General features: G+C 47.1%; 3 protein-coding genes across 7 annotated transcripts; all 3 read left to right on the top strand.

The window, feature by feature from the left end:
• Positions 1 to 4,232: 4,232 nt before the first annotated feature.
• On the top strand, positions 4,233 to 23,292 carry ZNF304 (zinc finger protein 304). Of its 4 annotated transcripts, none has more exons than XR_006385554.1 (4): positions 4,233 to 4,618; positions 6,639 to 6,765; positions 8,808 to 10,762; positions 23,274 to 23,292. XR_006385554.1 is itself a non-coding variant. In XM_044257498.1 (3 exons), the coding sequence occupies exons 1-3, from the start codon at positions 4,604 to 4,606 to the stop codon at positions 10,628 to 10,630; spliced, it is 1,965 nt and encodes a 654-aa protein (XP_044113433.1). In that variant the 5' UTR covers positions 4,233 to 4,603; the 3' UTR covers positions 10,631 to 12,934. The 4 variants fall into 4 exon arrangements, 1 of the variants encoding a protein (XP_044113433.1); XR_006385553.1 differs by lacking the exon at positions 23,274 to 23,292 and adding an exon at positions 20,980 to 21,090; XR_006385552.1 differs by lacking the exon at positions 23,274 to 23,292 and adding an exon at positions 20,980 to 21,090 and having other exon boundaries at positions 8,808 to 11,120.
• A 759-nt stretch (positions 23,293 to 24,051) lies between these two features.
• On the top strand, positions 24,052 to 27,833 carry LOC122913391 (zinc finger protein 547-like). Its single transcript, XM_044260133.1, is given in 4 exon segments — positions 24,052 to 24,059; positions 25,351 to 25,526; positions 26,636 to 26,869; positions 26,872 to 27,833. Coding segments are annotated over 4 exon segments (1,293 nt in total). The 3' UTR covers positions 27,747 to 27,833.
• Positions 27,834 to 40,354: 12,521 nt separating this feature from the next.
• On the top strand, positions 40,355 to 50,208 carry LOC122912127 (zinc finger protein 548-like). 2 transcript variants are annotated; one of them, XM_044257488.1, is made up of 4 exons: positions 40,355 to 40,537; positions 42,466 to 42,507; positions 45,555 to 45,681; positions 47,262 to 50,208. In XM_044257488.1, the coding sequence occupies exons 1-4, from the start codon at positions 40,523 to 40,525 to the stop codon at positions 48,827 to 48,829; spliced, it is 1,752 nt and encodes a 583-aa protein (XP_044113423.1). In that variant the 5' UTR covers positions 40,355 to 40,522; the 3' UTR covers positions 48,830 to 50,208. The 2 variants fall into 2 exon arrangements, with proteins under 2 accessions (XP_044113423.1, XP_044113424.1); XM_044257489.1 differs by lacking the exons at positions 40,355 to 40,537; positions 42,466 to 42,507 and adding an exon at positions 46,208 to 46,371 and having other exon boundaries at positions 45,604 to 45,681.
• Positions 50,209 to 53,863: the final 3,655 nt, after the last annotated feature.

Genomic DNA, 53,863 nt, shown 5'->3' with positions numbered 1-53,863 from the left:
CTCTCTCTGCCTGCCTCTCTGCCTGCTTGTGATCTCTCTCTCTGTCAAATAAATAAATAAAAATATTTTTTTAAAAAATAAAAAAAGATTTTATTTATTCATTTGACACAGAGAGAGAAAGAGAGATCACAAGTAGGCAGAGAGGCAGGCAGAGAGAGAGGGAGAAGCAGGCTCCCTGCCAAGCAGAGAGCCCAATGCAGGGCTCGATCCCAGGACCCTGAGATCATGACCTGAGCCGAAGGCAGAGGCTTTAACACACTGAGCCATCCAGGTGCCCCAAGTAAAGAAAATCTTAAAAAGAATATACAGGGATATAATTATTCATCAACAAAATAATTTCTAAGATGGCTGATATAAAAATGCTTGATATATTCATGGACTGTTATCTTTTTCCTTGTTATTCTGAAACTGTTGCTCTGTGTAATATGAGTCAGTATTACAAATTACACATTTTATCTTCTTGGTGATGCTTTCTCCCCTGAAATTATTTTTCTCTGATGTAATTACATGGTTCACATGTGCTCATGTGTTATTTTTTAATGAGATAACAGGTGAGTTTTTTAAGAGCTGTTTCAAATATCTCTGTAATGTTATATTTTATTTATTATTTTTTAAGATTTTATTTACTTATTTGACAGAGAGAGATCACAGGTAGGCAGAGAGACAGGCAGAGAGGGAGGAGGAAGCAGGCTCCCCACCAAGCAGAGAGCCTGATGTGGGACTCGATCCCAGGACCCTGAGATCATAACCCAAGCCGAAGGCAGAGGCCCAACCCACTGAGCCACCCAGGAGCCCTGTAATGTTATATTTTAGATGTGTCTCTTGTATCCATGCTATTGTTGGACACTTCTAAAAAAAGATTTTATTTATGGGGTGCCTGGGTGTCTCAGTGGGTTAAAGCCTCTGCCTTCACCTCAGGTCATGATCCCAGGGTCCTGGGATCAAGCCCCATATATAAATTAATAAATATATTTATTACATAAAATAAAATATTTTATTTTATTCATTTATTTGACACAGAAAGAAAGAGAGGGAGCACAATCAGGGGAAGCAGCAGGTAGAGGGAGAGGGAAAAGCAAGTTCCCCACGGAGCAGGGAGCCCAACGTGGGGGTTGATCCCAGAATCCTGGTTCATGACCTGAGCCGAAGGCAGAGCTTAACCAACTGAGCCACCCAGAAATCCCCAAAAAACTGACTCTTGATCAGCGATGCGTTCAGTGAAAGATCTTGATCAAAAGGGGGAAATGTGAAAATTGATAAAAAGAAAACCTCAGTAAAATGGAGTTGAGAGGCCAGACGGGGAAGCTCTCACTCAGTACCACTGGAAGTCAAGAATTGCCAACCACAGAGGCCAAGGGAAGAGTCATCAATTACAGGACCCAACAGGAAGAGATGTACATTGCATCTCCTATAAGAAATCGACCACCCCCACAGCTCTACCAAAGGAAACCATCATTACTCTGAACTCTTGCTTTTTTCCAATGGACTTCTGTTCAAAACAATTCTTTCCAACTTGCTCCTTCTTCTCCATGGAATGGTTCTTTTCCTTTGTTGAACTAGTCTGTGGTTTTTTTTTTTTCTTTTCAAAGATTTTATTTATTTATTTGACAGAGAGAGATCACAAGTAGGCAGAGAGGCAGGCAGAGAGAGAGGAGGAAGCAGGCTCCCTGCTGAGCAGAGAGCCCGATGTGGGACTCGATCCCAGAACCCTGAGATCATGACCTGAGCCGAAGGCAGCGGCTTAACCCACTGAGCCACCCAGGTGCCCTTGTCTGTGGTTTTTTTATTTTGTTTTGTTTTTAAGATTTTATTTATTCATTTGACAGAGAGAGAGAGAGATCACAAATAGGGAGAGAGGCAGGCAGAGAGGGGGAAGCAGGCTACCCGCCAAGCAGAGAGCCCGATGTGGGACTCGATCCCAGGACCCTGAGATCATGACCTGAGCTGAAGGCAGAGGCTTTAACCCACTGAGCCACCCAGGTGCCCTAGTCTGTGGTTTTTGTCATAGCTTACCTGTCCTGAATTTCAGTTCTCTGCTACTCTAGAATAAACCGATCTCTTTAGCGAAACAGCTGATTTGTTTTTAAGTCAATGATATGAAACCATGTTAATTCCATACCCACCTAAGGCCAAGAGCAATTAGTCTTGATAGTCCTATGTTTTGCATCATATGGCCTGTAAGAATGTGTTGAACAATAGGCCTACCTGTGCATTATGAAACCTTCTTGTACATAGTGTCCTTTTTTTAAAAAAAAAAAAAAGGTTTTTATTTTTCAGAGAGATAGAGGGAGAGTACAAGTAGGCAGAGCAGCAGGCAGAGGGAAAGGGAGGAGCAGGCCCTCCACTGAGCAGGGAACTGGACACAGGGCTCTATCCCACCACACAGGGATCATGACCTGAGTTGAAGGCAGTCGCTCAACTAATTGAGCTACCCAGGAGCCCCATGGTGCCTTTTTAAAAATTACATGCACCTAAAGGTATACACATATGTTTTATGTAAAAATTCTAACCATCACCTATGATGCTACTATGATGCTATACCCCTGCTAAGAGGGGTCCCTGACATCCACCTACAGCAGTGTATGTGAGAACTTTGTGATGAGGATGAATAACAACAATAACAGCTTGTACGTATTTAGCCCTAGGCCCTGTGTTAAGCACTTATCATCTCATTTCCCACGATATAGGTTGTACTATTTTCCCATTTTAGTCATTAAATTTGGGGGGGGTAGTCATGACTGTAAAGTTTTTCCAGCGAGATAAACACACCAGGCGAGGTAGGCACAAGGCAATTATTAAAAGCACTCTCTGGCGAAGTTTCAGGGCTCAGAAAGAGGGGAGCCAGGAAAGTTTCGCCGGGAGGAGGTGGGCACCCTCGGGCGAGGTTCCGCAACTCTGGAAAGCAGAGTGGGGAAAGTCGCAACGGAGGCAGGGAGAAGAGGGCTTTTAAGGGGTCTCGAGTTTGCCTTATTTGGATTTTTCGCCTGCTTGTCGGGGTCCCATTGGTCCACTGGAGCCCGGAGCAGGGCTCTCAGATTCCCGCTTGTCAGGGTCCCATTGGTCCAAGGCGGCCTGGAGCTGGGGGGGGGGGGGGGGGACCCTGCTTGGGTCTTTGTTCTCCTGTTGGAGCTCAGGTTTTGTGGCGGGAACTTTCACCATCTTAAGTAGCCCTTTCTTTCTGCCAGCCCAACAATGACTTTTTTTTTTTTTAAGATTTTTTATTTTATTTATTTGAGAGAGAGAGACAGTGAGAGAGAGAATGAGCGAGGAGAAGGTCAGAGAGCGAAGCAGACTCCCCATGGAGCTGGGAGCCCGATGTGGGACTCGATCCCGGGACTCCAGGATCACGCCCTGAGCCGGAGGCAGTCGTCCAACCAACTGCGCCACCCAAGCGTCCCCCAACAATGACTTTTTAAAAAGATCTTATTTATTTGACACAGAGAAAGAGCACAAGCAGGCGGAGCAGCAGGCAGAGGGAGAAGCAGGCTCTTCACGGAGCAGGGAGCCCAATGTGGGATGGATCCCAGAACCCTGGGATCATGATGTGAGCTGAAGATGGATGCTTAGCTTAACCGACTGAGCCACCCGGGTGCCGGGTCAAGACTTGTTTCAAGAGAGTTCGGGTTCTCAAGCTTAAACCAGAGCCCCGCCCCCAGTGTCTACTGTGTCGTAGGTTGGGTCAGAGAACTCTGATTCTCATTAAGTTCACAGGTGATGATGATACTGCCTGTCTGGGGCTTACATTTGGGGATCAACGAATTAGGGAACATTTAATGATCCTACACAAAGGCCCCACAAGCGAGGCAGTTTCATTATTCAATTTAAACCTCAGTCCCCAAAGCTCAGAGAGGTGAAGCAGGTCCCCCAGGATTAAAGACTGAACCGCGTGCAGGAGATCTCTGAGTAGGTGGCTTCGTCCCAGGTGACCACAGAAATATGGATGCGTCCCCTTTAAGAGGAGCTTGGGCACTTCCGGACAGTATTCCTCCCTTATCTTTCTTCTCCCGGGGTCTTTGCTGCTGCCTGGAAAAACCCGGAAAAGGACCCCTGCCTCGGTGGGTGCAGGGTACCAACTACATTACCCAGAAATCTGTGCTCGCCGCATCGACGCCGCGCCTATGACTGCCCGGAAAAGATGCGTTGCCCGTCGCCCGGCGCGGCTGAGGAGGGACTTCCGGCGCCGCCATCGTGACGTATTTTGCTTGTGCCGGCACTATCCGGCCCGGTGGTAAAGGCTCCGGGACCCCAGCGGGTCCGCTTCCCACGCGGCTCTTCGGAACCGAGGAAGGAAGGACGATAATACGTGCCTTTGTTGCCCTCCATGAGCGCCGTCGTGGGGCCCGCTGCCTTGCGCGCAAGTGTCCCCTGGAGCTGCGCCCTTCCCGAGGCCTTCGCGTCCGTGCTCTGTCCCCGTACGCCCCCGGCCGCGGCGCCCTAAGCCTGTGCGCACCTTCACTCAGGGGCGACGGGCTCGGAGGGCGGCCCGAGGTCTCCCTGCCTAGTGGACCTCCGGGGTTCTGGCTGAGCCCTCAGGGCCTGCTCGGTTTGCCCGCTTCTCACGACCCGGTTCTGTTAGCGGGATCCGGTGGCGGCCCTGGCGCTGATGGACGGGGCTCAGGTGAGCAGAGGGTTCCTCAGGCCCTCACCGACTCGGATGTAGGGGGTGGCGTGTTCAAGGACCCTCCTCGCTTTGCCCTCAGCGCTTCCTGCTGTCGAGCGTGAAGGCGGCGAAGGGCGGTCACTTCCGGCAGGTATGTGGCGGGGTCCCTGGTGCCCGCGTGGATGGGGTGAGTTGTGCAAGGGTTTCCAAGGTGCAGGAGCCAGCTGGCACAAATATTTGGGGTGGAGATGAATTCGGAGTGTCCCAGGAACCGGAGGTCCCTGTGACATCTGGTGAGGACACACAGCGGGTGGTCAGGCGTCGGGCCTGGAATGGCCGCCGGAGGAGCTCGGCTTGTGTTCTGATGGTAGTGGGAGCCATGGAAGATTCGGAACAAAGACGGAGGTGGCCTGGCTCAGGTGTTAACAGACTCCGTCTGGCTGCAGAGTGGAAAGTGGGGGGACATTGGTCTGGGCAGGAAGACCAGAGTGGAGCTTACCTCAGTAGACCGGGTGAGTTTTAAATGGTGGGTGGACCAGAGTGGGGGCAGTGGAGCTTAGGGAAGTGTAGGAGTTTAGTATCTACTTTTAAAGTAGGGCCCATTAGGCGTTCTGATGAGACATAGTGATACTCCCGGACTCTTTACTTTTGCCTCTGTCTGCATTGGCGTCTGGGCACCCGAAGCTGGGGGTGTGGGGGTGGGGGGTGGTCATTTCTAGCCCAGCGATCTGAATCCCGGCTGAGTGTTATGTAGAGAGGTTCCTACTTCTGGCAGCCAGTTGGATGAGGACCGAGGGGCGTATTGGGCCGGGAACAGCGTTGTGCAAATCCTGGGAGGTAAGATTGAGTTGGGTGTCCTCAAGGAACTGCAGATCTTGAGGGTCAGATCTTGAGTAGGGTCAGAAGGCAGGCAGGCAGGCATGGCAGGCTGAGGAGCTGGGCCTCATTCTGAGGGTGCTGAAAGGCATGGGAGATTTGGAGCAGTAGAGAGAGGTGACCTGACTCAGATTTTAATGGATCTCCTTCAGCTACTCTCTGGCTGAGAACAGAGCCGTGGGTGTGAGGGGGCACCTGCCGCAATAGTCTGTGAGTGTTGATGGTGACTGGCCCAGAGAGGTGGCTGAGGAGGGGAGACACGTTGGTGGATTTTGTATCGGTGTGAAGGGTGAATGAGAGAAAGGGATGAGTTGTGGGTGACCCTGGGGGGGGTTGTCTGTTTTGTTTTGTTTTGTTTTCCTTACTGGTTGAGTGATGGAAATGTCATCACCTGAGATAGGGAAGCTGGGAGCAGGAGTAATTGTCTGGGGTTCTGTTGGGAGGTGGGTTTTTCTCATGTTTAGTTTGAAAAGTCCCAGAAATTCCTTAGTTGACACATTGGGCTGGATGCAGGTTTTTCATACTGGCAGAGGTACTGGTTGCAGAAGCTGCAAAGGTGGTGGCCAGTATGTGGAAGGGGGTGGAGCTGTGAATTACATTTAGGAGGGAGTATCTCTAGGTCGTGGCAGCAGTGCAGTTAATAACAAGAAAGTTGAAACTTGGGACCAAGGACTGGGTCTCTTGCTTAGGCGCTGGGTGACAGTGGTGCCTGTAACAAAGATACAAGAGCACTCTCCCCGGGGTTGTGCCCTGTAGGTGCATATGTTGTGGGCCGGAAGACTGGTGGTTGTGATGGCGGTTCCAGCTGGGAAGAAGGAGTGGTTCAAAGAATGGTGTACGTGTTGGGAGAAGTGTGAACAGATGGCCTCAAGGTTGTGTCTGGGAGGCATGGTCTGGAGGACAGCAGGAGAACTGGCTAGCCAGAGAGTTGGTGCCCTTCCTGGCAGACCCACATCTTACACGGTGTCTGTCTGCCCACCTGCCTGGCTCTGGGTGGCTTGCAGTGATCAGACAGGAGGGGAGAGCAGGCACTGGTGGCACCAAAACCTGCTATCTCGTGTGAGGTGGGAGGCCAAGAGGAGAGGCACCGGGGGTGGTTGTGTGAGTAGATCCACTGGGGGCCCCTGCTGCCTGTGGGCTCAACTGTCCCCCCTTGTGACAGGGCTGTGTGACCTTCGAGGATGTGTTCGTGTACTTCTCCCGGGAGGAGTGGGAGCTCCTTGAGGAAGCCCAGAGACTCCTGTATCGTGATGTGATGCTGGAGAACTTCACACTTGTGGCCTCGCTGGGTAAGTCCCTGCTTTGTCTATTGGTATATGGCAAATTACCCCGAAATTTACTGGCTTAAAACAGTAAACATTCATTGTTTGAGTATCGGGAACCTGGTCACAACTTACCTGGGCACTTTTTGCTAGACTCATGCCATTTCAGTCAAGCTGTCAGCCAGGGCTCTGTTCTCATCTGAAGGCCAGTCAAGAAGAATCCACTTACAAATCCAGTCATGTGGTTGTTTGCAAGATTTAGTTTCTTGTGTTTTGTTGCACTGTGGGAATTAGTTCCTCTCTGGCTTGGCCAGTGGCCTAAGTTCCTTGTCATGTTGGCCTTTCTGTAGTATAGCTCCTAACAGGGAGGTTGCCTTCCCTCTGAACTAGTGAGTCAGAGCGAATGCCCAGAATGGAATCTCACCTTTTTCTTTTTCTCTTTTTTTTTTTTTTAAAGATTTTATTTATTCATTTGACAGAGATCACAAGTAGGCAGAGAGGCAGGCAGAGAGAGAGAGGAGGAAGCAGGCTCCCCGCTGAGCAGGGAGCCCGATGCGGGACTCGATCCCAGAACCCTGGGATCATGACCTGAGCCAAAAGCAGAGGCTTTAACCCACTGAGCCACCCAGGTGCCCCAGGAATCTGACCTTTTTCTAACCTGACCTTGAAAGTGACATCCCATTGTCCTAAGAGATGGGTCAGGCAGTCCTGCCTACAGGCAGAGGATGAGGCTTGCACAAGGGCAGCTGAGCGGGAAGTGGACATTCTCGGGGCCATCTTAGAGGCTGCCTTCCACGGGTCCTCTTGTTCCCCCCAGTGTCCCCCGGTTTGGTTATTCCCTGTTCCCTAGAGCCAACTCAGTGACTCTTCTCCCTCCCTTCTTTGGTTCCCAGAGTAGGGAGGGCTGTGGGTGCCAGGGCTGTGCATGCCAGGGCTGGGATGTGTGCAGTGTCCCCTCGCTTGCAGAGCAGATCCAGCACTTTCTGCCCAAAGTCTGGCAGGAGTGGGTTCGGGGCTCGCGGCATTTTCAGTCTGTTCAACAGGTTCGGCGTGGCTTATGCACTGCCTGGCCACGTAACTGTCTGGATCCATGGTGCCTCGGTGTCCCAGCTGCTGGCCCTTGTCACGTAGTCGACATTCCTGTGGCCTGAGCACTCCAGGAGTTACAGAAGCTGTCATGGTCATTGCTCATGAATGTCTCGGGCTGTTCTGCTTCGAGGTTCTGTTCTTTAACACTGAATTTTCTTCTCTGTGTGGGGGGTCTTCCTGGGCCATTCATCTGCCCTGTGTTTTCTTGACAACTTTACATCCTATGTAGTGGCCCAGTTGGAGAGGGGCAGAAAGCCCTCTGTGTCTGACATCACTCCAGCTGCAGGGAGAGAGACCCAGAGGGGCCTGGCCCAGCAGAATGGGAGCTGGAGGAGTGGCGCATTAGTACTGGGTTCAGATCATACGTTCAGCCTACTTTGTGTTCACTGATGGTTTTTTGTTGTTGTTTTGTTTTGTTTTGTTTTGCCAAGGCCTATAGCGGTATTCCATTTCTGCCTTTCCTTCCCCATTCTTGGCACTTTGTCCACTTGTAATTCTCTTCTGTCTTCCATCTCTTGACTCTTTCCTCCCTTCTCTGTCTTCTGTGTCTCATTCGTTCTTCTCTGCTCTGCAGCGCCAGCTACTTCAATGTGCAAGGAGTTGTACAGTGATCCTTACATAGTCCTTAAGAACCAGCTGCTTATTCACAGTCAGATTTTCCTGGCCTGGACATGTCTTTCTGCGCAGAGCTCAGCTGGCACTGGCAGCCAAGGCCCTACTCCCTGGAGGAGTGAGCCGGACTCCCCTCCTCTGTGTGCTGTGTGCAGTACTACCGTTGTCTCTACCCACCTATTCTCCTTACTGTGACCTTCAGAGGCCTGGTACTTCCAGTGGGCCTTTCCTCACCCTGATCCTGGCTCCCTGGTCCCACCAGAAAGCCAGTGCTCTCATTCTTTGGCATTTCACATACACGTAAGTGAGGGGGCTGCTGCTGTCCACTAAAGTCAGTGTGTACCTCACCAGCATCTTCTTGCTTTCAGGTTGTTGGCGTGAAACAGATAATGAGGAGACTCTTTCTGAGCGGAGCATTTCTGTGGGAGTGTCGCAGCTCGGGACTCCCGAGTCGGGTGCATTTATCCAGAAAGCCCACCCATGTGAGGTGGGTGACCCACTCTTAAAAGACATCTTGCACTTGGCTCAACACCAGGGATCACAGCCCTTGCAGAGACTGTACGCACGTGGCCCATGTGAGAGAGGATTCTCATTCAGTGCAGACTTTCACCAGCACCACAAGCGATACAGTGAAGAGGATCTCTTCAGAGCGGATGCTGGTGGGGCCTCACACGGGAAGAACTGTGCAGCCCACATGTTATGGAGACCCCTTACTTGCAAGGAGGAAGGGATGGACTTGCTGGACAGCTCTGATCTCTTCCATTGCCAGACCGCTGGCAGTGGGATGATTCCACACAACAGGACCAAGTTCATGGCAACTTTCCCACACAGCACCAGTCTTGGCCCACACCAGGGAGACCAGGATGGACTGGTGCTTTTCAGTTGCACTGACAGTGCGAAGAGCTTCCTGAATACCTTTACTCTCCGTGACAACCAGCTAATTCATACTGAAGTAAGACCCTGTAGATGCCAACCGTCTGGGAATCTCTCCAAGGAGAAATCAGCACTTATTAATCACAGGAAAGTTCACAGTGGAGAAATATCACATGTGTGTAAAGAGTGTGGGAAGGGTTTCGTTCACTCGTCTCACTTAAAAATGCACCAGAAATTTCACGCTGGAAAAAGACATTACACATGCAGTGAGTGCGGGAAAGCCTTCAGTCGGAAAGACACACTTGTTCAGCACCAGAGAGTTCACACTGGAGAAAGGTCTTACGACTGCAGTGAGTGTGGAAAGGCCTACAGCAGAAGTTCCCACCTTGTTCAACACCAGAGAATTCACACTGGCGAAAGGCCTTATAAGTGCAGTGAGTGTGGAAAAGCCTTCAGCCGCAAAGACACACTTGTGCAGCACCAGAGATTTCACACGGGAGAGAGACCTTATGAGTGCAGCGAATGTGGGAAATTCTTTAGCCAGAGCTCCCACCTTATTGAGCACTGGCGGATTCACACTGGAGCAAGGCCTTACGAGTGCATTGAATGTGGAAAGTTCTTTAGCCATAACTCGAGCCTCATTAAACATCGTAGGGTGCACACAGGAGCAAGGTCTTACGTGTGCAGCAAATGTGGGAAAGCTTTCAGCTGCAAAGACACTCTTGTTCAGCACCAGATAATTCACACCGGTGCAAGGCCTTATGAGTGCAGCGAGTGTGGGAAAGCCTTCAGCCGTAAAGACACTCTTGTGCAACACCAGAAAATCCACACTGGAGAAAGGCCTTATGAGTGTGGTGAATGTGGGAAATTTTTTAGCCATAGCTCCAACCTTATTGTACACCAGAGAATTCACACTGGAGCGAAGCCTTATGAGTGCAGTGAATGCGGAAAATGCTTTAGCCACAATTCCAGCCTCATTCTACACCAGAGAGTTCACACTGGCGCAAGGCCTTATGTGTGCAGTGAATGTGGGAAAGCCTACATTAGTAGCTCCCACCTTGTTCAGCACAAGAAGGTTCACACTGGAGCAAGACCTTATGAATGCAGCGAATGTGGGAAGTTCTTTAGCCGAAACTCTAGCCTCATTCTACATCAGCGGGTTCACACTGGGGAAAAGCCATACGTGTGCAGCGAATGTGGGAAAGCCTACAGTAGAAGTTCCCATCTTGTTCGGCACCAGAAAGTTCACACTGGAGAAAAGTCTTATGAGTGTGGCAGTTTTGGTGGTCCTTTAGCTACATCTCTTAAACTTGTTTAGTTCCAGAAAGCTCACAATAGAGAAAGGCCTTATGAATGTAGAAAATGTTCCATCTCCTTGTTCAACCTGACAGAATTCACACCAGAGAAAATATCTGCAAGTACCCTTTGTGAGGGAACCAGCAGCCAGCAGGTGAGCCTCGTCCATTCGTACAGGTATCATGGGGACAGTCCCAGTCAGGACTGCATAGATGGGAAGCTTTCATGAGGTGCTTTGCACTTTCTGAACCATCCAGGGCTCTTGACAGAGTTCTGTCACCACCAGTGCCTGTGGCAGAAGCCATCTAATTGCTCCCAGCTGTCCAAGGTCCCACAGTGTGTTGTCAGTCACTCCTGTTCTCTGGAGGGAATCATGAGTGTTCTGAGCCCAGTGAGGCCCTCACTTCCTCCTCCATAACTGGATTCTGAGTGGACATGATCCTGCTCTGGCCAGAAGGATCTGAACTGGAGTCTGCTGGGATTTCCAGACAAGATTTCTCTTCATGAACAAGGTTGACTGTAAATATAACCACCACAAACTCATTTGTCTTCTTCTAAGTCACTCAACTTTAGAACTGCTTGCCTCATGCTGGTCTGATCTGTGCAGTGACACAGGCCTGCTGTGGCAGTCTTTACCGTTGTGTGTGTGGTGGGGTCTGTTTGCTGTGTGTAGTGGATTAAGAAAAAGTTGGGTTCTTCCACCGTGAAGGGAAGAGCACCTCTTGTCTGCACCAACTTCATGTGCCTCAGAAGGGTTAGCAGGATGGCAGAGAACAGCTCTCAGTCTAGCTAGCCTAATTTGTATTGTGCTCAAGGCTTGCTAGAAAAAAGCAAAGCACTTTGTGTGCCTCAGTATATGGTCTGGAAGGCAAGATTTCCTGGGAGTCCAGAGTTCATTTCTGAGGAGGGCATAGTTGATGTGAAGATCTCCAGTGCTTCTGGAAACATGAATTGGGTCTCTTGTTCCTAGGGAATGTCCCATATTCCCCAGCACTTCTGAGGGATTTCTGTCTCCTAGATCTGCATAGGAGCCAGTCCCTGATGTTCAGAATCCCCTAGGCAAGTGTCACTGACTGGAAGGCCCACAGGGCAAGGCGGGGCTCATAATTGGTACAGAAACACTGAGATAGTGGAGTGGGGCTGAATGTGGCCAATGAGAGGCTAAGTGTCTCTTCTAGCAGAGGCATCTGCAGATGTCCCTGTGATTTTTGTGGGATGAGAATGTAGAAATTCTCTGGACCCTCAGACATCTGTATCTCCTGTGGCCAGGACCACTCTCAGTGTTTAAAGGTTTGTGGATTCCTGTATCTGCCTGGGCTGTTGGTGTTGTGGCCATCACTACACAGTCAGAAACCTCAGCATGGACAAAAGAGAGATCCAAGGGTAGGGCTTCTCTGACCCGGCTAGAATTGCTAGTGACCGGAGAGGACGTGGATTGCGTTGCTCTCTGGTTTTTGCTGACATTCAGGCGGGGTTCATCCTCCTAAATTGGGAGAGGGATGTGGGAGAACCAAGACAGCTGGCAGATGGGACTTTCTAAGAGCGATGGTAAATAGGGACTTGATGGGCAATACTTAGTTCTCAAAAACATCATTGCAGTGTGATTGACATGAAATGAACTGCACACATGAAAATGTGAAATGTGCCATGTTTCAGCATGTGTATATGCCTGTGAAACCATAACCACAGTGAATATAATGAATGTATTCGACACAACCAGAAGCTTCCTTGTGTCCCTTTATAATCCTTTTATCTCAGTCTTTCTAATACCCTTTCCCATAATTCATGAACAACAAGCATTTTCTAGAATTTTTGTGTGGACAGAATCATTCAGTATATACACTGGGGGGAGTGGGGGCTGTAGCCCTTCTCACCATCCATAGCAGTTTAGAGATTACTGCGTCTCATCGCCTGTCTCCGTAGGTCGTTCACTTGTGCTGTGGAGGGTTTCTCCGTTATATGCAAAGGCCACCCCTGTTTCTCGTCCATTCAGCTGTCAGTGGATGCTTGGGTTGTTCCCGGTGTGGGACTGTTCCAAAGAAAGCTGCTCTGAAGATCTCTGTGCAAGTTACCACTTGATAACATGTCGCTATATGAATGTGCCAGGTTGTCTCTCTTTTCACCCACTGAGGGACATCCTGGCTGCTTCCAAGTTTGGCACTTAGGAGTAAACCTGCAGTGTACATTGTGTGTAGGTTTTGTGTTGATTTAAGTTTTCATCTCTTGGGTTCTAGCCAAGGAGTGTGATTTACTGGATTATGTAATAAGAGTATGTTTAGATTTGTAAGAAACTTTTTTTTTTTAAAGATTTTATTTATTTGAGAGAGAGCGCACAGTGGGGGGAAGGGCAGAGGGAGAAGCAGACCCCCCACTGAGCAGGAAGCCTGATGTGGTCTTGACTCCAGGACCCTGGCTTCCTGACCTGAGCCGAAGGCAGATGCTTAACCAACTGAGCCACCCTGGTGCCCCTGTAAGAAACTGTCTTGCACAGTGGCGGTACATTTCGCATTCCCACCAGCAGTGAATGAGAGTTTCTGTTGCTCCCCATCCGCATCAGCATTTGGTTGGTGTCAGTGTTTTGGAATTCGGCCATTGTGATAGGTGTGTAATGGTAGGTCATTGTTGCTTTAATTTGAAATTCCCTAACGGCAAGTGAGTATCATTTTTGTATTCATATTTCATATCAAACTGTCTTTTGCAGAGCAGAATTTTAATTTTAGTCAAGTTCAAATCACCCAGTTTTTCTCAAGGATTGTATTTGGTGTTGTATATAAAGCATTGCCAAATCCAAGGTCACCTGCATTTTGTTCAATGTTACCATCTCGGTGTTCTGTAGTTTTGTGTTTTGCATTTAGGTCTGTTATCCATTTTGAGAAAATATTTGTGCAAGTATAAATTCTATATCTAGATCATAATTGGGGTGCCTGGGTGGCTCAGTGGGTTAAGCCGTTGCCTTCGGCTCAGGTCATGATCTCAGGGTCCTGGGATCGAGTCCCGCATCGGGCTCTCGGCTCAGCAGGGAGCCTGCTTCCCTTACTCTCTCTCCGCCTTCCTCTCTACCTACTTGTGATCTCTCTCTGTCAAATAAATAAAATCTTTTAAAAAAAATTCTATATCTTGGGGCGCCTGGGAGGCTCAGTGGGTTGAGCCGCTGCCTTCGGCTCAGGTCATGATCTCAGGGTCCTGGGATCGAGTCCCGCATCGGGCTCTCTGCTCAGCAGGGAGCCTGCTTCCTCCTCTCTCTCTCTCTGCCTGCCTCTCTGCCTACTTGTGATCTCTCTCTGTCAAATAAATAAATAAAATCTTAAAAAAAAATAAATTAATTAAAAAAAATTAAAAAAAAATTCTATATCTAGATCATAATTTTAAAAAGATTTGGGGCGCCAGGGTGGCTCAGTGGGGTAAAGCCTCTGCCTTCAGCTCAGGTTGTGATCCCAGGGTCCTGGGATCGAGCCTCGTGTTGGGCTCTCTGCTCACCAGGGAGCCTGCTTTCTCCTCTCTCTCCGCCTGCCTCTCTGACTACTTGTAATCTCTGTCTGTCAAATAAATAAATAAAAAATATTTAAAAAAAAAAAGATTTTATTTATCTGAGAGAGAATACACAAGCCAGGAGAGGAGTAGAGTAGAAGCGGACTCTCCGATGAGCAGGGCATCTGATGTCGGGCTCAATCCCAGGACCCTGAGATAATGACCTGTGACAAAGGCAGGTGCTTACTCCTTAATCTACTGAGCCTTCCAGGTGTTCCTAGATCAATTTTTTTTTTTTCTTAAACATGAAGATGTTCACTAGTTCAAGCACCATTTGGTGAAAAAACTGTCTCTACTGAATTGCCTTTGCTCCTTTGTCAACAGCCAGTTGCCTGTTTCTGCTGATCTGTTCTTAGACTCTGTTCCAGATTTTTCCATCAATTGAAATAATCCTGTGGATGTGGGGTGGGCTTTGGTTGGGGGGTAATTATATGGTATAACCCATTAGTTGATCTTCAGATGTAAAACTAATCTTGCATTTCCTGGGACAAATCCCACTTGGTCATGATTTATGCTCCTTTGTGTGTGTTGCCAAGTCAGTTTTCTGATACTTTGTTAGTGTATTTTGTATCTGTATTGATGAGAGAGAACAGTTTTGTAGATTTTTTTTTTAAGATTTTATTTATTTATTTGACACACACAGAGAGAGAACACAAGTAGAGAGGCAGGCAGAGAGAGTGGGGGAAGCAGGCTCCCCGCTGACCAGAGAGCCCGATGTAGGGCTCCGTCCCAGGACCCTGAGACCATGACCTGAGCAGAAGGCAGGGGCTTAACCCACTGAGCCCCCCTGGTTTTGTAGATTTCTTGTGCTGTCTTTGTGTGACTTTGCTATCAGAGGGATCCTGATCTCATAGAAAAAATTGGGAGTGTTTCCTCCTTTATTTTCTGGAAGGATGGAAGAGTCTTTGAAAGATTAGTGATGGATTTCCTTAAATATTTGCTAGATTTCCTTAGTGAAGGCTCTTGACCTTAGAATTTTCTTGTGGGAAGGCTTTCAATAAATTTTTAGTTAAAATTTGCTTAATGTAGTACTAAGTAGATTTTGTACTTGTGTCAGTTTTGGATAATTGGTGTCCTTTAAGGAATTTTTCCATTTCAACCAAATTGTCCAATTTGGGAAGACAAAGACTTTTTAATATTCCATTTTGATACTTTTATTTTTTTAGGGTGAGTAGTGTCTTTATTCCTGTTTTTGTTAACTTGTTTTCTTTGCCTACCTCACATTTTGTCAATTTTGTTGATCTTTTTGAAAGAACTAATTTTTAAGTTCATGGTTTTTTTAGTTGCAGCATGATTGGCATACAATATATAAGTCTCAGGTGTACAACCTGCTTCAGTATTCGTGTACATGACAGAATGGTCCCCACAGTGGTTAGCATACCAGAAATGGTGGTGTTACAGTATTACTGAGCTGCTCTGCCCATGACATCCCTGTGCCTTCTTTCACAATGGGAAGATCGTCCCTCTTGGTCCTCTTTGGCTTTTTCATCTACCCCCATCCCCCTTCCCTTGAGCAACCATCCTTCTCTGTATCTGTGAGGCTGTTTCTGTTTCATTTGTTCTTTTTTTTTTTTTTTTTTTTTTTTTTGCATTTTAGATTCCACATGTAAGTGAAGTCGTACGGTATTTGTCTTTGTGTGATTTATTTCACTTAGCATCATACTGTCTGGGTCCATCCACATCTCAAATGGCAGTATTTCATTCTTTTTTATAGCTGAGTCATAAACCACTGTATATATCGCTAGGTAGATAGATAGTTATATAGAGAGAGAACTAAATAGATATGTAACTCCACACACATACCACACCTTTATCCATCTGCTTATCATTGGACATCCCAGTTGCCTCCATGTCGTGGCTGTTGTAATGTTGTGATGACATAGGCGCACATACGGCTTTTTGGATATATGTTTTTGAATGTGTCCTTGGTGCTTCACTTTCTTCAGATAAATGCCTAGAAGTGGGATTTCCAGATCATTTCATATAGTTTCATATGTTTTCCATAGTGGCTGCACTGATTTACATTCCCACCCATGGTACATAACTGTTCCCTTTTCTCCACATCCTTGCTGATACCAACTTCTCATCTTTTTGATAAGGGCTATTCTGACAAGTGTGAGGTGACGCCTCATTATGGCTTGGATTTGGATTTCCCTGATGCTGGTGTTGAACAACTTTTTATGTGCCTGCTGTTCATCTGTGAGTCGTCTTTGGGAAAGATGTTCAGGTCCTCTGCCTATTTTTGAGTAGATTTTTATATTGAATTTCTGAGTTCTTCGTATATTTTTTTATGTTAGCCCCTTATCAGATGTGTAATTTTGTGAGTATCTTCTCCCATTCAGTGGTTCACCTTTTCGTTGTTGATCATTTGCTTGCTGTGCAGAAGCTTTTCCTTTGGTGTCCCATTTGTGTTTTTGCTTTTGTTGTCCTTACCTGAGGAGACATCCAAAAACATATACCCAAAAATATACTGCCTGTGTTTTCTGGGAATTTTATACTTCCAGGTCTTATATTTAAGTCTTTAGCTCATTCTGAGTTCAGTTTTGTATATGGTATAATAAAGTGACCCAATTTCATTGTTTTTCATGTAGCTGTCCAGTTTTCCCAACACTGTTTATTCAATATGGTATCTGCTCTTCATTCTGTATTCTTGTCTTTTTGTCATAGATTAATTGACCATGTAAATGTGGGTTTATTTGTGGGGTTTCTGTTCTGTCACGTTGTTCTGTGTCTGTTGCTGTGTCAGTACCAGACTATTTTGATTGCTATAGATAGGTAGTATAGTTTGAAATCTGGGAGCCTGGTATCCCAGCTTTGTTCTTCTTCCTTAGGATTCCTTTGACTGTTTGGGGTCCTTTGTGGTTTCATGCAAATTTTAGGATTATTCTGTGACAGATACCATTGGTATTTTGGTAGAGATTGCATTGAATTTGTAGATTGCCTTGGGTAGTATGGACATTTTAAATGTTAATTTTTCTAATCCATGAGTGTGGATTATCTTTCCATTTGTTTGTGTTGTCTTTAATTTCTTTCATCATAGTCTTGGTAGTTTTTAGAGGACAGACTTTTCACCTTGGTTAAATTTATTACTTGATATTTTATTCTTTTTGATGCAGTTGTAAATGGGATTATTTTCTTAATTTTTCTTTCAGATAGTTTGTTATTAGTGTATGCAAATGCAACAGATTTCTATATATTGATTATGTATCCTGCAAATTTACTGAATTCATTTATTAGTTCCAGTAGTTTTTGGGTGGAGGTTTTAAGGTTTTATATGTGCAGTCGTCATCTGTGACTAGTGACACTTTCACTTCTTTCCAATTTGCATGCCTCTTCTTTCTTTCTTCTTGTTCATTTGCTGTGGCCAGGACTTCCAATACTGATCTAATTAAAGTGGCAAGACTGGCTTCCTTGCCTTGTGCCTGATCTTAGAGCAAAAGCTTTCAGCTTTTCACTGTTAAGTATGATGTTAGCTGTGGGTTTGTCGTATATGGCCTTTATTCTATTGAAGTACATTTCTTCTATATTCACCTTTTTTTAGAGTTTTCGTCATAAATGGATATTGAATTTTGTCACATGCTTTTTCTGCACCTATTGAGATGATCATATAGTTTTTATACCTTATTTTGTTAATGTGGTGTATCATATTGATTGATTGGTTAATGTTGAACCCTCCTTGCATCCCTAGAATAAATCCCGCTTGATCATGGTCTATGATCCTTTTAATGTATTGTTGAATTCAGTTTGCTAATATTTTTTTTAAATATTTTATTTATTTATTTGACAGACAGAGATTACAAGTAGGCAGAGAGGCAGTCAGAGAGAGGAGGAAGCAGGCTCCCTGCTGAGCAGAGAGCCCGATTCGGGGCTCGATCCTAGGACCCTGGGATCATTACCTGAGCTGAAGGCAGAGGCTTTAACCCACTGAGCCACCCAGGCGCCCCCGGTTTGCTAATATCTTGTTGAAGTCTTTTCCATGCGTGATCGTCAGGGATACTGGCCTGTAATTGTCTTTCTGGTAGTGCTTTTGTGTGGTTTAGTTATCAAGTTTTGTGTGTGCATGTGTGTTTCTGTTTTCTAATTTCAGTAAGTTTTCTTTTCCTAATCTTTTTTTTTTTTTTAAAGATTTTATTTATTTATTTGACAGAGAGAGATCACAAGTAGGCAGAGAGGCAGGCAGAGAGAGAGGAGGAAGCAGGCTCCCCGCCGAGCAGAGAGCCCGACGCGGGACCCGATCCCAGGACCCCGAGATCATGACCCGAGCCGAAGGCAGCGGCCCAACCCACTGAGCCACCATCATTTTTCTTTCTTATCCTTGGTTTGGGATTAGTTTGGTCTCATTTTCTTTCTTTTTTTTTTAACATAGATGTTTAAGTTATTGACATCTGTCTTCATTTTAATAAGCTGTTTAAAGCTGTACATTTATCTCTAATCATTTTTTTTGCTGTGCCACATCGACTTTTTTTTTTTTTAAGATTTTATTTATTTATTTGACAGAGAGAAATCACAAGTAGATGGAGAGGCAGGCAGAGAGAGAGAGGGAAGCAGGCTCCCTGCTGAGCAGAGAGCCCGATGCGGGACTCGATCCCAGGACCCTGAGATCATGACCTGAGCCGAAGGCAGCGGCTTAACCCACTGAGCCACCCAGGCGCCCTGCCACATCGACTTTTATATTAACATTTTTACTTTTATCAAGCTCAACGTCTAAAAATTTTCTCCTGTTTCTCCATTTACACATAGAATCTTTGGTAGTATGTGGTTTAATAAAACCCTATTAAATTTTCAGGGCTGGTATCACAGAGCAGGAGGAATGCTCCTAATCATTCAGTCAGGGGCCCAGGTGTTAAAATTAAGGCTTGAAATAGAGAAAATGTATTTGTTATTTTAAATATATTACATTCTGAGAAAGAGACTGAGCAATGGTGTCAGGGTTTTTTTTGTGTGTGTGTGTGTGTTTTTAAAGATTTTATTTATTTGAGAGTCAGAGATCACAAGTAGGCAGAGAGGCAGGCAGAGAGAGAGAGGTGGAAGCAGGCTCCCTGCTGAGCGGAGGGCCCAATGCAGGGCTCGATCCCAGGACCCTGGGATCATGACCTGAGCCGAAGGCAGAGGCTTTAACCCACTGAGCTACCCAGGTACCCCATGGTGTCAGTTTTTAATGTAGAAAGAGTAACCCACTCTTATCAGGAATTGATTAGGATGACCATCGGTTAATTCATCTTGGTTATTAGGCACTTTTTCCTTCCTCAGAACACCCTCATTGACCTGCCTTAGGTGTTTTCTTTGTCTTGGTTTTTGTTTCATAAGATGGCACAATCCTTTTCCCAGTGTTCCTTCTATTTACAGTATCTAAGGGTATCTTTGTCAGTAAGTGGTTGGTTGGGAAGTGGGCCATTATCTGTTTGACCTGCAGGGACACAATTTAGAGTGGGTCCTGTCTTGTTTTTATTCTGGAGCCCTTTCAAAATGTGCTGCTATGTGCTAGAGTTCCTCTAAAGGGACTATTTATTATTCTAATTTCTGTAAGTGCTTATTGACCATTCACAGATCACTAAAGACACAACAGAACAACTTCCTTTTTTCCTTATCTTTCTGGCAACTCTGTAAGTATTGTGTGTTCCTCTCCCTACACAGGCCGTTACTGCATGATGTTTTCAGGTATTAAAAATAGTCACATTTTGGGACCAAACCAAGAATGAAGCCAAGGTTGTAGTCTCTGCCTCATTCTCTAACTCCCTAGACTCGGTGACTCTTGCTCAGACTTCACTGATCTTAACTCTCCCCCCACTTGTCACAGATATATTTCTCTAGAACGATTTTTGCTATTTTCCTGGAAAAACATTTTTAATAGCATTCAATAATACCAATTTCACAAGTGTTTTTCCAGAGATAATCTCCACTCTCTGTGCATTCACTGTTGCTGCAGTTACAGATGAAACAATAATCACTAATCAGCAAAGATATGAGACTATGGCTACTCAACTCTTATCTCAGGGATAGGATGTCCTCCTGTTGCACCTGGCCAAGTTGTCAGGAAGGCATACACTGTTAGGGTAGAAGATGGCATGTGAGAAGTCTTTTTTTCAGATAGGTTTCAGAGTTTTAAAGACATGGGACATATCTCAGATATTCAGTAATAAATATTATGTGAATTGAAATATTGTTCTCTAGGTTGGAACACCAACCTGACCACACAGTCAGGAGGAATGTTTTCAGTGGGAATCAGAGGCGCATCCTCACCCTTTCTAACTGCTTGAGGCCCTTCCTCCCTTCCACCCTCTTCTCCTCCCCTCCCCGTCTTCCCTCCCTCCCTATCTAGTTAGTTACTTAGCTGGTTGGTTAGGGCCAAAGGGAGAGAATCTCAAGCAGATTCTGTACGCTGAGCATGGATCTCCAGGCAAGGCTGGATCTCATAACCCTGAGATCAAGGCCGGAGTTGAAATCAAGAGCCCCACACTTAAAGGACTGAGCCACCCAGTCACCCATGGGAGTTTTTCTTTTCTTTCTTTTTTTTAGTTTTATTTATTTATTTGACAGAGAGAGAGAGATCTCAAGTAGAGAGGCAGGGGGAGAGGGGGTGGAAGCAGGCTCCCCGCTGAGCAGAGAGCCCAATATGGGGCTCGATCCTACGACCCTGGGATCATGACCTGAGCCCAAGGCAGAGGCGTAACCCACTGAGCCACCCAGGCGGCCCTTTGGAAGTTTTTCTTATGAAACTATTGGAGCCTGTAAAAAAGATTCTAAAGGGTCAGTATTCCGGTCTTTGGCAAGCAACAAGATAGCTGAGAGCTACTCGAGGCGGCGAGTAACGTCACGGTGTGCTGTGTCCCTTTCTGTGTGCAGGCTTTTGGAAATACGCTGCGATTCCCAGAACCTGGAACAAAAGGTGTCGGGAGGTTTCTGTGACGCCTGCCTATCGCCCCTTTAAGAACCAACAAAGCCCCGCCCCCTGCAGAACTCGGAACTCCATTTCTCAGAGCTCTCCGTACTTCGCCGAGCCTTTATCCTCTGGCAGGAACTACCTACGGCCTGCGTCTGCGCAGTAGCGGCGCGGAAACTACATTACCCAGAAGGCCGTGCGGCCACAGCGGCGGGGACAGCCCCCCCCACCAAGGTGTTCGTGCGTGCGCTTCGGGCGGGGGCGGGATTTCCGACGACGCCCTTGTAGTGTCCGGTTCTACTGTTGTTCTCGGGACCTTTCCTGGTTTAATGCGACCAGAGTCGTGACTGAAGTACACGGAAAGCGCGGGGAGAGGCGCTGTCCCCGCCGCGGAGGCCGCTGCGAGGCTCTCCTGTCTCCGCCCGGTCGCCCGCCGCTCCCCGCCTCACTTTTCCCGCCGGTCGTTGGCGGAGGCCGCGCCGATGAAGCCGGCTCGGTGGGTGCTGCGACCCCCGGCCCCCCAGCCGCCCGCCCCCCGCCCCGAGCGCTGCAGCCGGATGGAGGGGCGCCCGCGCAGCTCCCCGCAGCCGGGCCGGCGGGGTGGGAGCAGAGGGCGCCCCGGCGTACAGTCCCGGCTCCGTTGGTGCGGTGGGGCGTGGCGGGGGAGGGCCCGGCAGGTGCTCCTGAGTCGGGGCCGGGGGTGGGGGGAGGCGGGCCTCTCGCGGGTGTGGGGAGTGGAGGGCAAGGCGGAGTGCCGCCTGCAGTGGCGGCGTGGGCAGCCAGGTCCGCGGAAGGTCGGAAGGGGCGGGGATGGGAGAGGGCCCTGCACAGAGTCACAAGTTTAAGGCAGGGGAGCGCAGGATGGGGACCGGAGCGGAGACAGCGGAGGAGAGATGAGATCCTGCGTGGAGTCCACAACGGAACCCACGGGGTTTCAGGCCGCATTACACACACCTGTGAGTAGAGGTAGCGAGCGAAGGGCCATGTCCAGGCTTCTTGGCCTGAACATCTAAAGGGTGGAGGGTGGGGAGCGAGCCCAGGGAGCAGGAGGCGGGAGATCCTGTGTTTGGTTTTGGACTGGGCGATGCTGAGATACCGCGGATGGAGATACAGTACTCATACACATGAGTACTTGGAGGTAACAGGCTGGAGGACGAGAGGGGCTGAGCTGTCAGGCGAGCGGAGAGTGTGCACTGCGGCAGAGCAGGGCCTGAAGGCAAGATCAAGGAGCGAGTCCTGAGATGGTTATCGCTGATGGGCTCTGTGATGTCAGGAGGGCTGAGACAGAGCGTGTAGGGGATTCAGCATCCTTAATGCTCCGTGAAGGAGCGTACCTGACATATAAGGTGTTCTGGTCTGTGCCTAGAAAAGCATGCCTGGAGGCTGTAAGTTTGCTGGCCTGGGTGGGGATGGGTGTATGGACTCTCAGCCCTGCAGGTCAGCTGATCCCTGTGAGACCAAGGAATAGCCATATTTGGGGAGCAAATGGGTCCCAGACAGGGGCACTGTCTTCTCCTCCACCTCTGAGTGTCAGAGGAAGGAAGGAGAACTCCAGTAAAGGGGTCCTAGGAGCACCCTTCAGGGGATTACGTAGGAGGTGCGCTTGTTCGCAGAAGGGAAGGGAAGAGTAGCTGAGCTGCCTGCTCAGACTCTCCCTACAGCTGAGTGTGTGTTGTGCGTGAATGTATGAAACATTTATCGGTTAAGGCATCAGGTAACCAGTTGTCATCTCTATATGTACACATGAGGAGGCAACTAGAAGTTAATTCCTTCAATAAGGTAAACATGGCAATACTTAATAAAATTGCAAAATTAATTTATCTGTGGTATTTGCCAACCATAGAATGTTATATATCACATCTTCTGAAAAATTTAAACAGAAATAGTGCAGACCCATGATTTTAAAACCCTGTCCCTTTATTTGCACTGACAACATACAGAATTGCTAATCCCACGGATAACAGTGGCTGCCAAGTAGTGTATTAATCATGTTTAATACTGTTATCAGCTCTGTGAGGTGGGGACCACCGTTAACCCCATTTTTCAGGAAAGGAATTGAGGCTCAGGAGGCTCAGTCCCTCTGCAGTCACACAGCTGCAGGACGTGCATCGAAGGACACGACCCGGAAGTCAGAGGAGTTGAGAGCTTAGTGATCAGACCGAGATGACTGTGCTCCAGCGTGGGCAGGGGTGGTCCAGTTCAGTCTGTAGGATCCTATGATGGTTGCACCTTTCTCATGGCCTTCCTCTTCCCACAGGTTCCCATGGCGTTTGCAGAAATGCTTATGGACCCTGTACGGGTGAATGGAGGATGTGACGGACCTTCACGCACCCCAGTTGTCACCCTGATGGTTTTGCTACTCCCATAGAAAGAATGGTGGTATCCTGAGATTGTTCACCTGGACTTCTTCCTCCCTTGGGCCTAAAGTCTCTGTGGTTTCACCAAAGCTCAGGGTTTTGAACTGAGCCCTGGATCCTATGAAGTGTTGCCCATTTCTGGCAACTGACGGGGTGAGATGTGGAAGGGCGTCCTGAGCACAGGTTCCGGATTGCTCAGGTGATGGGGTGAGAGTTGCAATGCCCAGGGAACTTCAAGGCTCCTATGTATGGTGGGAATATGGGGTGGGAAGGGGAGTGCCTGGGTGGAGGCACACAGTTACCAGATCCGCAATCACAACACTGGGTCGTGGGCCTCTGATCTTAAGGAAGTAGGAGCTAGAGAAGGTTTGGAGCAGAAGAGCCTGGTGATACCATCCAGAGCTGAAAGGGCTCTGTCTAGCTGCAGTGTGGATGAGAGGCTAAGTGAAGGTGGGAATAGTGAACTGGTGACACTGCAGGCGAGTCCTGCTGTTGGCTGGACAGGGGTTGGTGGCTGGGGAGGTAGAGGACTGGTGCCTTCTGGACAGTTCTTCTGCACAGTTGCCCACGGTTAGTGATGCGGCAAGTGAGGTCATCTGGGTTGTGAAGGGGGGCTAGTCAGGGACAGCCCCAAGGCCTTTGGGTTTCCCTGGAAGTTTGGATGTTCTGTCAGTTGAGATGGGGAAGTGAGTAGTCACAGGGCTTTTCAGAGGGAATAGGAGGTCAGGTTTTGTCACCGATGTCACAGATGTTCCGGAGACTCCTGAGTAGGGGTACCCAGTTGGCAAGGGACACACAGGTCTGGAGTTTTGGGGAGGCATTCACATTGCAGACAGCCACAGCACAGTGGCTGGAATGTGGACGGAAGTGTCGCCGTGCCTCAGTTTTCAGAGGGGGGATCATGAGGTTGTGCACGTGAGAAGGGGCAGAAGGAGGCCGAGATCTGAATCCTTTTTAGGAGCCTGGGTGGTGGTAGTGGACGTCACAAAGGCAGGCGAGAAACCAGAGTGGGGGACGGGGGTTGTGGGGAGGTGTGCGTCTGAGGGGCGCAGGTGGAATCTGAAAGGCTCCCGGGGTCAAGGGTAGGAGGTAGGTGTTGAAGCATCTGCATGAAGGTGGTCAGATGTCGGTGAGCTCAGGACAGGGCTCATTATCTCTTCTTGGACTCATCAGCGTTGTGGTGGCTCTTGGTCAAACCCGATTATTTCATTCGGGCTGGTAGAGGAGTTGAGGTTAAAATGGAACGGCCAGCAGCGTTGCTAGGCCTGTGGTGGGGAGGTCAGTGTGCTGGGCTCCGGATGTGGGTCAGGTGAACACAGGCTGTTTGTGACTGCCTGCAGGACAGCGTGTGCGGCGGCAACGTAGCTTAGGACCAAGAGTCTGTGCGGTACTGACGTTAGGTTTGGGAGGGCGAGTGTGCCACAGGTGGCAGGGCCAGGTGGGGAGAACCACAAAGGGACCCTACTGGTCTCTGGTGCTAAGGAACTTGGGTTTCTGGGGCAGGATGGGGCCACATTGGCTGTTGATTCCATTTGCAAACTACTTCCCGGACCCCACCCACACAGCGGTGTGCTGGGCAGCTGTGATGTCGCCTGCAGGGCAGGCTGGAGGGCCTCAGCACTGAGTGGCCGAAGTGGAGGGTCCAGATCCGTAGCTGCAAGAGCGACACGCGGGCGAACAAGCACAGGAGTGTCTGACCCCAAGTCCTGGGCTGTGGTGCATATGGAGGAGAGATAAGTCTAGCTTTTGTTGTCTGGCAGGCAAGACCTGGGGGACCTGAGCCACATTTACTGATAGAGCAGAGCGCCTCCCCTTCCTGCAGCCCCAGAGCCTTGGTGCGGCTTTCTGTGCCCTTCGCCACTTGTTCTCCCGCATTCTGGATGTGGCGATCAGTGGCAGTGACAGAGAGAGGCCCGGTGCCACCAGACCTTGCATCTCTTCCACATTGGGAAGTTGGGGTGGGGGGCGGTGCTGAAGATCCTGGGGGAGAAGCTGCACGTTGGTTGAACCATCCCCATTTTGGCAGGGGCTTGTGGTTTTTACAGACGTGGCCATACGCTTCTCCCGGGAGGAGAGGGGGCTCCTTGAGGAGGCTCAGAGAAGCCTGTACCACAGTGTGATGCTGGAGACCTTGGCACTTTTGTCATCGCTAGGTAAGGCCCTTGCACCCACTGCAGTGTCCTGGGCTGGACGCTGGTTTTCCGTTTCCCAGGGGTAACTCTGTCATTCCCACCCACATCACAGCCACTGCTTCCCTCCTGGATTCCCAGCCACATTTATGGGAGCCGGGTCTGAGCCCAGTGCACTTCTCCGAGTTTGTCTGAGAAATCCCAGTGGTCTTGCTCATCATCGATCTGGTGATGATGCCGTCCTCCTCCTCACTGACATTCCTTGAGGCACACCTGTGCCGGCAGTTTCAGCCACCAGTGTGGTCTTTATTTGTACAGACCGCTGGTTCTGCAAGACCCTCCTTTGAAGTTGTTTTGCTTTTAGAATGTGGGATGTTGTGTGAAGGATCGCTGTGGGGGCATGCTTTCCACTCCCTTTTCCTGTGTTTCACCTGGGTTGGCCCATTCCAGGTCCCACAGAAGTGCTCATCTTGAAGAAGTGGGGGGGGGCCCTGGGTGCCTGACAGCGTGGCCATTACTCCATCAGTGGCAATTGGACATGGCCCTGGGGCTTGGGGGCTGGGGGCTGGGAATGGGCGTAGTGTCAGGGCTGGGTTCCCCACTGTATGCTTCCAGGGACAGTGGTCATACCTCATTTCTACCTGTTTCCCACGATCATTTACAATCCTGCATTTCCCTGTTCCCCTGCTTTTGTGGCTTCTGTCTGTCATCCTTTCCCTTTGGTCCCTTTGCAGTACACTTGACATATGGCCTATCCTGAGGTGTTGTGATGGCCGCACATATCTTTAAATACTCTATGAACACCAGCCACTGTGTTGCAGTCACTCATTTCTGCGTAGGACCCAGTCTTGTGTCAGTGCTCAGCGGTCCCCAGGAGCTCCGGCCTTGTTGAAAGTCACCTGCAGAGGAGGAGGTTGGGGAGCCTGCCTCTCCTCCCCGCACTTCCTCTCCCTCATGTCCTTCCCCAGAGTCAGGGCTCTCCCGTCACGGGGGCTTGCCAAGCTGAGCTCCGCACCGCAGGGCTTCCTCTCCCTGTCTTGAATCCTCCTAGCCTGTCAGTCCTGTGGCCTCAGTGGGGCCACCTCCTGCCACTGAAGTCAGCTGGCACTTTGCCAGCATTTCTCTGCTTACAGGTTGCTGGCACGGAGCCGAGGACAAGGCGGCCCCTTCAGAGCAAGGTGATTCTGTAGGAGGGTCACAGGTCAGGACTCCAAAGCCAGGCCCACCCACCCAGAAGTCCCAGCCTTGGGAGCAGTGTAGCTTGCTCTGGAAGGACTTTTTGCGCTGCGCTGAGCATGATGGAACACGCCCTGAGCGAGGCCCGCAAACTTGTGGGGGAAAGCATTTGCAGCACCAAAAGCAACAAATTAGAAACTTTCCAGAAGCGGTGAGAGGAGGCCTCCGTTTGTGAAGAACTGCAGAGGTCACGTGACAGGGACAAGCTTTATACGCAGGGATAGTGGGAACGCCATCCCAGCCAGCTCAGGCCTCCTCCAGCCACAGGTTTCTCATGTTATACGAAAGCCATACTGGGACACAGGAGGTGGAGAGGCCTTTCTGAATGAGCAGAATTATTGTAAGTGCACCCCGTGTGGGGAAACCTTTAGCCGTAAACATATATTTGTGGACCGTGAGAAAAGCCCCAGCAGAGGAAAGCTTTATGAGTACCGGGAATGTGGGAGGGCCTTCCTCCGGAAGTCCCACCCCCGTCAGCACCTGAAAGGCCATGACGAAGATTGGCTTTATGAGAACCCGGAATGTGGAAGATTCTTTACACAGATACCTGGCCTCGGTGACCACCAGAGTATTCGCAGCAGTCTGAGGCCTTCTGAGTGCAACCAATGTGGGAAGGGTTTCCTTAGACTTTCCCAACTTGTTGGTCACCAGAAAATCCACACAGGAGAAAGACCTTATGGTTGTAGTGAATGTGGAAAATTTTTTAGGAATTGCTCCACGCTCGTTAGACACCAGAGAGTTCACACTGGTGAAAGGCCACATGAGTGCAGCGAATGTGGGAAAGCTTTCACCCGCAAGCATAAACTTGCTGAGCACCAGAAAATCCACAGCGGCGAAAAGCCTTATGAGTGCAGTGAATGCGGGAAAGCCTTCAGCCGCAAAGACAAAGTCGTTGAACACCAGAAAATCCACACTGGAGAGAGGCCTTATAAGTGTGGTGAGTGTGGAAAAAAGCCTTTAGCCGCAAACATAAACTTGCTGAGCACCAGAAAATCCACACTGGAGTGAGGGCTTTTGAGTGCAGAGAATGTGGGAAATTCTTTATGGACAGCTCCTCACTCATTATTCATCAGAGAGTTCACAGTGGAGAAAGGCCTTATGAGTGCAACCAATGTGGGAAATTCTTTAGGTACTGCTTCACACTCATTCGACACCAGAGAATGCACACTGGAGAAAGGCCTGATAAGTGCAGCAACGGAGGAAGGCCTTCAGGTGCAGCTCCGTGCTCACTGGACGTCGGGCAGATCACAATGGAGAAAGGCCTTCTTACTGTAACAGGTGTGGGAAGTTTCTGTGCTACGACTCCAGTCTCACTGCACAACGGAGAGTTCACACGGATATGAGAGTCCTTACGAGAACTGCAAATGTGGGGACATCTTCACTCACAGCTCTGGCCTCGTTACACACTGTCAAGTTTGCAGCAGCGGAGAAATGCCTTATGAGTGCGGTGGATGTGGGAGAGTCTAGTGATTTATGTCATTTTACACTAATTTGCATTTCTTTAATTTTTCTATATACTTGGAATCCTACAGACTACTTTTGCACAGCTGCTTTTCATTCAATTTTTGTATAAATGGACTCCAAAATGTATCCTCTTACACTAATTTGAGATTTATCCCTGTTGTGTCCATTCCTTTTTATCGCTGAGTGGTCTTCCATTGGCTGTGTTACAACACAGTGTGTTTATCTTGCTGACCTACTACCAGAACGGAGGTTACACATAAATACCTGAGAAGGGGGTGTCGCTCACAGCTGAATGTTTAACTTTTAAGAATTGGCCAAATTGGTTTCCAGTGTGAATGTGCCATTTTATACTCCCACCAGCTCTTTATCAGTGTTCCATTTGGAACACCTCTTTGTCAACAATAGGTATAGCCTGTCTTTTTTTTTTCTTCTTCTTTTATTTTTTTTTTTAAGATTTTATTTATTTATTTGACAGAGATCACAAGTAGGCAGAGAGGCAGGCAGAGAGAGGAGGAAGCAGGCTCCCCGCCGAGCAGAGAGCCCGATGCGGGGCTTGATCTCAGGACCCCGAGATCATGACCTGAGCCGAAGGCAGAGGCTTTAACCCACTGAGCCACCCAGGCGCCCATAGCCTGTCTTTTTTTAAGTTAAAATAAGTGTATCATAGTCTTACTTAACCTGCAATTCTATAATAATTTGTGGTACTATTTTTTTAAGATTTTATTTATTTATTTGACAGAGGTCACAAGCTGGCAGAGGCAGGCAGAGAGAGAGGGGGAAGCAGGCTCCCTGCTGAGCAGAGAACCCGATGTGGGGCTCGATCCCAGGACCCTGAGATCATGACCTGAGCCAAAGGCAGAGGCTCAACCCACTGAGCCACCCAGGTGCCCCACGTTATACTATTTTTTATGTGCTTTATTGCTTTTTTGGCAAAGTGTCCAAATTTATTAACTTCTTTATTATCTAATTATTTCAGTAGACAGTTAATTTGAGACAATTTTAGATTTAAAGCAGAATTACTAAGATAGTACAGGAAGTTCTCATTTACCCCATACCCAGTTTTCCTGACCGTTAACATGTTATATTGATACAGTACATTTTATGCAATTGATAAATGAATATTCATACATTATTAGTAACAGGAGTCATGCTTGATTGAGATTTACTTAGTTTTTACCAAAATCCATTTTCCGGGGTTCCTTCTAGGATATCACATTGCATTTAGCCCCCATGTCTTCTTAGGTTCCTCATGGTTGTGACAGTTTCCTTGTTTTTAGTAACCTTGACAGTTTGGGGTTTTTTTAAGATTTATTTTATGGTGCCTGGGTGGCTCAGTTGGTTAAGTGACTGCCTTTAGCTCAGGTCATGATTCCAGAGTCCTCAGATCAAGTCCGGTATCAGGCTCCCTGCTCATTGGGAAACCTTTTTCTCACTCTGCCCCTCCCCTCTGTTCATGATCTCTCTCTTGTTCTCTTTCTGTCTCAAATAAATAAGCAAAATTAAAGAAAAAAAGAAGGGACGCCTGAGTGGCTCAGTTGGTTAAGTGACTGCCTTTAGCTCAGGTCATGATCCTAGAGTCCCGGGATTGAGTCCTGCATTGGGCTCCAGGGAGCCTGCTTCTCCCTCTGACCCTCTCCCCTCATGCTTTCTCTCTCTCTCAAGTAAATAAATAAAATCTTTAAAAAAAAAGATATATTTTAGAGAGAGAGTGGGGGGAGGGACAGCTAGAGAGGTAGAGAGAGCATCCCAAACAGACTCCCCACTGAGTGTGAAGCCCAGCGCGGGCTCAGTCCTACAACCCTGAGATGACCACCTGAGCGGAAATCAAGAATCACACGCTCAGCCTATTGCGCCACCCAGGTGCCCCTGACAGTTTTTTATTAATGTGATAAAATATATATATAACATAAAATTTATCCTTTTAGCCATTTTTCAGTGTACAATTTAAATGACCTTAATTACATTCACAATATTGTGTTACCATCTCTACTATTGCTAGAACTTTTCATCATTCCAAGGAGGAACTCTGCCCAGTAAACAATCCCCATTCCTCACCTCATCTCCAGCCTTTGTAATCTGTATTATACTTTCCACTTCTTTGATTTTCTTACTCTAGGTGCATCATGTCAGTGAAATCATACAATATTTGTCCTTTTGTGTCTGGCTCATTTAAGCACATTTGCAAGGTTCATTAATGTAATAATATACATGAGACGTCCTTTCTAAGACTGAACAATATTTCATTGCATATATCTGCAACTTCTGATTTTCCACTCATCTGTTGATAGATACATGACTCGTTCCCCTCTTTTGGCCTCTTTTGACATTTGCCAGAAATCCTCTGGCAGAAGTGCTCCAAGCATTGATGTGCAAATATCTCAGTCCCTACATTCACTTTGGGGGAGGGTGGGTATGTAAAGAGTTGGCATTGTTCTGGGAAATAAGGATCATATGGCGATTCAAAATTTTCAGGATCCATTGAAGTGTTAGCACCAAAATTTTAAGCTTAAATATTTTCTTATGTCCAGTGTCCTTATATTATTCTTGTTTTTCGTTTGCTCTGCTTCCCAAACTTTAGCTTCTATCAGAATCCCATGAACACAGACTGCTGGGTTCCACCCCCAAAGGTTCTCATTGAGTCAGAAGTAGGAGAATTCACATTTCTTTTCTTTTTTCTTTTTTTAGATTTGATGTATTTATTTGCCAAAGAGAGGGAGCACAAGCATGGGGAGCAGCAGGCAGAGGGAGAAGCAGGCTCCACCACCCAAGCAAGGACTCCATCATGACCTGAGCTAAAGCAGACACTTAAATGACTGAGCCACCCAGGCGTCCCCGAGAATTCACTTTTCTTTTTTTTAAATATTTTATTTATTTATTTGACAGGGAGATCACAAGTAGGCAGAGAGGCAGGCACAGAGAGGGGGAGGGGGGATGCAGGCTCCCCGCCAGGCAGAGAGCCTGATGTAGGGCTCGATCCCAGGACCCTGAGATCGTGACCTGAGTCAAAGGCAGAGGCTTAACCCACCAAGCTACCCAGGCGCCCCAAGAATTCACATTTCTAACAAGTTCCCGGTTGGTGGTGGTACTGTGCACCGTGTGAGGACTGCCATCTCACTCTGTTTTGAAAATAGTGCACGTATTCTATATATTTTCCCTATTTCCATATATACTCTTCCATAGTCTTTTCATGGCATTGTTTGATTCCTTCAGGATTTACAACTAGGAAAGAAGTTGGTATCTTTCTTAAATATAAATCTTCACAAAATAGCAAAGCAAAATTGCAACTGCCCCTCAGAACAATGTGTTACTTAAACTATAACCCCTGGAGGATTTAACTAGTTACCAAGCACATTTAGATATGTCCTTAAGAAAAACATATACTGGCAACAGGTCTTTGGGGAGAAGGATGATATACGACCGTGAAGCTGGGCAGCTGGGGATGCCTGGCCCGCACAGGGCTGAACGCTGCCTGTTTCAGGGAAACCTAGAGAGCTCAGGGTGGAACGAAATACCGCCTGCTTCCCTTTTCCGCTGTGGCTCCTTTCTCTTCCCAGAAGCGCCGTTAGTTAGATGAGTCCTTTGAATGTGCTTGGTTAACTATAAACTTTATCCTTCTCACTTTTCCACAAGACATGTGACTAATGTGTGACCTTCATTGGTTCTTCTGTTGGCTATTGTTTCTATCTAATAAAAGTGAGACTGTGGAGTTGCTCGGGACAGCAGTCTTTTCGACTGTTGTCCCTTGTTCCCAATCTCTTGCAGATGACTTGTTTGTGCGTAATTCTTCTCCCGTTCGCCGACTGGAAGCGGCGCAAAATCACCATGAAGCAGTTGCAATGACTCCCTTGGGTTATTTTCCAGTCCAGTCTAGATATTTCCTAGCATGTAATCTTGTATAAGAATATGTTTTATAGTGAGGCGCCTGGGTGGCTCAGTGGGTTAAGCCGCTGCCTTCAGCTCAGGTCCTGATATCAGGGTCCTGGGATCGAGTCCCGCATTGGGCTCTCTGCTGAGCAGGGAGCCTGCTTCCCTCTCTCTCTCTCTACCTGCCTCTCCGTCTACTTGTGATTTCTCTCTGTCAAATAAAGAAAGAAAGAAAATATTTTATAGTAAGGCTAAACTACATTTTTAGGGATTCATGTTAAAGTTCAAAAATAGAGCAATTGATTTACTTTTGGACTTGCCCCCCTCCCAGGCAGTCAGATCCTTCTCAGTGGTGTGGTGAGATGTCACTGACTTTGCTGCTTTTTTGACACTTCTTATATTCATGTGTAATTTCCTGATCTCACCTGTTAATGGGTTCTACTGCAGCAAGTAACTTATCTTCTGGACATAAAATAATACATCAAAATTTGGCTGCTGTGAATAATTACACAAAACTATAAATTGTCTCATGGGATTTGAGGGATTTGATTGAGACTCTCCATTTGGCTATAATGTTATAATAAAAAACACCAACAAAAAAGTTTTAGTACTCCCAAAATGAGCAAGACTGCATCATGTGTTAGAGCTGTATGAATGTATAAACAACAAAAGTACTTTTAAGTGTAGGCAATAACTGAGCAAAGAATAAGAAAGTGAAATTTAGGGTGCCTGGGTGGCTCAGTGGGTTAAGCCACTGCCTTCGGCTCGGGTCATGGTCTCAGGGTGCTGGGATCGAGTCCCGCATCGGGCTCTCTGCTCGGCAGGGAGCCTGCTTCCCTCTCTCTCTCTCTGCCTGCCTCTCCATCTACTTGTGATTTCTCTCTGTCAAATAAATAAATAAAAATCTTTAAAAAAAAAAGTGAAATTTAAAGTAAGTCACTCAAATTTAAGTTCAGCTGCATATGAAGTGATTGCCAATAAAACTTTATGAACCATCTGCCTTTAAACAAATGTCCACCAAGGCATTGTTTTAGAATTTTCTCTTTTTACTCGAATACTTTTTTATAGTGTTTTCAAGGTATACTTTTGCATCATAAAATTTCTTAGAAATGTTTTAAATAATCATTTTTATAGTGATAAAAATAATAAAAATGTATTATTTTAATCACTTTTAAGTATTTGGTTCTGTTGCATATTAGAATTATCCAGAAAAACAGCACTAAACTGGTGTATGTCTATACATATACATCTGTATATAGAGAGATTTATTTTAAAAAGATTGGGTGACACTATTATGTCGGCTAAGCAAGTCCAGAATCTTCAGGGTAACCTGGCAGACTGGAGACTCAGGGAAGAATTTCAGTGCAAACCCAAAGCAGTCATAGACAAAATTCCTTCTAACTTATGCAAGTTACTGTTTGTCTATTAATGCCTTTCAGTGGATGAAGCCTACCCTCATTATAGGAGGGTAATCTGCTGATTGAAATGTTAATTCAAAAAGCACTTGAAAGAAACATCCAGAATAATATCTGACCAAATATGTGGTTGCCATGGTCTAGCCTAGTAGACCCACAAAATCAACCATCACATGTGGTATTAAGTACGTCACAGTCTGTCTTCAGAACTTTTTTAGTTTCCCCAACTGAAATGTTTTTGTATCATTAAACACAATCTTCCCAGCCTCACTCACCCCAGCCCCACGAAAACCACCATTCTACTTTGTATCTCTATTGTCTATGAATTTGACTACTCTAAGAACCTCATATAGGAGAAATCGTACGTTTGTCCTTTTGTCACTTATTTCATTTAGCATAATAGCTTCATTTTGGACATTTTGACTATGAATATATTGTACAGAAAAATCTTGAATTAAAGCTTATCACTTCTTCATTTTTTATGAGCTATTTTTCTAGACTTGTATTAGGTGCGGGTTTGATCAAAATTTATAGCTTGGTCCCATTGTTGTTCTAAAGTGGTCTGTTTTTTTCTTGTCAGTTTGCAAGATTTTCTTTATTCTGTGATAAAGTGCTTTATTTTAATGTGACTAGTTAATGGATTATTCTTTTTTTTTTTAAAGATTTTTTATTTATTTATTTGAGAGAGAGAGACAGTGAGAGAGAGCATGAGCGAGGAGAAGGTCAGAGAGCGAAGCAGACTTCCCATGGAGCTGGGAGCCCGATGTGGGACTCGATCCCCGGACTCCAGGATCACGCCCTGAGCCGAAGGCAGTCGTCCAACCAACTGAGCCACCCAGGCGTCCCGTTAATGGATTATTCTAAGTATTAGTCTCACTAAATTTTCCTCATTCATAGGTTCTATGCTCATGTCCCTTATTTTAAAAAAAAGTTTTAGATTTTTTTAAAGCATCCTCTGAAATGAATTTACAGCATTTTAATTCATAGCTAGTTGTATCCATTATGTTATTCATCCCAATCCCATGTACTCTTTCACATGTTTTGTATTTTATAGTTATTTTGAGTTGAAATCCTCATTACTTATGTGACTCTACTGTTGTTCTTTCTAGTTTTTAATAAAACATATGCATGCTTTATAACTATTTTACTCAAACTATTTTTAAAATATTATTTATTTATTTATTTGATAGAGAGAGAGATTACAAGTAGGCAGAGAGGCAGGCAGAGGGAGAGAGGGAAGCAGGCTCCCCACTGAGCCAGGAGCCTGATGGTGGGGCTCCATCCCAGGACCCCGAGATCATGACCTGAGCCGAAGGCAGAGGCCTTAACCCACTAAGCCACCCAGGCGCCCCTACTCACACTATTTTAAATTTTTACAATAAACTTATAATGCTTTTACTCTTCAGGTACCTAAAATACATCCTATGAGGTCATGGTCCACTAGGGGGTATCTGTCCAGCCATACGCTGAGGATGGGATTGACTGTTGCCGTGCACTGAAAATAAAACACTCAGACTCAATACTGAGCAGATGTGCGGGACTGCCTCCAGAGGAGAACAGCAGCTGCACAGGCATAAACATGGTTTTTATTGAAAATCTTATCAGACAGGGGTGCCTGGGTGGCTCAGTGGGTTAAAGCCTCTGTCTTCGGCTCAGGTCATGATCCTGGAGTCCCAGGATTGAGTCCTGTGTCAGGTTCCCTGCTCAGTGGGGAGTCTGCGACTCCCTCCTCCCCTCCCCTCCCACCCATGCTTGCATTCTCTCTCTCTCTCTCAAATAATAAAATCTTTTTTTTAAAGTTTACTTTTTAAAAATAAACATTAACTACTAACTCACCTATAGGATATGTGCAGTTATTCAGAAAGTACGTATAGAAAAAAGATTTGCTATAATTACCCCTACCCTCTAGAGCCTCGAAAGGGTCATGAGAGTTTTGTCTCAAATAACATTGCGTATGGCAAGTTGAGGCAAACCTCATGCCGAGGTTTCAGCAAATGCCTTGGACTCATGCCCAGAGGTTCAAAGCATATTTTCTAAAATTAACTCCACAGTTGAGTTCAGGCCTTAGTTTTTGCCCCTTGTGTATGGTTGAACCTGGCAAGAATAAAACCCTCCCACACCAGTCCTGCTGATAACACTCACTTCCATCTTCCACTTCCAGACAGAACTTCTTTTTTTTATTTTCAGTTTTTAAAAATCTTAATTCCAGTGTCGTTAACATACAGTGTTGTACTAGTTTTGGGTGTACAATATAGCATTTCAACAGTGCAGGCAGAACTTTCTCTGAATTTTAAATATTTGGAAACTGGTGAACATAAATGCAAAAGTCCTCGAAGAAATGCTAGCAAACCACATTCAGCGGCACCTTAAAAGTTTTACACTATGATGAAATCGGCTTTTTCCCTGGGCTGCAAGAATGATTCAGCTTATGCAAAAGAATAAATGTAATACTCCACATTAACAGGATAAAAATCATGTGATCATCTCAAATAAATGCAGAAAGAGCATTTGACAAATTTCCACATCCTTTTATGATAAGATGTTGGTAACAAGTAGAGGGGTATATGTTAGCATAATAAAAGGCATATCAAAAAGCACATAGCTGGGGCGCCTGGGTGGCTCAGTTGGTTGGACGACTGCCTTTGGCTCGGGTCGTGATCCTGGAGTCCCGGGATCGAGTCCCATATCGGGCTCCCAGCTCCATGGGGAGTCTGCTTCTCCCTCTGACCTTCTCCTCGCTCATGTTCTCTCTCGCTGTCTCTCTCTGAAATAAATAAATAAAATCTTTAAAAAAAAAAAAAAAGCACATAGCTAACATCATACTCAACGTTGAAAAGCCAAAATCTTTTCCTCTAAGATTATGAATAAGGGTGCCCATTCTCTCCACTTTCATTCAACATAGTACTGGAAGTCCAGTTGCCAGAGCAACTGGGTGAGAAAAAGAATTGAAAGGCCTCCAAAATAGAAAGGGAGAAGTAATGTTTGTCTGCAGAGGAACTGATCTTACATGTTGAAAACATGAAAGGCTGTACCAAAAGAAACTGTAAAAATTAGTAAATCGATTCAGTGAAATTTCAGAATATAAAATCAATACACAAAAATCAGTTTTGCATTTCTACACACTAACTTTCTGGAAAAGACATTAATAAAACAATCTGCTTGACAATAGTGACAAAAAGAATAGTTCAGAATACATGTAAGGAAAGAAGTGAAAGATCTGAACACTTAAAGCTATAGAACATTGATGAAAAAATCAAAGATACAAATAAATGTGAAGATATTCCATTGTTCATTGATTAGAATAATTAATAATGTTAAAATGTCTGTTCTACCCAAAATAATCTACAGATATTTGAATGCAATCCCTGTCAAAATTCCAATGACACTTTTAACAGAAATAGAAAAAAATCTAAAATTTATATGGAACCACAAAAGACACTGAATAGCTCAATCTTGAACAAGGGAAACAAAGCTGGAGGTATCAAACTTTCTGTCTTCAAGCTACACTACAAAGTTGTACTAATGAAACTAGTACAGTACTGGCGTCAAAACAGACACAAAGACCAATGGGAAAAAAGAGAGAGCTTGGAAATAAACCCACACATATAAAGGCAGCTAATTTTTGACAAAGGAATCAAGAATATACAATGGGGGAAAGGATAGTCTCTTTAATACATAGTGTTGGAAAAGAATTAAATTGGACCTGTATTTTACACCATAGACAAAATCAACTAAAGATGAATTAAAGGGGGCACCTGGGTGGCTCAGTTGGTTCAGCGATGGCCTTCAGTTCAGGTCATGATTCTGGAGTCCTGGGATCAAGTCCCACATCGGGCTCCCTGCTTGGGGAGTCTACTTCTCCCTCTGATCTCTTGCCTCTCATGCTCTCTTTCTCTCTCATTCATTCTCTCCCCCGACTCAAGTAAATAAATAAAATCTTAAAAAAAAGATGAATTAAAGACTTAGACATTAGACCTGAAACAGTAAAGCTAGAAGAAAACATAAAGGGAAAGCTCCCTGACATTGGTATTGAAAAGAATTTTTAATTAACACCAAAGCACAGGAAATGGGTGGGACTACATCAAACTAAAAAGTTTCTGCACAGCAAAGGAAACAACAAAATGAGAAGGCAAGGAGTTTATGCTGTTTTCATGTGTACTGAATAGCAAATGCCAAAATGCATGTGTCAGTTTGTGGTGAGTGTTCTGAAGAGTTGGCTTTACCCTTCCAAAGGTATTTGGGTGGTATGCAATTGTTCACTCAATATTGAAAATGATGAGTAGTCAAGTTCACATTTCTCTCAGGAGTTTTCCCAAGTGTAGTCTAAAACCAGCTCGTGGGGGCACCTGGGTGGCTCAGTGGGTTAAAGCCTCTGCCTTTGGCTCAGGTCATGATCCCAGGGTTCTGGGATCGAGCCCCATCGAGCTCTCTACTTAGCAGCCAGCCTGCTTCCTCCTCTCTCTTTCTATGCCTGCCCCTCTACCTACTTGTGATCTCTCTTTGTCAAATAAATAAATAAAAATCCTTTTAAAAAAATAAAAAATAAAACCAACTCCTGTATGCAGAGGGTAGGGAGAGACCAAAGAAAGAGGCCAGTCCAGATTGGTAGGTGGCTGTTTTAATAAGCAAAGGGAACGTAGTATGAGGCTTGTCTGGGGCAGCAGCAAGACGAATGGATCCCTGCACCGTGTGTCAAATCTGAGAAGTTTATGAAGAGGCCTTAACTGGGTTCAGTCCCATACATTGTGCGGGTGTTCTCAACACCACATCATGATCTCAAGGCTGTGTCCTTGGAGCAATCTCTGGGAGGGAAAAAGACAAGCAGGACCCACATTCCAAGGACAGCGAGGAGGTGAGGAGCCTTGGAGTGCCTGGGGTCTAACTCACAGGTCAACTGGTGGTCATATCTTTTTGGTGACGTTTTCCAACAGGTAAAAATCAGTGTACACTAACAGTTAAACATGAGAAATGTCGGATTTCCTTTAACAGCAAAGAAAATGATTAAAATAACATTTTGTATTACCTAACTGAAACTTTATGCCTGTTGGTTAGTAACTTCTCATTCCCCCCCCCCAGCTCCTGTCACCATCATTCCACTCTTTATGAATTTGACTAGATTCCTCCTCACCTAAGTGGAGTCATGCAATACTCGTCTTTATACTGTGTCTGGCTTATTTCACTTGGCATCATCTCTTCAGGGTCTATCATGTTGTCACGTATTGCAAAACTTCCTTTTTAAAAGCTGAGTAATATTTTTGTTATTTGTGTATATTGTGTTTTCATCCATTCACCTGTTGATGGGCATTCAGTTTGTCTCCACATCTTAGCTATCGTGAATCGTGTCGCAGTGGACATGGACTTGCTAGTATCTCTTCCAGATCCTTTTGTGTGTGTGCTTGGAAATGGAATTACTGCATCGTGTGGCAGTTCTATTTCCAGTTTTTTTGAGGAACGTCCATGTTGTGCTCCAGAGCCCTCTACGATTTTGCATTCCCACCGACAGTGTGAAAGGGGTCCAGTTTCTCACATCATTGGCAAGACTCGTGTTCTGCTTTTTGGATAATAGTTGTCCTGTTGGGTGTGAGGTGATGTCTCATTGTGGTCTTGATTTGCACTTCCCTGATGATTAGGGACCATGAGCATTTTCTCATACACCTGTTGGCCATTTGTGTGTCTTTTTTTTTTTTTTAAAGATTTTATTTATTTATCCGACAGACAGAGATCACAAGAAGGCAGAGAGGCAGGCAGAGAGAGAGGAGGAAGCAGGCTCCCCGCGGGGAAGAGAGCCCGAGGCGGGGCTCGATCCCAGGACTCCGGGATCATGACCCGAGCCTAAGGCAGAGGCTTTAACCCACTGAGCCACCCAGGCGCCCCGGCCATTTGTGTGTCTTTGGAGAGACGTCTGTTCTCTGGGTGTTGAGTTTGATAACTTCTTCTTCTTCTTCTTCTTCTTCTTTTTTTTTTTTTTTAAGATTTTGTCAGAGAGAGAGAGCGCGCGCGCGCTCTCAGAAGCAGGGGAAGGAGCAGGCAGAGAGAGAGGGAGAAGCAGGCTCCCCGCTTAGCCTGGGAGGACCCAGGACCCCGGGATTATGTCCTGAGCCGAAGACAGCCGCTTAATGACTGAGCCTCCCAGGCGCCCTAGATTTCCAGTCCTTGGAGGAATTGACAGCTCGGCTATGGAGTCGTGGCATTTGAGGAAACAGTACTCTCGGGGTTCAGTCACTGAGTGGTTCTGCGCGCAGGAAGGACGTTTTCCGGGAATCAGAAGCACAGCGTCACCCTTTCCACCTCCTTCGGGCCGGTCGTCCCGCCCCCGTCTCCCTTCCACAGCTCCGTCGGAAGCCTTTTCTTCCCGTCCTGGTCCAAATGGACCGCTGGTTAAAAAGGACTCCAGAGATTGTATTTGAAAAGGGACAAGGTCGCAGACAGCTGTGAGTGGACGTGGTGTCGGGATACGGTGCGTCCCTTCGGACGTGTGGCCTTGGGGCGCTTCCCGTTCTTCTTAGCACACGAAGCAACCGCGCCCCGACCGGTCTGTGACTTCCCAGCCCGCGCTCCAAGATATCCTGTAGGTCTCCTTTAAGAGCGGGCGAGACCCCGCCCCGTTAGGAGCCACGGGACTCCATTTCCCAGAGCCCCTGACGAGGCCTCCCGTGCTTAATCCGCGACGGTAGGAGAGAGGGCCTTTGGCTAAGAGAGGAGGGTGACGACAGTAGCGGAAACTACGATACCCAGAAGTCTGCGGGGCGCGGCGGCGGCGGCGACTGAGCCAATGAAGCCTTGAGAGCGCGACGTCTGCATGCGTGCGCGCCGGGGGGCGGGACTTCCGGCGTTCCCACTCTGTGTCAGTTGGTTGCTCTCGGTTTCGGGGATTCAAGGCTTCCATAGCGTTTGGCGGTTGCGGAGGTGACGGGGCGGGAGAACGAGGGGAGCGGCGTCGTCCCCATCGCGGAGGCCGCTACGAGGCTCTCCTGTCTCCGCCCGGCCGTCAGCCGCTCCCCGCCCCGCCCTTCCCGTCGGTCGTTGGCGGAGGCCGAGCCGATGAAGCCGGCTCAGGTGGGTGCTGCGACCCCCGGCCCACCAGCCGCCCGCCCCCTCGCCCCGAGCGCTGCAGCCGGATGGAGGGGCGCCCGCGCAGCTCCCCGCAGCCGGGCCGGCGGGGTGGGAGCAGAGGGCGCCCCGGCCTGCGGTCCCGGCTCCGTCCGTGCTGTGGGGCGTGGCGGGGGAGGGCCCGGCAGGTACTTCTGAGTCTGGGCCGCGGGGTGGGGGGAGGCGGGCCTCTAGCGGGTGCGGGGAGCGGAGGGCGAGGCGGAGTGCCGCCTGCAGTGGCGGCGTGAGCAGCCGGGTCCGCGGAAGTTCGGAAGGGGCGGGTATGGGAGAGGGCCCTGCGCAGAGTCACAAGTTTAAGGCAAGGGAGCGCAGGATGGGGACGGAGCGGAGACAGCGGAGGAGACACTGCAGCCCCCCACCCCCGGGGGCAGTTCTGATGGCTGCTGGGCCAGGGCGGCGGCGTCGGCGGGAGATGCGATGAGATCCTGCGTGGAGTCCACAACGGAACCTACGGGGTTTCGGGCTGCATCACCCACACCTGTGAGCAGAGGTAGCGAGCGAAGGGTCATGTCCAGGCTTCTTGGCCTGAACATCTAAAGGGTGGTGGGGGGAGCTAGCCCAGGGAGCAGGAGGTGGGAGATCCTGAGTTTGGTTTTGGACTCGCCAATGCTGGAATACCGCGGATGGAGATACTCATGAGTACTTGCAGGTAACGGTCTGGAGGACAGGCGGGGTTGTCCTGTCAAGGATGCAGAGGGCGTGCACTGCGGCAGAGCAGGGCCTGAAGGCAAGATCAAGGAGCGAGGCCTAAGGTGATTCTAGATGGTGAGGGAGGCAGAGGCTGAGAGTTTGTGGGCAAGGCATGGGAGGCAGTTGTCCGCATCCCTGACGCTTCCTTGTAAAAAGTACGGATGTGCTGTAGGAGAGGTCTGTCCCCGTGTCTTTAGGAAGGGAGGTGTTGGGGTGAGGAACTTCCCTCGGGTGGAGCTGGTGTTATGTGCTAGTGTTGACTGTCTGCTTGCGGCTCAGCTGACCCTCAGGACCACTCCCAACGGAACAAAGTAAAGGTCAGCCAGGCTGATGAAGCCTCAGGGTCCCAGACAGGGGACTGCTTCCTCACCCCTCAGGGCAAGACTGATGATCTGCTGTCCAGTCAAGGGCCTCCAACAAGCTCCCTGAGGGTTATGTAACAGACAGGTTTTGTTGCTGTATGGACTATGAGCGTGTCCCTCTGCTCAGCCTTTTTCTACAACTTGTTACCTTAAAAACGTGTAACAAAATGCATTGACTTAAGTACTCATTAATCAATATTATTTTAAATATGTACGCAGAGGTAGACAGAAACAAACCCATTCTGCAAGTTAAATTTATACAAACACTTAATAATTGACTTGACATTAAGTTACCTGTTGTTTACAGTGTAAAATTTTATGTATGATACCATTTTTTTTAAAGATTTTATTTATTTGACACAGAGAGAGAGAGAGAGAGAGAGATCATAAGTAGGCAGAGAGGCAGGCAGAGAGAGAAGGGGAAGCAGGCTCCCTGCTGAGCAGAGAGCCCGATGTGGGACTCAATCCCAGGACCCTGAGATCATGACCGGAGCCAAAGGCAGAGGCCCAACCCACTGAGCCACCCAGGCGCCCCTATGTATGATATCTTCTGAAATCTTAGAAAGTGGTAAAAACGAAGACCTCAAATTTCAAAACCCTAGTACTTCATTTGCACTGCAAATGTATACAAAAGTATTGATCCTCTGGACAGGAACAGTTGTCACCTGGCTGATAAAAGCAGCCGTTTTCTGGAGGAGCTGGACTTGGGCCACCAGGCTGAGATCACTCTGCTCCAGGGCAGGGCAGGAGGAGTGGTGGTCCAGCTCAGTTCATGACATCCTTCCATAGTTACTCATTTCTCATGATCTCCTCCCTCCCTAGGGTCCAGCGGTGGTGGCAGAAATGCTTATGGACCCTGTGCAGGTGAGTGGAGGGGGTCCCTCCTTTCAGCCATCCTGGTTGTCACCGATATATGTACCCTCAGAGAGTGATAGTGTCCTGAAGGTTCTCTTACCCTTCTCACTCTCTTAAGTCTGAGTACCATGTGCTTTCCCCGAGCCCAGGATCATGTATTTAGATTACATGCAGAGCAGTTCCCGTTTCTAACCCATGATGTAAGATGTGGCACTCAACCCTGGCCGCAGGATTCAGAACGCTTGGAGGTGAGACTTAGCTGGGATATTCAGGAAACTGCAGGTCTCTCTTATAGCTGGTGAGAATGGGGAGCCAGGTTGGGCTTGGCTAGGGGTGCACAGGTGTCAGACCTTGAGTGACAGCTAGGGCTCTGGACCTCTAATCTGTGGTTGCTGGGAGGTAGGGAAGGTTTGAAACAGAAGAGGAAGGTGTTGTGTCGGAGATTTTAACAAATTCCCTTTGGCTGCAGAGGGGAAGACAGACGGGCAGGGAGGGGGTTGTAAGTGAAATGCTGGCGGCAGTCCAGGTAAGCGTTGTGGCGGCGGCTGCCCAGGACCGGTGGCCATGCATGTAGAGGAGCTGTTGGTTTCTGAATGTGTGTTAAACAGCACTCCTCATATTTTGAGATGTGGAGACTCGGGGAGATGAGGAAGTGGGCTAGCGGGAAGAGTTAGGGATGAGCTTTTGGCCTCATTAGGAAGGATGGATCTGGAACTAAAACGGAGGAAGTCCGTGGTAGGAATTTGCAAGGGGAACGTGAAGAGTTAGTTTCTATCTGTCACAGAAGTCCCAGAAATTCCAAGGAGAGGTGTCAGGTAGGTGCTTTATGTTCTTTTTAAAGATATTTATTTGAGCGAGAGTGAGCATGTGGAGGGGGTAGGGAGAAGCTGACTCCGCACCGAGCAGGGAGCCTGACACAGGGCTCCATCCTAGGACCCTGGAATCATATCCTGAGCTGAAGGCAGATGCTTAACCAACTGAACCTCCTGGTGCCCCTCAGGTAGGCACCTGAACACAGAGTTCTGGAGTTTGGGGGATAGAGTCAAGCTGGGGACAACCACAGCACGGTGCTGGATTGTGGGCTGGGTGGAAGCTGTGGGTCAGATTGAGGAGGCAGCATCTCTAGGTTATGGGGGTGACACCATTTGAAGAGCATGAGTGAGAATGAAGGGCCTGAGTACTAGGGTTTTTTGTTTGTTTGTTTTTAAAAGATTGATTGGGGGCGCCTGGGTGGCTCAGTGGGCTAAAGCCTCTGCCTTCAGCTCCGGTCATGATCTCAGGGTCCTGGGATTGAGCCCTGCATTGGGCTGTCTGCTCAGTGGGGAGTCTGCTTCCCCCTGTCTCTCTGCCTGCCTCTCTGCCTACTTGTGATCTCTCTGTTGAATAAATAAATAAAATCTTAAAAAAAAAATTGATTGATTTGTTTGAGAGAGAGAGAGTGCCTGAGTGCAGGGAGGGGCAGAGGGAGAGAGAATCCCAGACCAACTCCTGCTGAGTGCAGAGCCCAGCGAGGGCCTCCATCCCATGACCCATGAGATCATGACCTGAGCTGAAACCAAGAGTCAGATGCTTAACTGACTGAGCCACTCAGCTGCCGTGTCTTGATTGGGCACCTGGTTGGTGGTGGGGCATCACAAAGCGGAGGAAGCTGAGTGTGTGTGTGTGTGTGTGTGTGTATACGAGAGAGAGAGGGACACGGGGAGAGAGAAAGAGACAGTGGACGTAGGAGTGAGAAAGTCTTCTGAGACCGGACTGCACCTGCACAGATGTTGCGGGGGAAGCCGGCCAGCCTGACGTGGTGCTGGACCTCATGTGGAGTGGGCGTGGGGGGTTGTGGGTGCCTGGCCTTCAGATGAGAGAGGAAGGTTCTAACTGCTTAGGGGACAGCTGGTGTGATACAGAAGTGGGGAAGGGCTGAGAGTGTGTGATGTCCTCACACGGGCAGGTGGCTGGTGGTGACGCCGGAAGCCAGGCCTGATAGGGTGACCTTCAAACCAGGATTGGGGCTGGACCTGGTGCTGGGTGCCTTGGGGACTTCGTTGTTCAGGGGCAGGGCCGGGGCTGAATCAGATCCAGGATGTGTTTGCCTATTAGGTGGTGAAGGAGATGCCTGTGGTGTGGGCCGGGGGTGTCTGGAGTTGTCACTGCGGAGGAGTTAGGGTTGTGTAGAGGGGCTGAGTCCAGCGACCAACATGCAGGTAAGGCAGAGTGTGAGTGGTTGGCTCGGGGTGCTCAAGGGAGAGGGACAAGTCCAAGTTTGACTTGAGTGTCTGAGTCTCACCTTTCAGACAAGATCGGGGGGGACCCCCAGGGCAACTGGCTGTCAGGCCCTTTACCTAGATGATGTTCTTCTGCCCCTTCACTCCTCATGTTTTACACCACCTTCTGGACTCAACTGGTCAGTGGGAATGAGGCGAGAGCAGGCACCAGTGCCACCAGCAGCTGGTAACTCTTCTGCACTGGGAAGTCAGGGAGGAGGAAAAGCTGGGGCGGGGGATATGTGCGGGAAGGACATAAAGACCTGGCGAGAGAAGTGTATCCCATACGTGCACCCACGGGAGTTTAATTTATGGAGGTGGATGAGTGATGACATGGAGAGACCAATGATACTGAAAGGAGGTTCTTACTCTGTTTCTCAGGGGGGTGGGGGCACATCAGGTACAGGGCCACGTGGCCAAGTGCCCGACTTGGTTAGGAGGCATATATGCCAGCAGAGGGACGCCTAAGGTCAGAGCCTTTATTGAGCTTTCTGGGAGAAATGCCGGAAGAGTGGGGTGAGAAGCTTGGTGACGACTATTTTCTGTAATTTCCCTGTAAGTGGGGTAGAAGGGGCATCCCTGGCTGTCTGGTACCCGGTCCTGCTTGATTGTGGGCAGGGCAAGTGTGGCTTGGGGTACAAGTTCAGTGTGGGCTACGGATTGCAAGGGAGATGGAGAAGCACATCTGGCTGTTTGTTTAGCACGTGATTAGCGGATGGCGAATAGCTAACTAGAGAATGCACGAGGCACAGTTCACACAGGAAGCTGCTTGTGAACCAGATGTTCCAACTTCGGCAGAGCCGTGTGGTCTTGGAGGACGTGGCCATCTGTTTCTCCCAGGAAGAGTGGGGCCTCCTTGACGAAGCTCAGCGTTTTCTGTACCACGCCGTGATGCTGGAGACCTGTGCGCTTCTGTCCTCCGTGGGTAAGGCCTGCACCGCCCCTGCCATGTCCCGGACTGGGCTCTGCTCTTCCCCTTTGGTCGAGGGGCAGCTCTGCCTTTCCATAACAAGACTGTGGATACTACTTCCTGTCGCGTTTTCCTGGCATCTGTGTTACTGGTGCCAGGCCTGGGCCATGCACCCTGCACCCACTCTCCTGATGCAGTCCCGTCCCTGCTGCTTGGAGCACTTGCAAGATCGGGCTCAGAAGTCAGAGATGTTCAAGTTTGTCTCGGAGATCCCTCAGACCGCCCTTGTCCCTGGTTGGGTCACCATGTCTAGATGCATGGAACTATGATGCCCCGGGCTTTCCCCCTTCCTCTTGCTGACATTTTTTAGGTTCTCCCTGTGCCAGAAATTTCAGGCACCAACCTAATTACTAATTTGGGGGCACACTGGGTTGTTTCTATAGCCTCTCCTGTGAAGTTCTTGTAATTTTAAGATGTTGGATATCCTGTGTTGAGTTGCTCGGGGTCACGCTGGCCTTGCCTTTTCCTTTCTTTCATCTAGGACTGGCCTGTCTCAGGTGTCACATCAGTAGTACCTACCATGTGGACATTACTGTGTCAGTGGCAAGAGACACTCAAAAGTGTGTGGCCCTGGTGCGAGGGAGCAGTGGAAGGGTGTGTCAGAGTTGGGGACCTGTCCTTTGTTCACCACTGATTGAAGCCAAGGTCAGGGGCCACACCTCATTTCCACCTTTTTCTCCACTTTCATGTCTACTCTGAATTTGAATCCTCCTCCTAGCACAATCCAACACCTGCAGGCCTTGGCCCCTGACTGTGTCACTGCTCCCTGGACAGGGCTCACCAACGTCTGAGCTATAACCGAGGATATGGACTGGTCCACACATACCCTTAAGTAGTTCTGGAGTTGCAGTGTGTCCACGTGGTTCATTATTTCTAGGTCTGTTTAGTTTTCTGCACCAGGCTCACTGGTCACCAGCAGCTATGGCCCTTTGCACAGCAGGGACTAGCAAAACCCTGCGTCTCCTCCCTGCATGGCATCTGCTCTGTCTTGAGTGTTTGTGCCTCACCACCCGCCACCAATGCATATGTTGCAACCTCATTCCCAGTGTGATGGTGCTGGGAGATGGTGCCTTCGAGGCGTGCTTAGGTCATGAAGGCAGAGCTCCCACAAATGGGATTAGTGCTCTTGTAAAGGAGACTCCACAGAGCCCTCTAGCCCCTTCTGCTGGGTGAGGACATGGTGAGAAGTTGGCAGCCTGGAAGAGGGCCCTCACCTGACCGTGCTGGCACCCTGATCTCGGAATTCCAGTCTCCAGGACTGTGAGAAATAAATTTCTGTCGTTTGTAAGCCTCCCAGTCTGTGGGATTTGGTTGTGTCAACCCAGATGGACTAAGACAGGACCCTCCCTTGTGTCCTTCCCCAGAGTCAGGGCTCTCCCATCACGGGGGCTTGCCAGGCTGAGCTCTGCACCACAGGCCTTCCTTTCCCTGTTCCCGTGGTCTCCTCTGTGGGTGTGTCTGACACATATTCCCCATGGGGCCGCCACCTCCCACCAAAGTCAGGGGACAATTTACCAGCATTTCTCTGCTTACAGGTTGCTGGCACGGAGCCCAGGATGAGGAGTCCCCTTCAGAGCAAGGTGATCTTATAGGAGGGTCACAGGTCAGGACTTTAACGCCAGGCCCACCCACCCAGAAGTCCCAGCCCTGGGAGATGTGTGGCCCACTCTGGAAAGACCTTTTGCGCTTGGCTGAACATGATGGAATGAACCCTGACCAAGATCTGTCTGTTTGTGGGGCAGACCTGCATCGGCACCAAAAGGAGCAGATTGAAGACAGATTTTCCAGAAGGGATGAGGGGAGTCCTTCCTTTCCAGTGAACGACAGCGTTCACGTGGCAGGGAGTAGCTTCACATGCAGCAAAGGCAGGGAGGACTTCCCAGCCAGCACAGGCCTTCTCCAGCACCTGACCCCTCACCATGCACTGAAACCAGACAGGGACACTGAGCATGGGGAGACCTTTGAAGCTGGACAGAATGATTACAAGTGCACTGAGTGTGGGAAAGCCTTCAGCCAAAAACAGGTCCTTGCTGAGCACCAGAAGATTCACACTGGAGTAAGACCTTATGAATGCAGCAAATGTGGGATGGCCTTCATTAGAAAGTTTCACCTTGTTCAGCACCAGAAAATTCACACCGGAGAAAGGCCTTTTAAGTGCAATGAATGTGGGAAATTCTTTAGGTACAACTCCACACTCATTAGTCACCAGAGAGTTCACACTGGATTAAGCCCTTATGAGTGTAGCAAATGTGGGGAGTTCTTTAAGTACAATGCCAACTTCGTGAAACATCAGAGAATCCACGACGGAGAAAGGCCTTACGAATGCAGAGAATGTGGAAAATTCTTTAGGTACAACTATCGATTGATACGACATGAGAGAGTTCATACTGGAGAAAGGCCTTATGAATGCAGTGAATGTGGGAAATTTTTCAGGTACAGCTCCACATTCATTAGACACCAGAGAGTTCACACTGCAGAAAAGCCTTATGAGTGCAGTGAATGTGGAAAATTCTTTAGGTACAATTCCACACTCATTAAACATCAGAGAGTTCACACTGGAGAAAGGCCTTATGAGTGCAGTGAGTGTGGGAAGTTCTTTAGGTATACCTCCACACTCATTAGACATCAGAGAGTTCACACTGGAGAAAGGCCCTATGAGTGCAGCTTATGTGGTGAATTCTTTAGGTACAAGTCCAAGCTTATTAAGCATTGGCAGAGTCACACTGGGGAGAGGCCTTATGAGTGCAGCGAATGCGGGAAATCCTTTAGGTACCACTGCAGACTTATTAGACATAAGAGAGTTCACACTGGAGAAAGGCCTTATGAGTGCAGTGTCTGTGGGAAATTCTTCCGGTATAACTCCAATCTCATTAAACATTGGAGAAATCACACTGGAGAGAGGCCTTACGAGTGCAGCGAATGTGGGAAAGCCTTCAGCCACAAGCATATACTTGTCGAGCATCAGAAAATCCACACTGGGGAAAGGCCCTATGAGTGCAGCAAATGTCAGAAGGCCTTCATTAGAAAGTCCCACCTCGTTCATCACCAGAAAATCCACAGTGAAAACAGGTCTGTGAGCACCATAAATATGGGGAAATCTTGAGATACAACTTGAAGCCACTGACCAGAGAATTCCATTGGCAAACTCAGGAGTGCGGAGAATAGGGTGAAACTTTAGGCACTACTCTAAACTCAGTACCCGGAGGAGCGCCTTACGAGGACAGCGGATATGCAGCATGGTTTTGGTACGGCTTGCCACTCATTAGGCATCAAGAGGTCATGGGAAGAAGGCCTTCTGAGGGCCGTCAGTGCGTAGCCTTAGCACAACTCCAGCCTCATTACACATCAGAGAATTCATGATGGAAAAAGACCCTATTTGTGCAGCAGACAGAGGCCTTTGTTCATCTCAAACTCCAACCTTGTTCCTCACCGAGAAGTTCACACTGCACCAAAGACCATTGCAGAGGGGGAAAGACTTCAGCCAAATATCTGCTCTGACCTGTCCTGCTGAAAGACACTTCATTTCACATTTATGTTGGGGCAAAGTGCATGTAGCAGTTTACCCTGTCTTTGAATTGCACAGTTTAGTAGTTTCAAAAATTCACATATTTATGCAACTAATTTCCAGAATTCCCTTCATCTGGCAAAACTGAAACTGTATCCATGGAGCAACTCCTCCTGCCCCTCCTGACCACCCCCGGCAGCTATGGTTTTTACACCCCGTCTCTGTGAACTTTACTGCTCCAGATACTATATGTCAGAGGAATCAGTATTGGTCTTTTTGAGACTGGCTTGTTTTTCTTGGCTGGATTTCTCCATTTATCCAGCATTTCCTTCTCTGAGCATTTCCTTCTGTTTTGAGAAGGGATCAGAGTTAACAAACCTAAGATACAGGGAAGGATGTTGATGGAGTCAGTACAACTTTGCCAGATGTTATATGATTTCCAGAGGAAGAGGAGATCCAGATTTTATATGGAATCTTTATTTCTAAACAGCTTTACGGAGATATTGACATAAACTACATTTATTAAAAGTGCAAACTATATTTTCTTATATGTGTGCACAGTGGGAGCATCATTGGAGTCACCATGACTGATCCATAGGCCCTGTAGTTTCCATTAGCCCCATTTCTATTCTCTCTCCCAGCCCTACCCACTTGCCAGCCCTGGGTGGCACTTCAGTTTGCATTTGCTAGAATTTTATATAAAGGGAATCCAACAGTTAACTCCTAAATAGCTGTTTTCACTAAGTGCATATATGTATTTTTAGTATTATCCATGTTGTGTGTGCAAAAGCGTGGCATTCAATTACAAGCAAGGCTCTGTGGCATATGTTAGAGCCGCATTGTCTATACAACAAAGGTGGTCATCACTGAGTGAAAGAGTTGTTTAGAACGGGAGAGTGAGGGGCGCCTGCGGGGCTCAGTCATTCAGTGCTTGCCTTCCGCTCAGGTCATGATCCAAGGATCTTGGGATCGAGCCTTGCATCAGGCTCCCTGCTCAGCGGGAAGCCTGCTTCTCCCTCTCCCACTCGTCCTGCTTGTATTCCCTCTCTTGCTGTGTCTCTGTCAAATAAATAAATCTTTAAAAAAAAAATGGGAAAGTGACGTTTAAAGTAAATTTAAGTTCAGTTTCATATTAATTCATTTTCAAAAGTTTTTGAACCATCTGAACCAACTTTCTAGAAAATTCTTGTTAGGCTTTTTTTCTACTAGTTTTTTAAGCTATGTCTTTGTATCATAAAAATTCTTACAATATTTTAAAAATTGTTATTGTATAAAACACACATAAAGTTTATCAACTTGTTATTGCTAAGTGTTCAGTTCTGTGGTATATCAGGTTCCTCAGAGAAACAACCATCAGGGTGTATGTGTAGAGAGAGAAGGGGTTATGTGTTTTTTTAAAGACTTCTCTAAAGCCTTTGTGATGGCTTGGCAAGTAGAAAATCTGCAGGATGGGCCAACAGGCTGGGAATCGAGGAAGTGTTGACATTCTGCTGGCAGGATTTCTTCTTGCATGAGGTCATCTTTTTGTCATGTAATCTTCAAACCAGGTGGCTCATTGAGAAATTTAGAAAGTGCAGCAACAAGCGTTATAGAATAGGAAATGGAAAGAAAACAGTTTGAGAGTGAGACATAGGAAACAATTCCTGATTCCACTCCGTGATTATATTTGTCAAATCTCAACATGCACAAAATATTTAATGAAAAAATTATCTATATTTATATTTACATTTAACACTTTCTGTTTCATGAATCATTAAGTTCTATACCTGAAAAAAATCTTAATGTATATGTTAACTATCTAGAATGTAAATAAATTGAAGTTTTAAAAAAAACTTCATAAAGCTCATTAGTCAAAATTTTAAGATTGGGGTGTTGAGAAGATATTTAAAATAAGTGATCCTAGTTTTAGATAATTATAGACATGCACATTCTAAATTCTTAGTAAGAAACAAGTTAGAGACTAGAACAAAATATGAGAAGACAGGGACTTTTGTGTTCTAGCATGTAAGAAGCTGGAAATTGCCATTCGATCCTGACAAGTAAAAAGCTGAAAATAATGGAAGATCAACAACTCTTCTTAGTCTATGAGACAAGTGAGGTGGTGAGATAAACTCCTGTTCCCCAGATTAGTCCAACAGGAACAGAGAATGAAGGAAACCCAGGAGCTGACCCTCCACCCTCCTCCATGAACCCCAGTGCTGTGGTAGGAGAACCTAAATCAACACACATCTGGGAATTTTCCTCACACTGAATATCAGAGAAAAACACTCGTGTGCAGGGAGAGGGACAAAGGAGCCATTTTGAAAAATATCTGGACATTCTGTTCTTAACAGGACTGCTCTTGGAAGAATCAGCTGGGGATTTTTCAGAGCCTCGGAAATACCCAAATCCAGACCACTCTAGCCATCTTGTCCTACTTAGGGTGCTGGAACTGGGGAAAATGTATGAAATTCATAGGCCAGAAGCAAAGTCTCACTGAAAGACAGACCTAACTCTAGTCCTATAGTATGTTTCCTCTCATAACTTGACACCAGTTACCACCACATTGCAAAACTTCTATTTATAGCAGTTCATTTTACCATTGCACCATGTCCCAAGTGTTAAGGAAAAGTTACAATACATACTTAAAAGGCTAAAATCAAAATTTGAAGAAACAGAGCATCAGAACCAGACACACAAGGCAGGGATGTTGGAATTGTCAGACCAGGAATTTAAAACAACTGTCATTAAGATGCTAAGGGCTCTGTTAAAGTAGACAGGAAGAACAGATTGGTAATGTAAACAAAGTGATTGAAAATCTGGGGGGGGTAGCATCAAAAACACTAACAAAAATGAAAAATGCCTTTAATGGGCTTATTGGTAGACTAGACAGACATGACTGAGAAAAGAAATGAGCTTGAGGGTATTTCAGTAGAAATGGTCAAAACTGAAAAGCAAACATACAGAAAATACTAAAAAAAAAAAAATCCAAGGACTATGTAACAACTGAAAATATGTAACATAAGTAATAATACCAGAAGGAAATGAAAGAGAGGAACAGAAGAAAGTTTTGAAACAATAGTGGCTGAGAATTTCCCCCAAAGGAAGTCAAATTTAAACATTCAGGTACCACTCCAAGAAGCTCAGAGAACACCAAGCAGGAAAGATGCTAAAAGAAAAAACTACACCTAGGCATATCATTTTCAAACTACAGATAATCACAGATAGAAGAAAAAAATCCTGAAAGAAGTCAGAGGAAGGAAACACTTCACCTGTAAGAGTAAAGGTAACAACATCCAACTTTTCAGAAACCATGCAAGCAAGACGAGTGGAGGACAATATTTAAAATGTTGAATAAGAGCCCTACCAACCTAGAATTCTATACCCTGTGAAATTATGCTTTCAAAAGTGAAGCAGAAATAAAGGATTTCTCAGAAAAACAAAAATGGATAGAATTTGTTGCTAGTAGACCTGCCCTGCAAAAAAAAAAAAAATATATATATATATATAATATATCTAAATATATAATGTTAAATATATTAATATATAAATTAATATATAATTATATATTATATATATATATTTCTGTAGAGAAAAGGAAAATGACATAGCTCAGAAGCTCAGATCTACAAAGAAAGAAAGCTTCAGAAAAGGAATAAATGAAGGCAAAATAACATTTGTCTTATTCTTAACTGATCTAACACATTACAGTTGATCTAACTAACACATTACAACTGATCTAACACATAACAATTGATCTAACACATTAGTTTGTCCAAAAAATAAATAGCAATAATGTACTTAAGTATATATATGTGTGGATACACACACACACACACATATATGAAATGAATAACAGCAACAACACAAGGGAGAGACAGAGGAATCAGTATTACTTTGTTATATTAAGGTACACACACTACCTGTGAAATGGTAGTGTTATTTGAAAGTGGATTTGGGTTAGCTGTAGATATATACTGTAACCTACGCAGTAACGAGTAAACAAAGTAAAAAAAAAAAAACTGTTGGGACGCCTGAGTGGCTCAGTGGGTTAAGCCACTGCCTTCGGCTCAGGTCATGATCCCAGGGTGCTGGGATCAAGTCCCACATCCGGCTCCTTGCTCGGCAGGGAGCCTGCTTCTCCCTCTGCCTCTGCCTGCCTCTCTGTCTGCCTGTGCTCACTCGCTCTCTCGCCCTCTGTCTCTGACAAATAAATAAATAAAATCTTTAAAAAAAAAACCTGTTAGGGACGCCTGGGTGGCGCAGTTGGTTAAACGACTGCCTCCGGCTCAGGGCGTGATCCTGGAGTCCGGGGATCGAGTCCCACATCAGGCTCCCAGCTCCATGGGGAGTCTGCTTCTCCCTCTGACCTTCTCCTCGCTCATGCTCTCTCTCACTGTCTCTCTCTCTCAAATAAATAAAATAAAATCTTAAAAAAAAAACCTGTTAATTGAAAAGGAGAGTAAATGGAATCCATAAAATGCTCAAACTACGAAAGGAAGGAAGAGGGTTGAGGACAACAATAGGAACAAATTACAAGGGTAACAAAAAACGATAACCACTGTGCTAGATTAGTAATCCAACTATATCATCAATTACTTTGAATGTCTAAATGCAATCTGAAGAAAGATTGTTAAGAGTGGATCAAAACAC

The sequence above is a fragment of the Neovison vison genome, chromosome 7 (assembly GCF_020171115.1).
Source record: "Neovison vison isolate M4711 chromosome 7, ASM_NN_V1, whole genome shotgun sequence".
Classification (NCBI taxonomy): Eukaryota; Metazoa; Chordata; class Mammalia; order Carnivora; family Mustelidae; genus Neogale; species Neogale vison.
Note: the sequence above shows the minus strand (reverse complement) of the source record. Positions and strands in the feature narration are given on the sequence as shown.

What these genes read in the sequence shown, in the direction of transcription:
- ZNF304 (XM_044257498.1), top strand. An exon ending in CACACTTGTGGCCTCGCTGG is followed by an intron (nt 6,766 to 8,807) that starts GTAAGTCCCTGC and finishes TCTTGCTTTCAG; the next exon opens with GTTGTTGGCGTGAAACAGAT.
- LOC122912127 (XM_044257488.1), top strand. An exon ending in TGCTTATGGACCCTGTGCAG is followed by an intron (nt 42,508 to 45,554) that starts GTGAGTGGAGGG and finishes CAACTTCGGCAG; the next exon opens with AGCCGTGTGGTCTTGGAGGA. An exon ending in TGCGCTTCTGTCCTCCGTGG is followed by an intron (nt 45,682 to 47,261) that starts GTAAGGCCTGCA and finishes CTCTGCTTACAG; the next exon opens with GTTGCTGGCACGGAGCCCAG.